Here is a 72,089-nt window from a genome sequence, read left to right as displayed (position 1 = left end):
ACACACTCTGACTAATGCCACGCTCCGCATGCGGGCACAGACAAGTGTGCCACACAGCGCTTCGAGCCGCTATACAGCGTCACATAAATGAACGTACGCCTTCTCTTGACCTCCCGTTGTCACTTTCCAGCCCGTCCCGAGCTCAATCATCCATCAGTTGAAGATGGCTGTCTGAGAGATCAACACTACCTCATAGCTTTTAATGGCTTCTAAATCATCATGTGCATCAGACTCATCTCCTGTGAAACAGTTGCTTTAACAACAGGTCAGACATGGTGCTTGTGTGGCACCCTCGCACATGACCTCTTCGTTGTAGAATTGGACATTGGGTACTTTGTGTGTTTAGTTTAAAGCACAACAATGTGCTGATCCGTTGTGTTTTTGTTCATTTCTGTCTCATTTAAAGCATGCATCTTTCAAGCGCAGGTAGATGCAAACAACGTTGTTTAGTAACCTTCCCTCTGGCTACTGTAATGAGATGCATATCCCAAATGTAGCCTCATTAACCTGTCCCGAGCTGCTGCACATCACGTGTCGTACAATGATTCCGCACCGGGGAAACGTAACCCTCCATAATAGGGTTATGTTAGGGATGTTACCTCAGCGGTGCCTTCACTCAGATTTGCTCTAATTATACTATATTAAACATGGATCGCTGTGGATGATGAACCTAAATATTTATCCTTTTGGTGTTGTATGTCGCATTTAAAGTGTACCTTTTGTGACCTTGAGTTGTCATTCCGCTCCCTCCCGGGTGAAAATGTGATCAGCGTGTATTTGCATGGGAGTACAATGTAAAGTTCCTCGTTGATCTTTCAGTCAAGGGTACCCCAGTAAATCCGAATATTTCCAAAGACAGAGGCCTCCAGCAAAATAAAATGTATGACTAAATTGACTTAAATTAATTGGGCAATAGCTTGATAAAAGATCCTACATGTTATTTAAATCATCATTGGTTTGAATTGCTCCAAGCTCTACTACGAACACATTACAAATGATAAGAAAACAGTAAAAATGCATCTCCAACGGGCGCCACCTGCATGGGGTAAATCTGTCTTCATATCAGCTGCATGACTTTTGCCCAGGCGGACAATAGATTAAACAATGAATGAATGATTTATTAGCTGTCGTTGTCATGCTATTTAGATGGATGGGTGTACATGCGGCATGACCTCACTTCCTTGTTCTCTGCCTTGTATTTGAGGGTATGAGGAGAGGGGGTGGGGGGGCTGGGGGATGTTGGCAGGGCGGGGCAGGTCAGGCACATCACTGGCCACTGACAGGAGCCAGCCACTTGATCAATGATCCCTGGGTTGGGATATTGTGCAGCGCTGTGAGGCAGCTGCGGATGAACTTCAAATATATATGGAAGGATGAAGGTGTGTGTCTATCTATCGTTGCGTACTGTATGTGTGTGCCTGTGTGTACTACCAGAAAAGTAACTCCTCTCTCCAACCTTACCTCTCCTCTCTTCCACCTTCTCCCTCTCCCTCAGATGGGTTATTCTGGCGATGGCCCTGACAGGCCATGGTTTGGATTTTGATTTATGTTTCTGTGAAGCTCAAATCAAAGATTCCATCTACTGCTGCTTTATGGCAGCTGGGATGATGAATGGTGCAGTCTCTCGGTCAAACCGAGCCTCTGTGTCTTTGCCCCACATTTTAATTGCTAAAGTAGCCAGTCATCGCTCAGCCCTCCTATCCTCTCCCTGCCACCCAACCACATCCTTTCTCCGCTTTTTTCTGCCCATTGCCTCTCACCCTCGCTCTTATTCACGCTCGATAATGTACCTTTATCTTTTCACATGTCCACATGTCGCTTTCCCTCATAAAACTTCAAAATGGCAGCAGGAGAGTAGCCATGTGAAAACATTCATAATCACTCTCACTGATACAGAACAATGCAGGCCTTCTCTAATATTCATTTTCACCTCCAGTGTTGGTTAATGGGTGACCTACCGCACACGTATAGTGAGAATGGAAATAAATCGCAGCATCAACATAAAAAGCCACTTTATTTGGTGGAAGACTGCTGAGATGCCGAGCTCTGATAGAGTTTATGTTTGCTCGCTATTTTTCAAAAGTAAACACATTCTGCAGTACATGACATTACTAAGTAGGTTAAGTATAGCCCCGGGCTATCATCCATCAGGACAGAATGAAGCGAGCATATTCTGCCCGACGAGAGGTGAAAGTTTTCCACTGTGCCGCCATGACATTTAATTTTTCACATCTCCCGCGTGTTCCTGAGATGAATTTTGGCAGACCCGGTGCAATTTAGCTGCTTGGCAGTTTGAAATTGGGCGATGAATCACAACACGGATTCAATGGGACGCCAGTCGTTGTACAATATTTTCTCTGTGTCAGAATAGGAAGAGGGAGAGATACAGAGGGAAACAACAATAGAGAGAGATGCAGAGGGTGTAGATTGCGTTCTCCAATCATTTTCCACTCACACGGCCTATCATCCCACCTGCTTCAAAAACAAAGCACCACAGTCAAGTCATATAAGAGGAGTCGTGTGAGGCTGCAGACGTCAAGCAATGGCGGAGGTCTTTAAGGGCTGCACTTGGATATTTTGACAAAGAGCACTGAAGAAAGAAATCAATAAAGTTAGGACTTTGCCAGTCACTGAGCAGAGCAGCGAGAATGCAAAGTTCTAAACTCAACCTCCAGACAAACTCCAAATGAGCAACCAATAGACTGACTCAGCCTCTGGCACAAGCCATTTATTAGCCTGGCAGCAGAATATGGTGCATTGCACAGCTGATGGTCTGTATCTTGGAGGACCACACATGAGAAGGATGTCGACGGCATCTGCTCAAATGTGTGTGAGTCGCTAAATGTGTACAATTCACTGTACACACAGACCCCATGCCTTATTTTAGTGTATTTTATTTTATTTTTTCAGGGCACAATACAGTTTGAGATTTACAAGACAATACATCAGAGCAATTGTCAATGACATGCATTCGTGCTCAATATTTGCATCATCTGCTCCACTGAACACTGAAAATTTTATCTCCTCTAGTGATTGTTTTTTTTCGTGTACGACCATGCACTTTGACCTCTAAGCTGAAGGCCACAGGAAAGAAAGTAAAGAAAACAGGACCACTTTGTTTTTGTTAGAAAGAAAAAGGCCAATTTTTTACATAAGCATTTTGTAGTTACTTAAAAGGGGCACTAATGAAAAATGAGTGGCAGCACTCAATTTAAAAATTCAAGGCTTGGTAATTAATTAATCACAATTAATTGAATAAAATATTTGGAACAATAAGCAATGATTTGCAATTCAAATTTCAATTTGAATTGATTTGGGAATTTTGGGAACTACGTAAACTTAAAACAACAAAATTCAATCAAAAATGTTTATTTGCCATCAAGTGCCTCTATACATAAATAGATGAGTCACATGACTAAAGTTATTGTCTTTATGTCTTTAATTGTAATGATATGCAACTGGTCTGACCCCAAAGCATACACAGAGCGTAGAAAAAGTAACTCAGTCTTTAGTCAAGTGAAGTTCAAACAATGGGTGCTACTAACTAGTAGGTGTACTGTAGTAAAGTATGTTTACATAAAGTACAAAATAAGAAAACTGGTGTCATAAAGCACGACTAATAATGGGTAGGGAAATTAAGTACAAAAATAAAAGACTAATAAACAAAGCACTACTGATGAGTAGGGAAAACAGTAATATACAAAGTACCCAAAAAAATACTAATAATAAGCATAAAGTGCTACTAACAAGTAGGGGGAATAGCAATGATCAAAATTCAAACATACAGGAACTAAACAAAGAAGGAGCAACGCAAGGAGGAATAGCAGGAAAACGCCAGAATTTAAAAGGGTGAAGACCACAAGCACAAGCGCACGAAAAACATCCAATAATGAGCAGTATTCAATATAGTGGTGAGAAAGAATACTCGTGACCATAGGTGAGGGTAGGAACGTAGATCGACCGGTAAATCGAGAGCTTCGCCTTTCGGCTTAGCTCCTTCTTCACCACAATGGACCGATACAAAGTCCGCATCACTGCAGACGCTGCACCGATCCGCCTGTCGATCTCCCGTTCCATTCTTCCCTCACTCGTGAACCGAACCCCAAGATACTTGAACTCCTCCACTTGGGGCAGGATCTCATCCCCGACCCGGAGAGGGCACTCCACCCTTGTCCGACTGAGGACCAGGGTCTCAGATTTGGAGATGCTGATTCTCATCCCAGCCGCTTCACACTCGGCTGCGATCTGCTCCAGTGAGAGTTGGAGATCACGGCTTGATGAAGCCAACAGAACCACATCATCTGCAAAAAGCAAAGATGCAATATTGAGGCCACCAAACCAGACCCCCTCTATGCCTTGGCTGTGCCTAGAAATTCTGTCCATAAAAGTTATGAACAGAATCGGTGATAAAGGGTAGCCTTTGATGAGTCCAACCCTTTGTTGAGTCCGACTTACTGCCAGCAATGCGGCCCAAACTCTGACAATGGCCGTACAGGGGGTTCGGTACCCCATACTCCCGAAGCACCCCCCACTGGACTCCCCGAGGGACACGGTCGAACGCCTTCTCCAAGTCCACAAAACACATGTAGACTGGTTGGGTGAACTCCCATGCACCCCCGAGGACCCTGCCGAGGGTCTAGAGCTGGTCCACTGTTCCACGGCCAGGACGAAAACCACACTGTTCCTCCTGAATCTGAGATTTGACTTCCCAACGGACCCTCCTCTCCAGCACCCCTGAATAGACCTTACCAGGGAAGCTGAGGAGTGTGATCCCCCTGTTGTTGGAACACACCCTCAGTCTCCCTTCTTAAAAAGGGGGACCACCACCCCAGTCTGCCAATCCAGAGGCAATGTCCCGATGTCCACGTAATATTGCAGAGGCGTGTCAACCAAGACATCCTTTACGAACTCCGGGTGAACCTCATCTACCCCTGGGGCCCTTCCACCGAGGAGCTTTCTAACCACCTCCGTGACCTCAACCCCAGATATAGGAGAGCCTGCCTCAGAGACCCCAGACTCTGCTTCCTCATGGGAAGGCATGTCGGTGGAAAAAGTCCCACAGGCCAAAAAGGCCTGATAGGCCTCCTTCTTCAGTTTGACGGCATCCCTCACCGCCGGTGTCCATCAACAGGTTCGGGGATTGCCACCACGACAGGGACCAACTACCTTACGGCCACAGCTCCGGTCGCCCGCCTCGGCAATTGAGGCGCGGAACATGGTCCACTCAGACTCAATGTCCCCCGCCTCCCCCGAGACTTGGGTGAAGTTCTCCCAGAGGTGGGATTTGAAACGCATTCTCACAGGAGATTCTGCCAGACGTTCCCAGCAGACCCTCACAATACGCTTGGGCACGCCAGGTCAGACCGGCATCTTCCCCTGCCATCGGCGCTTACTCACCACCAGGTGGTGATCACTTGACAGCTCTGCCCCACTCTTCACCCAAGTGTCCAAGACATGCGGCCGCAAGTCCGATGACACGATCAAAAAGTCGATCATCAAACTGCGACCTAGTGTGTCCTGGTGCCAAGTGCACGTCTGGACACCCTAATGCTTGAACATGGTGTTCGTAATGGACAATCCATGATGAGCACAGAAGTCAAATAACAGAACACCACTCAGGTTCTGATCAGGGGGGCCGTTCCTCCCAATCACCCCCTTCCAGGTCTCACTGTCATTGCCCACATGATGGAGTCCCCAGCGGGAGCACTCTCCAGCATCCCCTCCAAAGACGGTACTCTGACCTGCTATTTGGTGCATAGGCACAAACAACAGTCAGGACCTGTCCCTCTGCCCGAAGGCTGAAGGAGGCTACCCTCTCGTCCACCGGGATGAGCCCCAATGTACCGGCACCGAGTTGGGGGTCAATAAGAATAACCACACCTGCTCTCACCGTGGGCAACTCCAGAGTGGAAAAGAGTCCAACCCCTCTCAAGATGACTGGTACCAGAGCCCAATCCGTGTGTGGAGGCGAGCCCGACTATATCTAGTCGGAACTTCTCAACCTCACACACCGACTCGGGCTCCTTCCCTACCAGAGAGGTGACATTCCACATCCCTAGAGCCAGCTTCTGTAGCCGGGGATCGGCTCGCCAAGGTCCCCGCCTTTGGCCACTGCCCAGCTCACACTACACCCGACCCCTATGTCCCCTCCCACAGATGATGAGTCCATGGGAAGGGGGACCCACGTTACCCTTACGGGCTGTCCCCATGGGTGGAGGCCTGGCCACCAGGCGCTCACCTTCGAGCCCTACCTCCAGGCCTGGTTCCAGAGGAGGGCCCCGGTGACCTGTGTCCCGGCAAGGGAAACGTGCATCTCATTTGTTTTCTTCTTCATAGGGGTCTTTTGAGCCATGCTTTGTCTTGTCCTTCACCTAGGACCTGTTTGCCATGGGTGACACTACCAGGGGTGTGAAGCCCCAGACAACTTAGCTCCTAGGATCATTGCCACACACAACCCTCACCACGATAAGATGACGGCTCAAGGAGGGGTTCAATTATGTCACTTAATTTATCTTTTATCTTTAATTTATTGGTCACCAGCCAATCGCAGGGCACTTATAAACAAACAACCATTCGCACTCACATTCACACCTACGGGGAATTTAGAGTCTTCAATTAACCTACCGTGCATGTTTTTGGGATGTGGGAGGACACCGGAGTGCCCGGAGAAAACACACGCAGGCACGGGGAGAACATGCAAACTCCAAACAGGCGGGGCCGGGGATTGAACCCTGGTCCTCAGAACTGTGAGGCAGACGCTCTAACCAATCTTCACCGTTCCGCCAGTTATAGATCACAGGATTATTATTTTTTTTAATGCATGGAGAGAAAGGCTGGTTGACTTGAGCCCCGGTCACTTTCGAGCTAGTGGGTCGAGCAACTTTTTCAGGAGTTTAGCAGTGCAAGAAGTGGAATAAATGATCCCAATGGACTTCAATGGATCGCAGGGATATTTTTTTTATTGCCCAACAGCCAAATAACACAGGCCACTGGATGTACGTGATGGCTTCCCAAAAGCAGCCATGTAAAAAGCAAAAGGAAGACAATGGACAGTGCTGTTTTATCCTGTATTTGTTGGATATTTCACTCTTCTGTCCTAAGTCACCCACTGCTTCACTTGTTTAAACCCTGTATTGTATTACCAAGAGCAGCTGCTAAACTTGTCACCGGGAATAAAAAAGTTTTTCCATGGTCATGAAGTCACATAGCATCGTCATCGTTTCAAAATTACGAGCGTGTGCGTGAGCGCACGTGTGAGAAGCATGATCTTTTTTCCATTTCACTCTTTACAACGAATACCTAGTCATGTGGAAAGGTTTTAAAACTTCGTCATAGCTAATAAATCTAATTTCCCTCACAGGATGAATAATGTATCCATCCAACCATGGAAGGATGAATGGATGGATGGATGGTGGCTATGAGTGGATATGAACGTACTGGGCCCAAAATTCAGCCCGGGAATTTGAGATGGAGAGGCTCCCAGTGCGTGCAACCAAAGAGCGAAGTTTTTTTGTTCTGTCTGCTGCACAGCGAGGCCTCGAACACGAACCAATGAGCGGTGACCGTAATTGTAGGTCTCCTCATTTTAGTGGTACAGTGATTTATTTCTCTTTACTTTTATTTACAACGCTTGCATCATAGTTGCTTGCACAAGTGTGACCTACTCCCACCTCTGGAATTCTGGAATAAGCCGTCTCATTCTGCACGCTTCAAATGTAATAACGCAGTGCATCTACATCCAAAAAGTCCAAGGTCCATTTCGTGTTTCCTGTAGCTGTGCTTTTTGTTCACAGACTTCAATCAATGACACTTGGATTTGTTAAGCCCACACTGTCACACTGAAATATGATTCACTTATCATGGTATAAATGATATTTCCCAGGTGACATTTTTGCAATCTATTTACTATAAATATCACATTGAAATGGAAAAAAAGGATTTAATATCGTAAAAATGAGATTTGCCAGGGAGTGTCAGGTCAAGAAGATGTTCAAGTGTGTATTCATACAGGGAGAAATAGAGTACAATAAGAGTACGTATTTATCTCAGAAGGTTAAACTTGACAAATGTCTTGACTGTGTTATTTTGTGTGGTACAAATCGATGAATACCTATATGAAATTCTAAGATATTCAATGTGTGTTCATGAACTTATTGTTCTGATTACCTCAAGTTTTTTAATGTACGAATTAATGTTATATTCTTGAAAGCTTTTCAACCTGTCTTAAAAGCCTGACAAACACTATTTAATGAATCAGAAGCTATTAGAGTTCATTACAAATCAACTGGAGTCAATGTCAAAAGTACAAAGTAAGAATATTATCAATTCAAAAATGGATTTCATTGCACAAGGTGAAATGTGATTGTGTTTGCTCTATGTGATTATCTCGCTTTGTTTGCATATGGTGAGGTAGGAAACACGAAATGGTAAATGTAGCCGCAGAACACTGAAACAAACTTCTCATTTTTTCTCTCAAATGTACTGTATTTCACGTGTTCTCTGTATTTGATTACACTGCTAATTTTCAATACACCTACAAGCACAAACTACAATTATTTTGGATGGAACCGTTCTGACTCAGTAGTGACCATTGAACACCACAAAATAAAATAAAAGCAAGCCTTTGTTTGCACGAAACTGTCAGGAAAGCAGCCAGCCTGTTATTTGAAATTAAATTCACAAAAGATTGTGAATTGTGATAAATTATCCCCCATAAAATATATACGTACATATAAAGTTTCGATTTGATTTAATTTCTCATCACTTTGAGTTGTAATGCAATGTGTGAGTGGTATTATTTTCAGAGGACTTGTATCCTTTGTGTAGAAGTAAGGACACACTTTCTTCAGATGACATGAAAAAGAGAGTTTCCAAGTTGAAGTGCTCATGAGCATTGTGCGTATGTGAGTGTTTGCAAGAGATTCCGAGAATGAAAGTCTTTTTCTGTTCCAGTCCAGAGGAACACGGATCCTCTTCAGTTTCACTTTGACTGACTCATTCCAAGATTCATATTGTGGTGAAAACATTTTGTATTCGTCACCACGAAATCCAATGCCCCATTTCAAAGTTGTACAGCCCGTAAAAGACTCCCCCAGTACCCCCAGTTCCCAGTCTGTGTTGTCTCCCACTTCAACGTCTCAGATGTCCAAATCAGAACCAAGCACACGGTTCTTGTACAGAATCCTCTCTGGATTCTTCGGGCGCTGCTCTCCTACCGTAACAGTCATACTGGTCAGATCGTCAGACAGATTGAGTGCTGAGCGGGCCGTGTTTGGGTCCAGAATCACAGGCCTGAAGGGGACTATCTCCTTCGTTCGTTCCCACACGGTGAACTTCAGGTTGCCCACATGTTTGACTTCATCCAGCAGAGCTCCTGGGAGCAGTTTGGGCTTGTCGTGCAGCTCTTGGATTTTAGCCATTGCAACCTGGAAGTTCTTCATGAAGGACAAGTGGTCAAATGTCAGATGCTCCTTTGTGGTTCTGATCACATCTGAGAGAACGACTGTGTCTTTTTTGAGAGCCCCAATCTTCTCCTTCATCATCTGACTCTTCTTCTGCTCTTCCTCCCTCAGAGCAGACAACTTGGCCTCCTCCTCAACCTGCAGGAAGTGACGAAGCTCCTTGAAATACTTCTTAATCTTGCTTTCAATCTGGTCTCCCTGGACCTTGATGTACTCTGCTTGTTCATGGCATCCATCCATCCATTTTCTGAGCCGCTTCTCCTCACTAGGGTCGCGGGCGTGCTGGAGCCTATCCCAGCTGTCATCGGGCAGGAGGCGGGGTACACCCTGAACTGGTTGCCAGCCAATCGCAGGGTACATAGGAACAAACAACCATTCGCACTCACAGTCATGCCTACGGGCAATTTAGAGTCTCCAATTCATGCATGTTTTTGGGATGTGGGAGGAAACCGGAGTGCCCGGAGAAAACCCACGCAGGCACGGGGAGAACATGCAAACTCCACACAGGCGGGGACGGGGATTGAACCCCGCACCTCAGAACTGTGAGGCTGACGCTCTAACCAGTCGGCCACCGTGCCGCCTTGTTCATGGCAGTTCTCTGTAATCTTAATATAATCTATCAGTTTTTGTTTCACGTCCTGCAGGGCTTTCTGGAGTTTCTCTCTGTGATCTTGCGCTGCTTCATCGAGGGGACAGAACTTGTGGCCAGCGTGGATTTTCGCATCTTTGCGAACGTGGCACACAGACTCCTGATGGTCCAAACAGAAGAGTTTCAGTTTCTCCTTGTGCAACCTGCAGATGTCCTCCGACTCCACTGGGGAAAAGGTCCTCTCGGACAACCCTAAAGGTGTATCCATCGATCTAAATTCTGTTCCACAGATCCATCACCTTTCATTTTGTTGTAACAGGTCGGACAGTGGAAAGTCACAACAGCTTGACTAGCCATGGTCGTCGTGAAGACACCGTCGCAGTCGATAAGCTTCTAACGTAGTACAACTGTGCAGTGTGAAGACGCACTGTGAGTGTCAATGGTTATTTGTCTCTATGTGCCCTGCAGTTGGCTGGCAAACACTCCAGGGTGTACCCCGCCCCTCGTCCAAAGTCAGTCGGGATAGGCTTCAGCTCACCTTTGAGCCGAGTAAGGATAAGTTGTACAGAAAATAGATGGGTTTATTATCGAAGAATGAGATTTGTCAGGTGCCAAACTGCAACAGTAAATAAGATAAGGTCAGGTCAAGAAGATATTCAAGAAGGTAACACTAACCCTCTTTGTGTATTCATACTTACTGCATCATCTTAAGTATAGTACAATACAGTTCAGTACATTGAATTTGACAAATATCTGGATGACAACTGTTATTTTCTTTTGGTATGATACATGCTGATGCTGAATATTCACCTTCCATCACTATTTTTCTATTTAATTTTGATCATCTTTTATCTGGTTTGCATAATAATCTTGGTTGGAAATGCCAAAAATATCCCTTTTGAAGTTATTCTAGTTGTCTTCTCCGCCTGGCATTTGAAACGGTCAGATTTCATATTATTATGCGACATGTGAATGAGCTTTGCTCATCTTTCCTATTTTGAAGATGGAAAACAGTCTTATTGGTCTTATTGGTCCTTATGAAGGCGTCTGTTAGAGATGTCACGTCGTTCGATGCCTAGTTTAGACTTGAACAAGACTGCATGCGTGCAGTCTGGAGTCACACTCCAGACCTCTCTGCTCATGCACGTAAATCTTTTTTCATGCCGCAGCCATCTTTGAATGTTACATTAGCTAGTGTTAAGTTTGCTGCGTAGTGAAAATAAATGTAACATGCTGAGAGACACTTTCTTTGGTCAATCAGTGGACCCTCGTGGTCACCGCCTTCAGCCACCCCCGACCCCCTTTGTCCCTCGACATGGGTGATGAACCCAAGGTAAAATTCCTCTTCAGGTTGTGCCCGCCATTAAGCCCTGAGCACCAGAGGAGGCCCAGGTGACCTGTGCCCTTTGAGGATAATCTAAGTCATAGCAGTTTGTTTGAGCCACGCTTTGTCTGGTCCCTATCCTGCGACCTGTTTTACAAGGGGGATAAAGCCCCACGCAAATGCAGTTTTTAGGATTATTAGGACAAGTAAAGCACTCCACCACGATGACACGATGGCTCGAGAGGGACGATACACACTCCATACACTCCAAAATCTTGCACAAAGTCTTTCCAGAATACAAGAGATGCGTAATAGCTGCAAAGAGTATATCAACTTTCGATTTAACTACCTGTAGTTGGAATGGCCAGGTGTCCCTACACTTTTGTCCACACACAATTCGAACTGTGATGGGATGATGAGAATGTTTGGTGTGTGTCTGCTCCTATTGTTCTTCTATTTACACTTGTATATTGACTAAGAAAGATGGCATATATGCATTCAACAAAGTGACCCTGAGTCTCCTCCTTCCATCTTCCGTGGCGACATTATTTGGATGTCAGGCTGGAAAATGTGAAGTGAAATCCCCTTTGTGCACGCATGTGTGTTCAAATACGTGTGCCGTTGAGCGCGCACATCTTGGATTTGAGGATGATTCAAAGTGGCACCTCGTTGTGTGAGGACAGGCTTCACAAATACACTCGTCATGCAAAAGATGTTGTCAACCACTTCCTGGCCGTTTGTGTAAGCGATGTCTTCAAAAGCCATCAAACACAGGGAGGTTTTCACCCTCCTCCTCTGCCACCGTTCAAGTCGTCCTATTGTCCTTCTATTCACGCTGCCTTTTCCTCCTCCCACCTTTTTTCATTCACCCTGCGGAAGACGTTTTACTTTCAGTGACTCATACGTAGCGACAAGATACACAAACACTGACTAACAGTGTCATGAAGTGCAAGACCCAGAACGGTTTCTTTGGTTTCCACCTTTTATTGACCATCAGAATGACTGAGAGGCCTGTACTGTATGTATGAAACGAGAGTTCTCCAACATAAAATGTACAGCTTGTGCAATTTATGTCTTCCAAGTGTACATATTGTATTTTATAGTTCGGAAAATATGATATTGAGCGCTGCAATGATGAATCGATTATCAAATTAATCAATAAAGATTTTGATGATCGTTAAGAGACCTTCCAAACCACCAAAGACCACCAAATCCTCTAAATTGCAGATTAAAACAACCTTAGTTGCAGCCCTAATGATATTTTATTATTATTATTATTATTATTATTATTACAGATTATTTATTTTATATCATTTTATCAACGGGTACTGTAACCTATATTTATACTGCTTGATGCTCATTTTTTTTCATGACCCACCGACCTCACTCAATGAACCTCTGTCCGTTTGTAGACCATGCATCCTATCCGTTACTTATTTTCTGTACAAATAAAGGAATAAAACTTGTATATGACCTTAGAACTGTTTTGATTTATTTTTAGAATCTTATTGCATGTGCGTAATGTTTTTATAAGTATTAGTCTGAGCCAGATCAAAGCTGGTAGACAGCCTGAACAAACATACCTGCAGCAATAGACATTCATCCATCCATCCATTTTTTTATTTTATATACTGTATATTTCATATTTTCAGGTTATTTTTTTGTAATTTGTGTAAAAAGGGGGAGAACCGTGGTTGTGCCAGCCCACACTGTCATTAGCAATGATGGTGAAGCGGAAGATGAAGGTGGAGGCACCATCAAAACCTTAAAAAATGTTTTTTTTTTTAAACATTTTTTCAAGTACATTGTTTATATAAAATTTTTTCATCTTAACTTAGTAATAATTTTAGTTGGAGTTTTTATTTTTATTTCACTATATTTGAGCACAGTACTAATATTAAAAATGCACAGTGTTACAGTGGTTTACAATATTTGATATATATATTTAGGAAGAACTCATTTTGGGTGAGCAGTTAGGCCGACTCCTCTTCTGTATTTTAATGATGGCCATTATGGCGGTACTTGGAGAGCAAACATTTTTTTTAGGTGGTACTTGGTGTAAAATGAATAAAATAAATGACGGTGATTCACTGATCTAACCTACAAAAAACATTGGTTAGCTCATACAGCTACATAAGAGGGTCAAAATATTCGAGAAAGCTCAGTGTATACTGTTACTGTTATACCACTGCCACTGTAAACTGTAACAAGAATTCTTAATTTAATGATAATTCACACTTAATCTTTGACAGTGTCAATAAAAAATGAGCATTATTTTCTTTTTGGGAATGCAGTTCTTATATTATATGTTGTGGCCAACCCTGTATCGATGTCATTTTTGTATAATTTGATCAATAATGATAAAGACATGGCCCACTGAATTTCCCATCAAAATCAATTAATTTTATTGATTAATACTTAAAATACTGGCAGTTGTTACACATCAAAAGGTCATTTTCTAAGAAAAACAAATATCCTGAAGTCATATTTTTAAAACGCCAAAATGTCTTTACCGTTTGGTGTCTGAAAGGAAGTTTCATGATTTGCAACATGTTTTCTGAAGAAGCTAATTACATTTTTGGATCTATAGGCTTTTTCTGCTATTGATGAATATACCTTTTTTCCATGAATAAAAAACTAACACAAATGCATTTTAGTGTGTTTATTTCCATTTTTTTGGGTGGCCCTTCTTGGTCACTTAACTGTCTTTACCATTAATGCCACTGGAGAGAGCCTCATTATGTTGTTGCAACACACCAGAGGGATCTGTGAGCTGAAGTGCCAAGCTTAGGCAGCCATTTTGTATTCACACAATAGCAGACAGCAAAATAAACGGTGTTATTTCTGAGATATGAATGAATTTGTAAAAGTGTCGGAACTATTGCATGTCTTTATCGTTATTTAGATTGTATAAAGACAAGAGTGTAATTGGTTTAATGAGAAGTTAGGATCATTTATATACTTGTGTCCGTAGTTTGAAGGGCAACACATGTAAATTGTCCAACTCACATGATTTTATTGAATCTGTTAATGTCTTTACTATTATTCACTCCATCCATCCATTTTCTGTACCGTTTATCCTCACTAGGGTCGCGGGCGTGCCGGAGCCTAGCCCAGCTATCTTCGGGCGAGAGGCGGGGTGCACCCTGAACTGGTCGCCAGCCAATCGCAAGGAACATATAAACAAACAACCATTCGCACTCACATTCACACCTACGGGCAATTTAGAGTCTTCAATTAATCTAGCATGCATGTTTTGGGGATGTGGGAGGAAACCGGAGTACCCGGAGAAAACCCACGCAGGCACGGGGAGAACATGCAAACTCCAAACAGGCGAGGCTGGGATTTGAACCCCGGTCCTCAGAACTGTGCTGCCCATATAAAATCAAGGGGGTCTAAAAAAAAGAAATGCTGAATTATATTTTTTTTTAAAGTGTCAAATTAAATGAAAATTAACCATAAAATATCTAATATGTACATTTGGCCACCTAAAAATAGGTTATCTGTTGTCCTTTGAGCATTATTGTTCAATGTTGTCTTCTAATAATGGCTTGACTTTCTTTCTCCAGACATGACATTTGAATACGTCACTTCTGTGGCATTGTCACGATGAATTATTGCACATCACATTCCTAACATTTAATGGACTAATTTTAGCACATTAATCCCAGAAGTTGTTGCAAATGAAAATAATGGTTAGTCAAAGTGCAGTAGTAGCTTTCGATAGCCTGAATACTAGATACAAGAAAGTTCTCCTGAAGGGACAAATCATAAATGATTGTTTTATTCTGTGCTCTTATAAACCACAGCGTGTTTACACAGTGGTGTGAATCCAAATATTATAAGACTGTGATGTGGTTAAAGACATTTGCCTTGTGATAAGTGGAACATTTTCTTATTCGTGTTGGTTATGCAACTGTTCTCACAAGGGTAAAAAAAGAAAAAAATGATGTGTTGGCTTTTTAATACGAGGATCAAAAGGTCCATTACGCTGAGTACAGGGACCCCACAAGGGTGCATACTCAAGCTGCTGCATTTTACGCCGTTAACCCACAACTGTGTTCCAACCTACAGCACCAATCATAATGATAAAGTTTGCAGACGACACGACAGTTGTGGGCTTCATTACCAATGATGAACAGGCCAACTACAGGAAGGAGGTGAGCCAACTGGTCGTGTTTTGTAAAAACAACATTGTCCTCAATGTGGAGGACACTAAAAAGATGGTTGTAAACTTCAGGAGAAGTCGTTCGCAGTAACACCCGCAAAGCATCCATGGCGCCGTTGTGGAGAGGGTGAGCGGTTCCTGGGGTTGCACACCTGGGAGGCCCTCTTCTGGAATGACAACACCACATCGCTGGCCAAAAAGGCTCGGACTCACTTCTACTTCCTCCTCAAACTGAAGAATGCACTCCTTCTACCGAGGCATTGCTATGTGGTCCAGAAGCTGCACTTCCTCCTGCCGGAAGATTCTGCAATGCATAGTGAATCCAGCAAGCAAGATCATCGGTTCCTCTTTGCCCTCAATAACAGATATTCATCTCACCTGCTTCACCCGAAGAGCCATCAGCATGACTGGTGACACCGCACAGCCCTCACACTCACTCTTCAGACTCCCCTCTTCAGCCTCTTGCCTTCAGGGATGAGGTACCGCAGCCTCCGGGTCCAGTCCTCCAGGCTGTCAAACAGCTTTATCCATCAGGCGGTCACGATACCGAAGTCTGTCCACTATCTGGAATATAATACACACAACACTCTACTTGAGCTGCTATCTAAATGTACATACATTTTTCACATCTGTCTGTGTTCAATTGCAGATCTGCTGCACATATTGCACTCCACTGTAGCGCTACATAGCTATACAATTCAGAACTACTGCAATGTGTACACAACCGATTTTGTCTGTCTAATTTTCTATATTCTTTTTTTTATTGTGGATTTTTGTATAGCTTTACAAATGTACGTCTTACTAGAGCGAGAGAGATGACATTTTTAGTCTTCTGTATGTCTTTGATATGTAGAAAGTTAACAATGAAATGATTCCTTAAAAAGTCAACGTAGACATGTTTGGACATTAAAAAATGTAAGCCAACATGGTAAACTGCAGACAGGGCAACATATTCATTCCTCAATGTCTGCATAGGTGATCATGTAATTTCACCTGTCTGCAGCAGTTCCAACGGATACAGTAAAGTTTTTGGCAGGCCTATTCCTCCACAAGACTTCAACACCACACCTAGCGTCATCCAAATATCTCCTTTCATTACTGAATCAATCTGTTCACATTGGTTACCAAAAAGCTGGATGGAGTCCCTGCAGAGTACTTCAGATAGATTTCCCATTTTAGATTGGAGCATAGCAGAGTGAGCTTCGATTGGAGCCGACATCGGAGGAGTTCTTCAGGGCAAACCAGCTGTGACTGGGCTGATGTGTAGCTGTCACCGTGTGGTGACATGATATAATATGAAATGATATTGAACAACGTCGCTTTGGCACTAAATTGTTAGCAGAGCTTCAGGTCTGACAGCAGCCAGTTTATGGCTTTAATCCCAAGGTCCTTTAAACCTTGTTTGACATAAATTGAGTTTGGCTTCTTGGCAGCAGGGAAAAAAGAGCAATGGCAGTGAAAACACGTTTAGTTCCTCTGCCTTGTTTGGCTTGAATGGAAAGTTTGGTTTTTTTTTTTTTCTGGTCTGTGAAGTTTCATTTGTTCTTGCGCGGCAGTAAAGGTCTTTCTTAATGTCCAAGTGTTACCACTTATACCACGTGATATTTGAAATAACTGATTCCTCAGCCAAGTGTTTCCATACTTATAAAACTTTATTAACTGTACAGGCAATTAAGGAGAATTTTAACATTAATTGACATGCATACAAGTAGTTACAGAAATGAGTCACTGTAAAATTAGTAGTTTAAAACAAACTCTTTAACCACTTTACAACACTTTAATAACAAGTGAGCAGGGTTAATAAAACACATTTCATTTTTATTCAACCAATAATGCAAGTTCGATGATTAAAACATCAATAAATCACCCTGTCGAACAAGAGACAGCTTATCAGCTAGCATGACCGTCCGTCCCAGAATGTTTTTTTTTTTTTAAATTGTCATAAATTCCCACTTTTTGCATGCATACTGGGCAGCACAATGACCTAGTGGTTAACACATCTGCTTCACATTTCTGAGGTTTGGGTTTTGAATCTCAGCTCTGGCCTTCATGTGTGGAGTTTGTATGTTCTTCCCAGACTTGTGCGGGTTTTCCCGGACACTTCGGCTTCCTCCCACATTCATGCATGTTAGGTTCATTGATGACTCTAAATTGTCTGTAGGTGTGTATAATGGTTTGTTTATTTGTGACCTGCAGGCAACGATTCCTGCGTCTATGCGGCCTCTCATCCAAAGTGAGCAGGGATAGTCCCCTGCCAGCCAAATGAGGACAAGTGGGATAAGAAAGAAATATGGATGGATGCACGCATATTCACAATATGTGGCCAGCAAAAGCAGCTCACATTAGCACTCCATGTCAAACAGTTGAAGAGGACACTCGTCACAAAAGATCCAAATTGTTGCTTCGTCCGTTTGTTCACAGAAATGCTGGTGGTTTTATTGTTGTTATTATTGTTGTTCTTCTTCATGGAGTTATTTTTTTATGCCGGCTGAAATCAAGTCTAGTGAGGTACGCTGAGGGCACGAGACGCCCTGCCTACCAACCGGATCTTAAATTACAATCCTGAAGCAGTTAGACAGTCATCACATGCGGCTGCGAGAATGTCGACATCCGCTGGCGATCTGTGATAAATCTGCTTTGCAAAGCTCAATGAAAAGCTGAACACAGGTCTGAAGGACCCGTTACCATGACTAATACTCCCACTGACAGCCAAAGATAAGACTTATCCTTCACCTCAGTCGAGCCATTTCTCAGCAATAATGTTCATAATTGAGTGCTCCAATGTCATTATTGTGTGAATACATTAAAATATGATTTAGGTTATCGGGCACCAAGGTCACCAGCGCAACACCTACAACAAAATGCTGCTTGTGTGTACACTCCTGATGCAGTGCAGACAATAAATAGTATAAGTGGAGAGGATTTGGTGAGCGAGTGGAAAATTTGGTTTGTTGGTTAATTAGATGTACGGGAGACATCTGTTTTTAAAGGGAATCCACAACGCTTGCACATAAATTCTGTTTGTAATGAATGACTGGATGTCAATGTGGGCTGCAAAATAATCACAAGGGGAAGTAAGTGTGTCTGTGTGCAATACAGTGACGCTTTTCCATCTGTTTGGCAAAAAACATTCACACCATAGCTGTGCGGTAGCCAGAATGAGGAGGTATTCAAGATGGCCTAATGCTGATTGGAGTGCATTTTGAGTGAGGGAAGTGAAACAAAGATGGAGTGGACATTATGCTGCTGAATCTTAGTTAAGGATGCTTCACCAGTGTGTGACAGTGTCATTAATCTCTTGAAATTACAAAAAAAAAAAAAAAAAATACAACACTATGGCCAGCTGGTGTGAGAGAAAGACCACTTTTGCTGTATGGATTTGCTGCAAATATCCAATCATGAGCAAGTCCACACTGGTAATACACACACGTGGCAGCCAGATAGTCTCCCACATACTAATCTAATGAGATGCAAATTCTAATAACATCCAATACAAGAACTGTATCAAAACTTCTGTCTTGTAGTGCTAATAACGCTTTATTATTTCAATAATATACACTATGTATCGTTGTTCAGGTTGTAATTTGCAGTAGTATTCCACTAAAATGTAATACATTAGTGCTGCAAACGAATGAGTGCCAATTCAGATTCGCTCGCGCGTCTGCTTGAAAAAAAAAAACGAATCCCGAATCATAATTTTCGCATTTGAATGAAAACGAATCAAAGTATGTCTTTTATTCTGACAAGAGCTGCAATACATTTTGACTTGCGCATACGCACAGTTGTAGCCACCGTTCACGTCGATCAGTAGTCTCACATTGAGGAGAACTGCTCTCCCACGAGACGAAAATCTTAGCGGAACAAGGCATTGTGTTGCCGTGAGGAGCAGACAGACTGTGACTGCGAATCGGAGGAAGTTATGCAAGATGCATTCAACATATCGTGGCAGATGACTGACGAGAGCTAGCCAGCTACTGCTAACTGGCTAACTAGTTGTCAAAATAAAATTAAAGCGAAAATTCAAGGTTTAAATGTTTAAGGTTCAATCAGCCTCATCACCACCGGTGTATATAAGCCCGCCTGTTCCCGGAAACCCTGGGCTAAGTGTTGCAGCCTCTCCTAGCGGTACCACGGCCCACCTCATGTCAAGTAAGCTATACTGTTCCTCGCTTCCCTTGTTAACTCTTGTGTCTCCTCGTTCCCAGTGCTCCCGTGTGTTCCTGACCCACGTCATTCCTGCCACCAAGCCAGCCGCCTGTTCTGTCCACTGCCTGCCACCTCCATAACCTTTCCTCAATAAACTGTTCATCGTTTTACATCTGCCTCCGCCTGCTCTTGGGTCCAGCTACTCCCCGCACGCGACAGCAAAATTTAACTGCTTAGCATATCTAGACCCGGATTCATTTTATTATGCATCGTGTGCATTTTTTTTCTGTATGTATTTCTTGGAGTAAAAAAAAATGGCCACCCCTGAGATAACCAAAACATTAGAACTGAAAACATCTCTGTCTGTGTCAATCAAAATTCAGCAGTCTTTTCTCCAAGGCTGAATTCCTGCTGTACTTCTCTGAATCTTAGAATAATAAGCAGGTATAACCTACAAGCTTAGACATCTAGAAATACAGTTTTGCTTTTTTTTTTTTTTTTTTTTTAATCATCATTTTCATTTGTATTTCTAATTTCCCCTCCCATGTTGAATATTACAGCAATTGTGTTTGTGTCCAGATGGATAAAAATGCTTCCTCCCTGTGAGTGACTGACTCCAGAGGGACCATTTGGCACCTGGAGTGACGGGCTGCATCAGCGTGCAAACGTGCTAATATGAATTCTGATCACTCCCAATAGGCAAGGGACTTACCACCCATCATCACCAGCTTCTAGTGGTTCTCCACACATGGCAGTGTCACCGGGGCATGCTGTAAAAACCCTGGCAAATGGAGTTGGCACCACAGCCAAAGCCAGACTCTGCATTGACACTTCCATAACCCTTCTTAAGTGATAATATTGCTTAATGTACTCCATAATGTCATAAATGAAGAGCACTGCCCTCAAGATTTTCAGCCTAATGAGAAATTTCTATGACAAATCAACTGCTTAAACTACGTCTGTCCTTCAGTGTCCATGTCTGTGTGAGCACTGGATGGTCAAAGGCTAATTACAACCAGGATAAGAGGCAGGGAGGCTCGAGAGAAGGCAGAGTCGCATTTTTAATTGGTGTCAATTTATGCAGATTTTTTTAAAAGGACACCTCACTTGTTTATTCATAGACAAGCAGCAAAGCAAGTGTGTTACATTTTTTATGATTTTTATTTCGTTTATAGGGAGAGAAACTGTACCCCATTGATATAGGTGCATTCGCTTGGACAAAAATACATTTCTCTAAATCCAACTAATTACATAAAAGGTTTTTAGATAGCTTACAGTAGAAGCCGATACTAAGCAGTAGCTTTCATCCAAGCAACAGAATACAGTGAATTATACTGTATGACAGGAATAATATCTGGACTTGTGAGAGGACTTTCAAGTCAGCCACCCTTATTTGGTAAAGGGTAATTTGGTAATTTGATGGCTTCATAAAAGCTGTTCCATGAAGTAAGGCTCATTATTGCCGAGAAGAGCCGAAATCCCATTCATCTTTTAATGGTGATTTTTTTTCTTACATTTTTTGTGAACTGCCCAAAACAGTGTCGTCATGTATGTTACTAGAGTTGAAATAAGAACTTTCTGGACTGGTGGCTCTTTCAAGGTGACAACAACCTTTGTATGAATGATCCAAGACACTCAAGCTAAGCAAGGTCTTCGGTCAGATCTGAGCTGTTGTTGACAAGTTGCAAATTTCCTTCTGATTTTCCTGACTGCCAGTTAGTTATCACCTTGAAAAAAAAAGAAGTCAGCCCAGGTACTGCAGAAATGACGCCCTCTTTGCAATCCTTGCTTCACTTGGGAGACTGATGATACTGTCTTTTCTGCTAAGACTCCCGCTGCTTGACATCTTGACATGACGAGAAGGATGTTCCTGTCTGTCTCGTCACATCACAGCCATCTCGATTCGGATCCCTCCCATCAAGCGCCATGTGACGCCTCGCTTTAAAAACGCTGCCCGTCCATCATAAACATCCTTCCTTTTATGTTAGCCGTCTGAGCGGGAAGGGCAAAGAGAGAGATCAGCCTATCAAAGACATGTTGACAGTCAGACAGACTGACAGAATATCACCGGAGCAATGTGCCAGACGCGGCTTGGAATTTCACTCACAAGGTCGTCCACGATTATTAGACACTCAGATGTTAAGAATTGTCCACGATCGCAAATCTACAGCGTAGATTCCGCGTTTGCCAGTTTCCTGTGAACAGTGTAATCGTATAAATCAATGTTCCTTAATCAGTCTTTTGCTAAATATTCAGAGCAGGTCTGCAGTAGTCTTAAATTAAACCCCTCACCTTGATGCCATACAAATGTAATACTGTCAATAACGTGGCTATAAATAGATAGGGGTGTAACCATTCATAATCTACCTGAATATTTTAAGAGGTTCTTTTGGGCAAGAAAAGAGGAGAGAGACGTGATCAATTATCTTACTTCAACCCCTACAATCAGAGGTGTGCTAATTGAAATGGTGTAGCGTCATCTGCCCACCCTAAAGGAGGAACCTTATCAGATTTTTGCAAATAATTTCCTACAGATGAATAAAAAAGCTCCTTTGTCTTGTGTCTCTTCGCCTGCGGACTGGACAGAGAAAGAGTTGCGTGCTGACTGTCTGCAGAGGAGCATTGAGAAATGTTAAAGAGACCTTTTCACTGTCTGACCCCTTCAGTTTGTGAATGTTAAAGTTCTATAATGGAGACATGCGCACAGAAGTGAACTGTAGAGCTTCATAACAAGGGGGATGGGTGAAAACCAGCAGGAGAGCAAAGACATTACAGTAGCAAAGTAATGCCTTGTGGAGTAGGCCATGAAATATGCAGCTGGTCAAAAGCTTTAAGAATATCATGAGTGTTTAAGGTGGATTGGAGGACATATTTTAAAGGTGCTGGCTGCGAACCTCCATCTCATGTCCACCTTTCCCTGAGCCGTTCTATTTTCAGAGTGAAGCTAATGAATTGGCATATGGAAAAGGTTTCTCTGCAGGCTCACAATGAGAAATGATAAGAGATTATTTTAGAATGAAGATCAATGACAAAAGTCCAAACGGTGCAGCAGCAGGAGACGCTTGCTTCTTAATGTAAGATGAGTGGAACGACAAAAAGCTGAGGCCAAAGGCAAGCTCTTCATCTCACCGATTCACTTTACAGAGTGGAAATTAGTCTGTGCCATTCAGAGCAGATTTTTACAAATGAATTACCTGGTGTATTAATAGGCAGAGAAGCATTTATTAAGCACTATGAGTAAAGGTAGCTTTAATTATGCATACTTTATTAAACCTGTTTGACGTAACTGTCTGGCGTTTGGGTGCATTATTCACATTAGTCAGGTAAAAGTAAAGTAAGGCATGCATTGGATTCAAACAATGACAAAAGCCTACCGCAATGCAACCTCTGACACACAATTCATTTCAGACCGCTCTTTGACCTCCAGCTTGTTCAGATTTGGAATTTGTTTGTTTTTTCCAGGAGGAAATAATGGTATTCAAATGTGTACCCGAAATGTGTGCAGTGCGTGCGTTTTGTTAAAAAAATAATAATAATAATAATGTACCCCAATTCTTATTTGTATGATTTCAGAACATCCCGTGTAAGATGGTTCACTGTATGTAGTTCATCACTCGGCCTGATTTAGCTTTAATGTCAGCTGAAGTAATACTGTGTGTGTCAGTCTTTTATTTGGATTAACATCACAAAAACGACAACAATAATGTTGGCAAGAGCGAATTGCTCTCCGTCTTTCACCGGACATTTTGGCCCTTGAGATGAGTGAGAGTTCCTGCCCTGCCCCTTCTGTTGTCTGAGGGGACCGCTGCGCTGACAATGGTGTCAACTCTTCCCCTTGGGGGGGGGGGGGGGGACACACACACACACCTCAGAGTGATTTGTGGTTGGGAAAGACTGATGAAGTGCTACTGCCACCCTGCTTCTTTACAAGATCAATTCTACATGTAGGAGTGCGCTTTATGAATGATGGAGACCTCCTCAAGCCATCCATACAGCTGCCCAAAGACACAGCCTCAGTCCCCATTGCACCTACTAGGCAGGAGAGAAGCAATCACTCTTCTCAACGGGCCTTGCATTACATACCCACACACACACACACACACACACACACACACATCAACATACCCCCATGAATACACGGATAACAACGTAACACGCCAACAAGGCGAAAATACAGATAAACAAATGTATCCAGAAATAAGTGAGACGAAAACTACATCAAATTTGCAGCTTTTTTTAATGCATACTTTAGTTAAATGTTCAAGATACTGTACATTACCAACATCTCACTTTGGTCACTTCTGTGTTTAGATACCTGAATGCTGGGTTGCCTTCCCCTAAAGAGGTCCTTTAAGGCTGGATTTAAGCGGTATTACGCTTTTTAGCTCTTAAGTGTCACAATTTGACTGTTTCACAAGAGAATAAAGAGAAAAAATAACACATGTAAAACTAAAATACCGCAAAAGTAAACAGGCAGTAGGGCTCGGGAACATGTCATCACTTCATATTGCGTCATGCACGTATTGGCTATAATCGAGCGACACTTCTTTTGTTTCCTACTTGGACGTGCCCTGTCGGCGATAGATCTGTCTGTGTTTCTGTCTTTAAAGACCCTGTAAAAGATTTATTTCCTAATACATTATTCAGGTCTACTGATAATTGCTGAAAATGTGCAAAGACTGAGAACTTTGTAGTACTCAGTTGTGGAGTGTTAAACTGGTTTTCATCATTTCAATTTACCTGATTTTTTTTTTTTTTCACGGTGCTCAGTGATGCATTTGGGCATTCGGCATGTGTTGCTCCACCCAATTATATAAGAACTGAGCACCTTACACATTGGTGGTTACAATTACACCAACAGGTTCCAGGCAGAAGGAGCTTCATACTAAAGTCTGCAGTCTAAATTCCATTCCCCTCTCACATTTTAACGTCTTTTCACTACGCACTGACTATGCAGCGACTGCACGCCTTTTTTTCAAAGCAATTCCAAGCCCCTTTACATATGGTCCAAATTACAGTACACATTAATGGTGTGTCAACCATCAAACAAGCAAGATAATTGCCAACGGCGGCCGGTGGAACAATGTGGATGTTATCCGGATTCAAATCAATACGGGGACATGTCATGACAGGTCAAATATACCACAAGCAATGTTTAATATTTGTATTATTTATGTATTAGGGTTTACGCCAGTGTTGGTACTGCCAGATGATTGTGCTTGTGGAGTTACTTACTTACAATTTGCGCGTCTGCGCAAGTGGGATGTTTCATGTGTTCTGCCACATACAAATAGATTAAGAAAACTCAGATACAGGCATTACATTTTTGGACCGGCAGTATTATTGCAGCCATAAGGGAAATCAGACCGAAGGCTGAAGAACACTGAGAATAGCGGAACATACAGAGATGCCATGAGTCCTGCCTCCCGCAGAGAGCTTGAAAACGAAAAATAGAATGCAATGAATACTTGATTGTCACTTGATTTTGTCTATCAAGAGTCACCCCACCATCAAGAATGGAGCCTATTGTTTTCAATTTTTCAATAAAGAATGGCCCATCACCTGGGGTAATGAATGGAATGTTTTAAGCGGACGACTTGACAATAAAAGCTATCGTTTTGACTGAACAGAGTCTGATGTATGAAGGTAAATTCACCATTCAGCTATGAATTATGCTAAATTCATTGTAAAATATTAAGGACATGCTATACATACACGATAACAAATGTGAAAATGTCATTTAATGTAGGGATTGTCAATATTTTTTTGTCAGTTGTGCCATGACTTCTTCTTTAATTCACCATCACATGTTCTTCTATTTGGACAGATATCATTACAATGCCTCAAAAAGGGTCTGAATACAGAGAAATTGGCTGTTTAATACACAATATATCATGATAACGCCCCGTGTATCACGCAAACAGCACGGGAATTACATCAGAATAATCTAATTGGACGCGTACTATGTGTTATGACGGCTGAGTTTCAACTGAGAAATGATTCCGTTATTTTGCACTGCTAAAATGCTCAGCGTTCAGCATTTTTGTTTTGGAGTAACTTAAGTACGAATGCGTTCAGTCTGTGCAGCATTCACTAACTCAATCTTTTCATCTTTATGTCTTATGTGATGTTATATTTCATGCAGACGGGAAAGCAAGACTGATGCCATTGTGATAACTTCCATTTATAGTGTACGCCGGGAGAGATGCTGTGCAGAGGCCGTATACTATTTATGGGTTAATCGATACAGTCCCTGGATGACACCATGTCCCTGCTACTTTCTGTCATGATGATGGCTCACTAATTTTGGAGAGGCTGCTTTCCCCTCCTGCTTTCAGCCGGTTCCAAGATGTTTTAATTTGACTGTAAAAATGCCAATCGCTATGGTTACTTCTTGTTCCCGGGGGAGGTCATGATGGGGGCAAGCCCATAGGAGGAAATATATTCACATAGTTCTCTTTAGAAACCCTGCTAACCCCTGACATCCCATTTGGGTTGTAACTTCATGTTGTTAAAGTGACAGCGACCCAGTCGCCGCGCTCTTAAGAGAGGCTGGGGTACGGCCAAATCCTGGTCAGAAACAACCCTAATTCTTGTCCCACTCATTTTGTGTACGCAAGTGAGCTAAGGTAATTCCCTAGTCTGTGTCTAATGTGTTTATTAGCATGTAATGTGCATGCCGCATTGAGCATTTTGGTATGAATGTGTATTTGTTTTTCTACCGAGGGTCAGTGAAAGAAACCCCCCACACAGCCAAGGGCTCAGAGCGATTCGTACCGTTACTTGGCCTCCTGAGATACTGCTGGCCCAAGGAAGAAGAAAAAAGAGAGAATGGATGAAAAACTCTCATTACCTCAGCACTAAGACTTGACGCCGCTTCCTTGAACTGACTTTGATCTCTCCCTAACATGGATATATGGGAGAACTGATGCTTTTACTGTGATGAAAGCCCAACGTTTAACAGCTCACATTAAGCAAGGGGGTAAAGGATATCATGCATGTTTGCTTTTCAGCAGGGTGTCTTCAGAGGGCGTTTTGACATAATCTTTCCAACACTAATGGGAGCTTTTTGTTGGCCTGATTTTAATGTAAATACCAAAAAAAAAAAAAAAAGATCATCCTTTGTTAGGCTCACCATGTTACGAAAAAAGGAACTCATTGAAGACATTTGTCATGGCTAGATGTCTTTTGAAAGTCACATGGTCATTTAATGTAATTAATTTATTTATGATCCTCATTATAATCCCTCAAGGGAATATTGAACTTACACTTTGCTGTAAATTTTGCGTTCCACACCACACAGAGAACCAAGTCACACACACGCACGCAAGGAGGGGATTCAGAGTGAAAGTGTTGAGTAGAATATGACCAGATACCACACATTTGGACTCCAAAGCAGACTCAAGACTACAGAAAGCAAAACAGCAGTTGGTGGACAAAAAGAGCATGAAACACGTGAATTACCACGGCCAGAATACGACGAAAGGAGACGACGGCAAAAGGAGGACGTGAGAATAAGAACGAATACAAAATGCATCGAGCCACAACAAACAAATGTCGCCAGGAACTGAAATAAAAGAATTGAACCGACACAAGATCAGATGAACTAACAGAAAACAAAGACGTACTGACGAATTGCATCCAAACGAAACACACGGTTAGAACAACAAATACAACTAAAAATACATTTTTAAACAGGAACTAAATAAAGCCGGCGACAGGAAGCACAAGGCAATGGAAGCAAGCGATGAAATTCAATAATAAGGCACTGTCGTTCCACTTCTGCTGCGCCAAAATACCCCGTCAATTGTCATAGACAACAGGTGCAACCCCACCAATGATTACCCAGGAAACTGGAACAAGAAAGAAAAAGGCATGCAAACAGCACTGCACCACTTGAGCCGGGTCGTGGGGATGGCGCCTTGCTCAAGGGAACCTAGACAGTAAGCAGCAAGCAGACTCGCATCTCCCCAACAACTCGTTGCTTACTTGCCAGGTGTACATTTTCATGGACGGTAGGGCTTGAACCCATCCCCCACCAGCTCCAAAGCCCAAGTCCTTAGAGATGAGCTGCTGCTGCTGCTGCTGCCATACGGGTAAAGAAAGTATTATAGTAATTATTAAGATCATATATTATATTATTTTCTGACGGCACGGTGACAACTGGTTAGCGCGGCTGCCTCACAGTTCTGAGGAATTCCAATCCGGTCTCGCCTGTATATTCACCTGTGTGGAGTTTGCATGTTCTCCCCGTGCATTTTAGACGAGTATCCAATGAATCAAACGTGCATGTTTTGAAATAAGGGAAGAAGGTGGAGTACTTGGGGAAACCCCAAGCAAGCGCAGGGAGAAGATGCAACCTCTACGCCAGTGATTTTCAGTGCGCCACCAGTACCTCTAGTGGTAGGCAGGCTCCCTCTGGTGGTACTCCAAATAATCACTTCCAAGACAATTCAGTTATATTTCACTTTTTAGTACAATACCTTTTGCATTTCATCTTTACAAATGAGTCTGTTTTAAACTTTTATTTAGGGCAAAATGTTTTAGGTAACTTACGTGCAATACATTTGAATCAAATTGTTATATTAGTAGTTTTTTTTTTTTTTATTTCCTAAATTTAAAGCTGTAGTACGTAACTTTTACTCTAACCCCCTAAGCTCGAATTCTACATGACAGCAAAAGAACAGAGCTGTCGCTTCAATATGACGTAGGCAATGCATGTTATGCCCCTGATGTGAGTGGACGACATTTCGACATGCGACATTGCCCTTGCTGTCGTTTGCCGTGCGCCACCGACCGTGCCGGCGTGGGAAATGAGTAGGCCATTCACTCAATATGAAAAATAAGATACTGAATTACAGCGAGATGTCGGAGGAGCTGAATGGCTCAATCAGCATTGTGTCATCTCCTCTAGCACTGGCTCAGGTGAAAATGACTTTTTTGTTGTTCTACATTATAGCTTTAAGCACAATGTTGATGTTCAAACTATGCTTATAATAATATGAAATATACTTTTTACAAAATACAGTACAAAATCTGTCTCTGTTTCTTGTGAACACGTAGGCCTACTATGGTACTGTATTTTAATGTTGGTCATTACAGTGGTACTTGGAGAGTTGAGTATTTTTTTTAGGTGGTACTCGGCGCTCGGGACTTTTTCGCCAGTCCAATTTTAGAGAGCTATTCTTCTGGAACACTTGTATGCTCGGTTTATTCAAAGGCTTAAATGTGTCATCATTATTATTTTCCATTTGAATCGTTCCACATTTTGATTGCATCGTGAGCTTGTTTCATCACGATGATGTAAAACATTCAAATATGCATATTTTTTTTGGGGGGGGGGGGGGAGTAAATGGAGATGTAACTTACGCGTCCAGCAGCGGTAGGAGGATACTTGAGAGGGGGAAAGAAAGAGAGAGAGCGGGGAGGCGTCCTCTCGCCGCTCAGTCTGACAAGTAAAGAGTTAACGGGGCGGTGGGTTTGCCCATTCTCCCACTTTGAGTGACGCGATCGTCTCTCTTCTTCCCCCCCCCAAGTTGGCTTTTTTAGCAGTGCAGGCGGCCGAGCTGCTTGGACGCAAGGCTGAGCGTGTCGCGTGTCCGAGCGTGTGCACAGCCGAAAACACGCCACTGATGACTTTCCGCTCTCCGGCGGACTCCTCGATGTTGTGCCGAGGCGCGAAGCTTTCTCTCTGAGCGGAAGGTGGATCTTTCCGAACACGGCGAGTGGCTTTGTCGCGTGTGGAGGGGAAAAAAGGAGGAGTTTGGCGGAAATCCCCGCAAATACACTCACAAATGCCACGGAGGAAACAAGAGGCGCCCAAGCGCGCGCCAGGTACGTATCACGCATGTGTCAAAATAGCTTGGAAGCGCCTCACGTTGGCTTTTTTTTTTTTTCCATGACATTTTACAGTCCGCTGACAAAGACTTATTGAGCGTCTTTACCATTCGTGTGTGTAATAATAGCGTTATAGACATAACTTCTTTACACAAGCTAAAAAACAAAGTCGTATCTGTGCCCTTCTTTCTCTCTCTCTCTCTCCCTCCCTCCCTCCTTCTCTCTCTCTCTCTCTCTCTCTCTTTCTCTTTCTCTTTCTCTCTCTCTCTCTGGGTAAGATAAACAATTTTGGAGCAGACAATGGGGCTTTCGTGGGCTGGAAGGAGCCATAATCGACAGTTGCCATGTCCGATTTGACGGTTGATTGATTGGCTGTCACGCGGCTTTGATGTGCTCCCTCCCGATTTGGATCAGAAAATCACTTCCCACCATGTGCTGCAGGCCTCTGACGTCACGTTTAAACCACTTTCAAAGGATCTGCGTACTTTATTTATTTATTTATTTATTTATTTTTAGCCTCCCCACTAGTACACTCACTGATGGTAAAGTGACTCACAAAAAAAAAAATACAAATAAAAAGTGAGGGGATTTCACACCGAGGCAAGGTCCACATGTTCTTGATTTCCCTTTTATTTAGGGCCTTATTTACTCACCACAACCCAAAATGTACTTACACATCAGTAACGCATTTACAGGCTGTCAAGTGCATGCTAAAACAACAGGTGGCGCTATAGCCCCTGACTCCCATTTTAACCAATCAAATACCTAAAGAAAGTCACAACAACATTTGATTGGTATTTGATTCAAGTACTGTGATCAAGTATGAGGAAAACCTTTATTTGAAAGTTATTTTTAACAATCTGCATTCTTTGTGGACAGCAAAGTGGGTTAGCGGTGAGCAATTTCGTCTTGACAGTTCTGAGGTTGAGGGTTTGAATTCGGGATCTGGCCCTCCTGTTTTGAGTTTACATGTTCTCGGTGTACTATGGATTCCTTCCACATTCCAAAAACGCATACTTGGTTCACTGAAATTGTCCTTAGGCGTGGGTGCGAATGGTTGTTTGTCCCACCTCTCTCCATAAATCAACTGGGAGGATTAGTATAAAAGTGGATGGATAGCCGTTATTTTTGTATTTGTTTGAGATGGACGAAATCTGAGCGCTGAGCATAATCACGCTGCCCACAAGAGTTGTGCGGTAGTGTAGGTGCGCATGGATGTAGCTCGTCTTCCCTTAGCTGATTGATCTTATGTTGTTCTTCTTTGGAGCACAAACTAGTCCATTTTGAATCAGTGGCACCTTTGCTGGTTGCAGCCAAGTTGTACTCTTCACTTTTTTGGCGCAATTCAATCCAAGACGTGTTTAACGGACAATCAAGAGCATTTTTGTTCCGCAGATTATTTTGCCCATCCCTAACACGGAGACAGCGGTGACCACAGTGACATTGTATCCGTCCGACCCCCGCGTACTCGTGGTTCGGCACCCGTCACCTATTTGCATATTTTTTTCAATTTGTCTTTTTTTTTTTCTTTGTCCCTTTTTGTCTCTTTTTTTTTAGGGGGGGGGGGGGGGGGGACAACCCCAAAACGCTATATCCCCTGCTTATTCAACAAATTTGTGGGGTTAAAAAAAATAATAATCGGAATGCAATTCTAATGGGCGTCACTTATCCGCCGATTCTCGCTATTTGCGGCTGGGCCTGTTCCCTCTCCCCTGGCCATACCGGGGGTCCACTGTACTTTGAAAAGTCTTCAGCCTGAACAAAGTGTTCCTAAAAGTCATTAGCATGTACCCAACTGGCCAAAACATGTGCTTTTTTAAAAGTACACGTGTGCATGAACCTGGCCTGAAACGTCACAGACACGCACACACATTGAAAACACCACACTCCGGTTCACTTTGAACACACACACTCACACAGTGGGCAGGGGAGGTGGGAGGAGTGGGTAAGGGGGTCGTAAAAAGGAGCTGTGTGCTATGTAATGGAGGGGAGGAATGGGTTTGCTCTGTCAGACCGGGCCGCCACAACGGCTTTGTTTCATGTTTGATTTAATTGTCTCCACCCTGACAGGCACATTCATCAATGGTTTTAATGGTCAATCAGAGACAGGCTGAGTGAGTGTTCCCATTCTGTTTAGCCATAAGCTGGCCCAGGCTTTTATTTCATCAAAATGCCCCAGCCTAATGTACATGCTCACCGGCTCAGAGTGGCCGCGGGGAGCACATAAAGAATGACTGAAAGCTTTCTGATTTCAGATCAGTGAGAAGGATGTTTTGTTCCTCCTCCTCCTCTCGCTCTGCTCCTGCCCGCTACACAGCTGTTTGTCTGTCGATGAAAGGGAATAAAAGGGCTGTAATACGGATCGTTTGGTGTTTGTAGAAAACAACTTTTTTCTTGCCGAAACCACGCTTCTTTGTGCATTCATTCATCCATCCATTTACTTCATTTTTTTCACACTCCCCTTGCACCCCTGTCAGTCAGCCTGTGCAGCTGCAAGTTATAAAGTTGTCAACTGTTCAGTGGCACACAAAGGGTGATGATGAATTGATTGCAGCACAGAGCGTGGTGATAGAGAGAGCAAAGAAAAGGATGACAGATGATGGGCCTTGATTAGGGACTTAGGGGGAGAGTCGGCCCACTGCAACCTTGAGACTTGCATGAAAAATCTACCTCCCCCATACACACACGCGCACACACCACGCCACACACGCACGCACGCACAAGCGCACACCCTGCTCTGCTCCCTCATTGTCTCTCAAGCACACACGCAAGCACACTCTCTCTCTCCCTCTCTTGCCTTCTTCTGAGTGAGTCTCTCCACAGTAGAAAACTTGTTTTGCCCGCTTCATTAGCATCCGTCCAATTAGCCGAGAGGCTGATGGAGTCCTGACAGGCCTTGTGATTGGAGATGACAAGCTCGGGGTGCCCGGCCGAATGAGGTTTGCCACCACTTTGATGTAATCAACTTGATATTACACAGAGCCGCTCGCCGTTGGTTGTGCTGTAACTCAATTTTGCGCTGCAGGTGACAAATGGGCCAGCGTACCTGCATCACGTCTGAGTGTTCTTAACAACCGGGGGCAGGTGGCTTTGTAACCTAGCTGAGCAAACGTGAATGTACGAGTAAGACCCCTCCTTCTCTGTTGCCGACGATGCCTGTGGGCCGCAACAGTTGCAATAGTTTGCCAACTTAACAAAAAGTCAGCAATGGCTGTACAACATTTAGAGAAAGTACACGCATACCCCAATGAGATGGTTAACATGTGCATTACAGTATGTCTGCAGAATGCCCCGAAGTCTTAACAGTATCCTAAATATTTTGCGCTCGGAAGCCACCATTAAGAAAAAAATGTTTTTTTCTATGAACCCGTGTGATTGTTTTTGTGTGACAGAAAGAGGGGGCATGTTTGGAACATGCGCCATGGTAACAGTCTCCTGTTTCTGCAGGGTCAGATTTATAAGTGCCAGACTGGCAGCCATCACTCATGAGCGCGTGCATATGTGCAAATCAGGGGGCATCCACTTTCTGATTTGTTGGCTTGGATCATGCTGTGTGTGCTACGGGGAGACAAGCGCTGAGGTATTTGTTACCGCGGCCCACTTGCTTGGATTACTTTGTGTCTTCTCGCCATTTGCCAAGTTAGGAACACAAATACAAGCACTTGGATCACACATTGCGCACACATGTTGTGTCCACGTTGTAAAGTGAAATGAGGTAAAGTTTGCATTTCTCTCCGACCACCTGGTGTTTTATCTGTGAGAAGCGTGGTCTTACAGAAGCAGCAGGGGTCAACCGACTGACTTTTCAACAACAACCCACCTCCTTTTATTCACAGGTGGAAGTGAATGTTCGGGCCTTGCAGGCATTGTTGCTAATGAAAGTCTTTTGGCTGGATTCCGTTGAAGTTGAGTCACGTCTGTGATCTATGTGTCTGATAAGTGCATACCTAATGAGGCTGTGAGCACCAGTGGAAGGAGGAAGGCTGACAGAGTGTTTCCCACTGGTATTGACAGATGCCTTTTTGTTTTTGCCATGGGCTTTGAATCCATAAATCCTGCCCGGGTAATGATAACATTGCCACCCCTGCCAGGAAGTGAGTGCAAAAGATGAGACGAGGCAAAGTGGGGGAGGACAAGGAGGAGCTGTTGGTGCAGGGGTTGATGAGAAGGAGAAGAAAAGAGGGGTGGTAAAGTGGCCGTCCTCTGCTTTTTAACACATATTTGACAGATGTCAGGCCATTGGGTTGGGCTCTGGGATAAGAAAGAAGTGCAGGGTCACAAATAGAAAACTGTTAGCCAGCCGCTCTTTCAGTGCTTTCAGACGAGGTTTTCAGCAAGGGACTGCTGTCTGGGCACTGAGTCGCTGAGCTTTGTAAAAATAGTCCCGCTGCTCTTGTGATAGATGCAGCTGCACTGCAGTGACAATTGGGACGCGCTGTAGCACTCCAAGCTCCACCACCCCATCCACTCTCAGTCCTCGCAGAGGTAGAGAGCCTGGCGGGATGTGTGCTCGTTTTGGGGAAACTGAGCTGCGCTGTTCTTTGGGGGGCCTGAAACCCAATCCGGGAGGAGAATAGCCCCGCCATGGCAGAGAGCCGATTTCCTTTTCAACAAAGTCATTTATCACTGACCCGCCCTTCGCTTCTGACATGATGACGTTTGTCATTTATCAAACTGGCTTTAGCAGACACACATGAGAGGGAGGTAGATGTGTGTGTGTGTGTGGGGGGGGGGGGGGGGGGGGGTGATGGGTAGGCCGAGAGAGTGAAAAAAAGGGAGAGACAAAAGGAAGATGGAAAAATAGGGAAAGAGGTGAACAGTCATGAGAGAAGCGACGTGCGAGGAAAGGATACTTTTTTTATGTTCCCGTGTGAGTGATTTTTCTGGGAAGCGTTTCTGAAAGCTTCAAGAAGTGGGACTAAGGAGGAGGAGACGATTGAGTTACCCGAAGTTAATGTTTTGATGAGTGACAGAATGTTCCTCAATGACTCAAGACATCTTTATGTAGGGGACAAATAATATACTTGCATACAGTTCCAACAAGTGTGTGATTTTTTTTTTTTTTTGCCCGATGATAGCTGGGATAGGCTCCAGCACGCCGCCGACACCCTTGTGAGGAGAAGCGGCTCAAAAAATGGATGGATGGATGGATGGATGTATACTTGTATAATATATACAGTATATACAAGCTGAACTTCGTGAGACATTGTAGGCTTTGTGTGTGTGCGTGGGTGTGTGTCTGCGACCATATGGCGCCAGTGTTTAATGTGGTATGTGTGTGTGCTTGCTGTTCCCTGATGAGCAGGGCTGACAGGTATCACTCACTCAGCAGCGTGGCCTTTAAATGAACCCGAGCTGCTCTGCTCTCCCGTGGCCCTAACAGGCTCTCTGAAAGATGGATGCTTCTTTAAAAATCAGATTAATGATGGATACCAGGCTTATAGTGCCATTTATCATGAAGAATATTATTTAGGCCGGTCGTGTATGGCTGTAACTGGAGAGCCAGGACGAGGAGAAGCAGGGTGGAAAGCCTTAGACAGACACTCACTGTGTGATGGATGGCTGAGCTCTCGCTCTGAGTGTTACTAGACACCAGTGCTGCAGCAGTAGACCATAATCAGATAGCCCAGGGATGTTTATAACGAAACTACACTTCCAGGATTGGACAGTTGCTATATGAAAGGTGTAATCTCAGAAAACACAAATCAGGCCCTGGAGGAATTTTTCGGAAATGGGTGAGAGTTTGTGACCAGTCACATCTGGGCATCAAGTTCCATGTGTTTTAATTTAGGTTGCCTGTAAGTAAAATACACCATTCTATCGCTACAGTGCTGTTGATACAGTTAGAGGCAATACCATGGAATAGCGATAGAAATATGCATTTACGTTTATCTGTACAGTCTTCAGTAGGTATGAATTGAATGCTGTGAATGACCGATTGAAATCTTTCCCAAATTGGGAGACAGAGCGGTCATCTCTCATGTTGAAGGTTGTGCGTCCAGCCTCAACTCCCCTATGGCCCTGTTGAGGTATTCTTTAGCAACATACTGAATTCCCAGTTGATCAAAATCCTTCTCTGTCATCAGTGTGTGACTGAGCTGTGAACTTTCCTTCCATGGCAACATCACCATCATTAATCATTGTGTGAATGAAGTGGCATTGTAAAAGAGTACCTTGAAAGTAGAAGAAAAAAAAAAAAATCTTATGAAAGTGAAACCCGTTTAAACTGTCCAACCACCACACCACCAAAGGCACAAACCACTCTTGGTTTACTGCAAAGAATGTTTTGTGAATGGAAAAATCCATGTTTGGCACAAAAGCCTGTTTTGTGTCTTTCACCTTCTCCTATGCCACAAGATTTATGGTGGCCATCCATCTTCAGTCTGCATCCATCACCTCCTCGTTGCTAGGCAATCATGGCAGCAGCTGTGTGATGGGAAAAGGGTTATGTTGTCCCTGTCTCTACACCCCTTCCTTTTCCAGACATTCATCTTTAGACCCATTTTTTCATTAATGGATAATGACTGAATATTGAGTTCTGTTCTCCACCCGTCTTCCTCCAAACCCTCGGACCTTGAGTCCCGAATGAAAGGCACACTTTACTTTCATCGGAAAAGAGGACCTCGGACCGCTGGGCGACAGCCCGGTCCTTCTTCTCCTTGGCCCAGTTGAGACGCTTCCTGCATTGGCTCAGAAGCGGCTCGACCCGAGGAACCCGACAGTTGTAGCCGATCTCCCGGATGCATCTGAATGTGGTGGTTTTGAAGCTGTGACTCCCGCCTCATTCCACTCTTTCTGGATCTGTGCTAGAATCTTGAATCTTCTCTGTTTGATAATCCGCTGAAGTCCACAGTCGTCTCTCTTGCTGTTGCATCTTCTCCTGCCACATTTTGTCCTTCCATTGATATGCTTGGACACAGCACTCTGTGAACAGCCAGCCGCCTTAGCTATGAACTTTTGTGGCTTCCCCATCCTATGGAGGGTATCAATGATGGTCTTCTGGCCAGTTGTCAAGTCTGCATTCTTCCCCATATTGAACCCAACTGAGACAATTGAACCAAACCGAAGCAATTTAATGACACCTGGGCAGCTGCTTTGAGTTTAGTAGATGATTAGTGTGTGACACTCACTTTAAAACATTTATGGCCTACCTCCAAAATTTGGGCTGATTTCTTGACAGTATTGTCAATTTTTTTTAATCCCTTATTTTGTGGGTTTTATGAGCTGGAATCCCAAATGATGTCAAAATAAACAAATAAATACTTGAAATTGTTTAAATTGTGGGCCCTGAATCTATAATCTATGAAAGTTTTAACTTTTTGAATGGAATTATGGAATTTAACAAAGTTTTCCATGATATGAATTTTTTTTGGAAAAGGTCTGTGTGTGTGTGTGTATATATATATATATATATATATATATATATATATATATATATATATATATATATATATATATATATGGATGGATGTTTATTGCAGTCTCCACTGCCGATAAATAAAATGGACAAGATATTTTTTATTTTTCCAGACTCTAAATATTGTCGTTGTTGTGGTGAGCCGGCGTGCTGATCACGCAGTGAGCTGACAGAGTTGGACGGCCGTGTCATGAGCAGCGAGTGGGCTCATGGAGCGCCGGCGGACCGGTACACTCTTGCCGGTGTTGCCTCTGTCTAATACTCCACAGCCTTGCGCCATGTGCGGCACATAGATTCACACTACAGGGTCACTTAAGAGAAAGTTAACTGTTTGTTGTGTTTGCTAGCCCACAATCTAATGAGCTAACGAGCTAGCCTGCGAGCTAGAGAATGAAGTCGCATATGAGCTCCGTCGGGTGCTGCCATATTTACTGCATGCGTAAACGATGACATCACCACGCATTTAAGTCGAGACAAAGCGCGCGCAGACAGAGCTTTTCCCCGCTCTATTCCTTATGGCGAAAATTTACCTCTGATCGGAAAAGGAATATTGCACCCCTGTGAAAGCAAATGAAATTCCATTCGTAATTGGCCTATTTTGATTGATGCGTTTAGAACCGAGTTTTCATTCGGTGTGGGCTTCTGAACCAATTATAATCAGAAGATAAAGCATCCATATAAAGCAGGCTAGTCTTGCAGCTCTTTATTCTTTATTTCAGACCCAGGGGGATCCATATCACAGAGTAAAGAAAAACAATTTAATAGAGACACAAGAAAATCAATTGTAATGATAACAATAATAATAATAACAACAACAACAATACTGATTTAAAAGCAAAAACTAAAATAAAATAAATAATAAAAAATAATAAGGGCAGGCCTTATTTTTCATGATTTCAGAGGCATTAAAAAAACAACGGTATCGTTTATCATGATCGTTTTGGGGAAAATATATCGTCTTAAAAAAATTGTTATCGTGACAGGCTTACTTACGAGCATGTGTGTCTATCCTTGCACTCTTAAATTTCTCCTCTCAACTTTTTGTGTGCACTGCGTCTTCTTAGGACTGAACGTTTTTCCATCAATATTGCGATTGCAATTTAAAAGGCGATTATTTATTTATTTATTTATTTTCTACAATGCAAACAAATCTATGGCTTTATCACTCCAACTGTTCGTGATACCTAGTGGACTGCACTTCTTAAGCATTAAACTTATCCAGACAGTAGAATAAACACATACGTGCATACATAAAACCTACTAATCTACAGTCAGTAATATCACACACACACTTAAGTCATATGAAGCTTTAACTCAAACATGTCGCTCAGCGATACCTCTTGAGTGGTATTTGGCCCACTTGACCCACTGGTGGTCATTTTTTTTCAGCCATGCGGTTGTCATCTATGGCATTGTGATACTTTTATAGTTTGTGGTGTGGCCCTTATGTGTTTGTAGCTTTGATAGTAAGACGTTACTGACGCTGTGCCGCATCGTCTTTCCTAAGTCCAAAATAGGCCCAAACAACCAAAGTACTACTCCTCTTTGATCAAAAAGTCGCCTCTGTGTCCTCTCTGTGAACATATTGTCGTGTGAACTTTAATTTTGTTGCCTTTGTTTTGTTGGAGTACTGTTTTTTTGTTTTTTTTGTTTTGTTTTTTTCCAGAAGCGTGAAGAGTGTGTGACGATATGAAAGTGCTTTGTGATTGGATGAGTGGTTGGGGGGATGAGATTGGATGAGCGGACAGGGGGCGGGGGATGTGCAAGTGTGTGTGTGTGTGTGTGTGTGTGTGTGTGTGAGGGAGAGAGAGACGAAAGAGAGATGAGAGACACGAGAAACTTGTTCTTTTGGCACGGTTACAGTTGTTTGTTTTTGTTGTTGTTTTTGTTTTCAATTGCAACCGTTGCAATTTGAAAATAGCTTTCTATTACATCGCGATGTCGGTTTGCATTCGATTAATCGCTAGTAACGGTACAGTTTGCCACATTTAGTCCGCTTCAAACAAACTAGAGTTCTTTTCCCCCTTGACCCGGAACTTTTGTACAGGTGTGAATACACACAAGCGAATCCTGGTGCGCACCAAACAGCTGCTTCAAGACGGACGTTTTGTCTTGTATTTGTGGTGTGAATACGAACCGGCCTCGAGCCGACCCAACAAGTCAATAGCTTATAATAATAGTGAATGTTGTACGTCACGCCTGATCCACCATCTTCAATATGAAAGACAACCCTCCAGCAGCGCACCTTGACATCGGCCAATAGGATTGAATCTTGCAACGGCGCAGCACTTTGCTTCCCTTGCTCGCCGTTGTCGACATTTATACACGCGCACAAACTCATGTTTACTGAAGCTTCAGAGTATGAGTAGTAAAATAAATAAATAACAAAAAAACAACAACACGCCTGCATGTTTATGTACAAACGGTGGTGCTAGTACTGGCTGGCTCCAAAAGGTTATGTTGTTTGCTTCTGAGCCATGTTAAAAGTATATTAACTGTTAATTAATCATAACTGTTGTAGCAGAAAGTCGCAAAACCTTCGCTGAATGAGCTGCTCTTTGTTATGTCAGTTAGGCTGCCTCTATTATATTAACTGGAGTCTTGACAGAGGAACGACAGATGCTGCATGTCAGGTTCGTCCGTCTTTTATTTTTACAACTTTAATAAAAGCGCAAATTTGTAGAAAAGAAACGCAGCACGCATTTCCGGGTCTTGTGTTTTGTCGTAATGTCTGCCCAATGGGAGGAACGATCGTTACATGCATGCCTTTGGTTACAAATTAGAATTCACTCGCAACTTTGTTAACAAATTAGAATTCACTTGCAAAATGTACAATGTGAATACGAACCGCACCAAACGGAATAAAATAAAGGGAGCAAACAAGCAGACCAAAGGACTTATCTGGTTCTTACAGTTCGTGCCCATCTTTTTTCTTGTTGGGCTTGAATTTGAAATGTTTTAATATTAATTATATTTGCATAAGGTAATGATATTTCTCCACTCATTATGTTAAGCGTATTATAAACTAAACAATGTGTGTGCACGCATGTGTGGGTGCGCTCGTCCGTGTGGTGGACAGTAAATGGAGTGCGCCTGTATCCTGACAATTTTAGTACATTTTTGGAGTAGTTCTTGTCACCTGCGGGACTGACGTGTTCATATTATGCAACAATAATCTGATGGCTAATTGTTACAGTTGCACTTTGCATTTGGTTGTAAAGCGGTTTCGTTGCGTTTCCGTTTCAGGTTTGTGACTTTGGGCAAAAGGCAGAATACATCCTGGACTGGTGGGCAGTCAGTCAAAGGGCAGATACAGAGACAACCATTCACTCTTTTCCCACCGTCGCAGAGTGGGAGCTGAACCCACGCTGCCTTTCCCAAAGTCAGGCATTATATACCACGACACCGTCAGTGACAAATCAAACAGCTGTGACGGTTCATTTTCAGCAGTTATTTCAAATGCCTTGTTAGCAGAAGCAATATATGTTTTGCGGCATAGCCTGTCAGAGAAACATTTCGTTTTTTGTCTTCGACGTCTTAGGTCCAGCCAGAACCAAATTATCATCCGAAGTTTACCCCAATCCAATCTCTCTCTCTCTCACACACACACACGCACACACACGGAGTCCACCTATCTCCCCCCCACCCCCATGTGTGGTACATTGACAAGGTTCAGCCCTAAGCTTTGCTTGAGGCCAGAATAATCTCTCTGTTTTTCCCATCTCCCGTATCACACATCCTGCACTACAATCAGCGGACACAATGTATTCACAATGCCATCAGGGGGTAGAGAACACACGTGCACACAAATAACAAATGACAAAAGACTGCATGATCGTTTGTCTTTGCAAGAGTGAAGTCTTGAAAGTCAATTCCAATGTGGAGCATGAAAATGTGTGACCTCAGTAAAGCTAAAGGTTCGAGGTGAGCTGACCTATATTTCAGTTTTGGAAGATAAATTACAAAATCAACTTTCAAAAATGGTCGATTAATGTTGAATTCCAACAACTTGAAGGTACCACATAGTATACAGTAAATTTATGATCATGCTCATGCATTTTTAAAAAGTTTGAGGCTGCAGGGAAATTTGATATAAGAGGTTGATGTTTGTGGCTTGCGGTTTGTTTGATTGTAACGGAGGTTACTTCCTGTTCTGTTGCATTTAGGGGCATTTTTCTGAGCTCATCGTTGATGTTGCTTTAAGGGTGCAGGATTAGAATACTGTACTAATGTTAGGAAACACTTCATGTTGTGCGAGTGTTGAACTTTTCTGCGGTCAGAGCCCTGCCTTCAAATCATCAAACATCATCTTGGCAACGCTCTGGAACTTCCTTTTCACTTAAACTTGAAGTTCCAAAAGTTATTCATGATGCTTTTATCACTGTAGAAAAAAACTGCCCAAGATGAAAATGTGCTTAAATCTAACAGAGTAGTCGCTAATAATGCTTTACCCTCACCCCCCCCCCCCCCCCCACCCCCCAACCCCCAACCCCCTGTGGTGTTCAATTCTTTAAACTCTGTACCATTTTCAAGCAGTTTCAGTCATCTTTACCGTACGTAGGGACCACCCATGTAGATAGCTTCCTCTCCCCTCTGCCAGCTGCTATTTCTACAAAGTGCAGTTCCCTGTGTGATTGTTGTAATTAAACTCAGAAACAAGACTAAACATTTGTAAATTTTATTTCAAATGATTTAAAGGCGGGTGGCCGACTGGTTAGCACATCTGCCTCACAGTTCTGGGGAACGGGGTCCAAATCCCGGCCCCGCCTGTGTGGAGTTTGCATGTTCTCCCCGTGCCTGGGCGGGTTTTCTCCTGGCACTCCGGTTTCCTCCCACATCCCAAAAACATGCATGCTAGGTTGATTGAGGACTCTGAATTTCCCCTAGGTGTGAATGTGAGTGCGAATGGTTGTTTGTTTCTATGTGCCCTGCCTTTGCTGGCGACCAGTTCAAAGTGTACCCCGCCTCCCGCCCGAAGATAGCTGGGAGGGGCTCCAGCAGCCTGCAACCCTAGTGAGGATAAGCGGAAAAGAAAAGAAAAGAAAAGAAAATGGATGGATGATTTGAAGCAATTAATAAAACAATAGATAACATCAGCAAATTTTGCTGTACAAGAGCCGCTGCTTAAATATTTATATTTATATTTAATGTTGCAATGTGGTCTTACCGTTTTGATTTCAAGAGACTGTGCACTTTGAGCCAGACCCAGGTAGGATTTTTAATGATGCATCCTGTTTACTACGTTGCTCTTGGGTGGTATCTGGCCCCCAGATGGTTTTCCCAGCTGTGAAGGCCCCAGCAGTAACAAGCACTTGGATCATCGAGGGACTGATTTTAGAAAAGCACTAGGATTTAACGACGGCAATGTAATGAGTTCTAAGAGAAGACGATCCTTATTTGGGAGTTCTCTGTATACTCAATCATAACACTCACATATATTCCTTATTTTGCATTTTCATCGTAACTCTCAACACTAAAAATATTTCACTAAAAAGACTGCTGTGTTATCAGCAATGCTTGATGGGCCCACTAACCCATAGGATGGAATCAGAGACATTGAGAGCATCAGCACCTCCCTGCTGAAGCACCCCATCCCTGTTGTTCCTGATTGTCAGAGCAACACTGCAGTGTTTCTATCAGATCATCTCTCCCTCCTGGTCAGCGGCCCTCATGTTTACGTAAATGATACTCCACAGGAATGCTTCCTGCGTGCCAAGATGAGACTGTCTTTCCTCATCGCTCGCATTCATGTGCGTGTGCAATTGTGTTTGGGCAGGAAGGGTGCTGTCCTAACTGACTGACTAACTTTATTTTGACAGACACGAGGTGGAATTGAGGCCATGTATGAGAAGGTGAAATGTACTTTTCTGTGTGCATCTTCGACGCCACAACACAACAATGAGGTCCAGCTGCATTCCTAAATGTAACTAGTGAATGAAAAACTCCGCCCTTGCAAATATTAATCCTGTTTTTATTGACAGAGTCAGAGAGAGTTTATTTTTAACAAACGTTAATATGGTCGTGATAGTTTGCTAGAACTGCACTCATATTGTTTCTAGTCTTTTAGTTACCTTAGCTACCTGACAGGAACACAAGCTTTCAGTATTATTTGTGCATTTTTACACCTCTGCTTTAACACACAATATTAAACTCAGCTCTTGTGTCTCACATAAGATGTGTACTCAGTGTGTGCCTCTGGATTGGCGGACTGGGGTGGTGGTCCCCCTTTTTAAGATGGTGGACTGGAGGGTGTGTTCCAACTACAGGCGGATCACACTCCTCAGCCTCCCTGGTAAGGTCTGTTCAGGGGTGCTGGAGAGGAGGATCCGTCGGGAAGTCAAATCTCAGATTCAGGAGGAGCAGTGTGGTTTTCGTCCTGGCTGTGGAACAGTGGACCACCCTCGGCAGGGTCCACGAGGGTGCATGGGAGTTCGCCCAACCAGTCTACATGTGTTTTGTGGAAGGCTGTGGGTCGTGACCGAAAGAACGAGATCGCGGATACAAGCGGCCGAAATGAGTTTAAGTCATATCTGTGGATTATTTTTAGAGATAAGGTGAGAAGCTCGGCCTCCATGGTGAGCTGGATGAAGTGGCTGGGGAGAGGGAAGTCTGGGCGTCCCTGCTAAACCTCCTGCCCCCGCGACTCGACCTCGAATAAGCGGTAGAAAATGGATGGATGGATTTTTTAAAGTTACATGTTATTCATGGAGGCACGTAGGCCGACTGGTTAGCACATCTGCCTCACAGTTCTGAGGACCCGGGTTCAAATCCTGGCCTCGCCTGTGTCGAGTTTGCATGTTCTCGCGGTGCCTGTATGGGTACTCTGGTTTGCTCCCACATGCCCAAAACATGCGTGGTAGGTTGATTGAAGACTCTAAATTGCCTGTAGGTGTGAATGTTTTTTGTTTTTTTTATATGTGGCTGGCGACCAGTTCAGGGTGTACCCTGCCTCTCACCCGAAGATAGCTGGGATAGGCTCCAGCACGCCTGCGACTCTAGTGAGGATGAGCGGTACGGAAAATGGATGGATGGATGGATGGATGTTATTCATTAACAACAACAACAGACAGTGCCTGTTGTCTATGTCTGCTGCACCAGTGATGCTCAAATGTTTTAGGGCCACAGACCAGTTTCAAGTTGCGCAATATTTTGACCACCGGCATAGAAACAAATATAAACAAATGACTAAGAATACAACTCAACATTGTGCTTCTAATTAGTTAGGAGCACTGCGCTTGTTTGTCTACAAAGAGCCAGTCACATTTTGGGGTAATAGGAGTACTTTATATTCAGTCTACTCTGTAATTTTGTGTTGGTCGGCACCGTTGCAGAAAATTTGGCTTCAAAAGGATCGGATGTTACAAATAGAAGTAAAGCGTTCAGTGTTTTTTGTTTTTCTTTTGCAGTCTTGCAGCTTCATTTTCCTTATTTGCAAGCCCATTGCCACAAGCTTGATGCGTGAGAATCAAGTGTAGTGAAAAAAAAAGATTTTAAGTGGAACCGCTGATATTGTCTCTGAAATGCAGCTTCCTTTTTTAGGACGTTATAGCCTCGTCTTCCTTTGTCTCATCATTTGGCCTTTTCCACCTTCCGAAGAAGCTCTCCAAAGATGTTTTTTTTTTTTACTCGTTTGCTTTCATGTGGGCTTACTTTTTTTTTTTTTTTTTCCTACCGTGTACTGTGTACCGTGTGTCACGTGACCAAAACCAACAGTTTAACATGAGGTACTGGCGAATGCACCTGATTTATAAACTAAAACTTCTTTCAGACTCTGATGATCAATAAATATTTTTTTTGTTCAGTAACGCTGTGTGGCCCGATAGCAAATCTCCCACAGACAGGTACCGGTCCACGGCTTGGTGGTTGGGGACCCCTGTGCAGCCCGATATTAGGAACTCACATATCGGTCCTAGACCATATGCTTACATATCAAGGAGCTATTTTAATAATCTTTGTTGCTTGTTTTTTTTTTTATACTAAGGGAGCCTCTATACTCCCATCACCTTTTATTAGCTTGATAAATCACCTCTGTTGTCAGTCAAGCCAGGGAGAATAATTGGATGTGGTTGTCGCCCTACGTGATGGATTATCAGTCATTGGGGATTAAATTAACAGATAGCGCTCCGACATAATGGTTTTTGTTTTGCATTTTAAATTGCCTAGGAGCACAGCTACACGCTGTAGGTTTTTATAGCTCGTCCTTTTGGACTTCACTCCCCCACTCTGCAATTTAGGCCTAATGACAAATGAACATTAAAAGGGCGGCAGTCCTAGAAGTATTGAATTTATTCTACAAACTTTGAGCACATAGAGACCCTTGGGAACACTTGCAAATGTGGCACCATTACATTAAATAGGTTATAGCATTAGATGCATGAACCTGTCAGACAATGCACAGAGATATGTAGCATAATTTTTTATTGGGGAAGAGACAAGTGACCTGACAACTTGGTCAAGTGGTGTAGCAGCCTCGCCTGATACAAGCTGACATCTGTGACTAGTTAGCGAGGATACAAAAACATTACAGTGACTACCTCATCCTGACTGGATTTCCTCTTTCAAATGAGAATCTGACAGCAATCCCTTCCAGAGGAGAAGCGGATGAGAACCTAAAGTAAAAAGAAAGGGTGTGGGCAGTCGCTTGCCTGGTAGCAATGTTCCCTTGCGTGTTTGCCCGAGCGTGAGCAATTTAACTCCTCGCCCCTTTCTCCATCCTCCCAGAGCCCTCCCTCCCTTCCACTTCCACATTATCATAATTGTGTCCAGAACATGAGGGGCCAGGGAAGTGATCATGTCATTTTATTTACACCCTGCTTGGCCCTTTTTGCAAACGACATGCCACCGACTGCCAAAGGAATGGGGCCCGATGACATCTTTTGATCAGGGCTGTCGAGGCCTATCAGCCTAGAATGGCAGGTAATGGATACCCGGTGACAAACCAAATCTCTGGGAGGACAGAGAGTGGGCCGCACCTGCCAGGTCTCCATTAGGCTGCCCAGCACTGTGGAGCTGCCTACTGACTCTGCCCCCGGGGCCTAAATCAGACCAGCGCCAGCCACATGGATGTCTGGAGATTGGCTGTTAGCACTGGAAATGAGAGTTATTTCTGCTATGACATTTTTGTTTAGAGTGGATATGTGTTTGTGTGTGTGCGTGTGCGTGGGCAGTATTTAGTCACGGTGTTTGTGTGTTCAAATGCAGAATTTAGACTTCCTGAGTGAACAAAGTTATTCCAACTTAAAAGTCCCAGCTTCTTTTTAGGCTATGAGTTTCGTAAGGGCGGCACGGTGGCCGACTGGTTAGAGCGTCAGCCTCACAGTTCTGAGGACCCGGGTTCAATCCCCGGCCCCGCCTGTGTGGAGTTTGCATGTTCTCCCCGTGCCTGCGTGGGTTTTCTCCGGGCACTCCGGTTTCCTCCCACATCCCAAAAACATGCCTGAATTGGAGACTCTAAATTGCCCGTAGGCATGACTGTGAGTGCAAATGGTTGTTTGTTCCTATGTGCCCTGCGATTGGCTGGCAACCAGTTCAGGGTGTACCCCGCCTCCTGCCCGATGACAGCTGGGATAGGCTCCAGCACGCCCGCGACCCTAGTGAGGAGAAGCGGCTCAGAAAATGGATGGATGGATGGAGTTTCGTAAGACTTGGTCGACATTTACAACTTTTCAACTTTAAATGTTTAGCCTAAATAGTTGAATTAGGTACACAAAAATGTGCAGGCACACTGTTGCAGACTGAGTTAGTCACGAATGAGCTTGCATTTAGTGGAGCGTAGTTTCCCAGTTTATAATACAGTATACACAATCAAAGTCAAACACAAGTTGCTTGCATACAGCACTGCTGTTATGATGTCCTTCTTCTATTTCAATGCCTTCAACTTCCTTGATACCTTGATTTCTTTTACACATGTAAAATACTGTGTTGCAATTCCATGGCAGTTAAAACAAAGACTTGGAGCATGAAACCAACTGCAGATTTTACAGAGCTATTGAACTCTTCAGCCCACTGTAGGATGCATATCTGACTTGTGCAACTTGCATCAACCAAAGTCAAGCATTCCTCCTTTGGAACTCGTCATCGTTTGCTGTTACGAGCATCTGTAAGTGTGTGTGATCAGAGAAAAGGGCAGATGAAGAGGCGTCAGACATATTAACTGACAGATGGAGGTTGATCAAACTCATTTATTACCCCAGAGGAGAATGCCACAGTAAGATTGGGCTTCATTAATTTCAGATTTAGTTTTCATTTCAAGCTGTTGCGCCCTGAGATAAATAAAATGGTGCATTATGTTTTTGCCAAGATATTTCATTTTTTTTGTTGTTTTCTTCCAATACAGGGAGTGAAACGAGGGGAGGCATAAGTTCCATGTGGCTGGGGTAGTATATAAATACAGGCTCGCCTAGAGGAAAATAACACCTCAACGGTTGATGAGGTGAAATGGGATGACTGTAATTTCTCAGCTCAGCTTTAAAGGCTCCCACACAGATGGCTCATTTATCCCGGGGAGTCCTCGGGCACACATTGCAGAGAAACTTTTTTCAGTTATTCTAACACAGCGTGTTGACTGCTTGCAATTTTACTCATCTTGTTCTTTCTCTCTTTGTCTCCATTTGCCCCGTAGCCTATTCTCCGGAGGAGCTGACAAAGCGCCCTGCAGAGGATGAGGAGGCGGAAGCAAGCGACCTGCCCTCAGCCCCTCAGGATGACCTTCTCATGAAAGATGAGATTGTGGAGAAAAGAGTCAGGGCTGCCAAGGACCAAGCATGTGACATGGAATCAGTAGAGGCTGCAGAGCTGTCAGGGCAAGACATGGACAGCGAGTCACATGTGAGCGAGATCAGTGATTGCCTCTCAGACTTTGACAGCCCTTCTAGAAAAACGGAAGGAAACTTGGGCACAGCGCCTCTAAATGGTGGCACAAAGACACCTCCCACTGGTATGGACACTTTGGAACATATGAAGGCCATCTACTCCAGCTTCCTGACTAGTCCTCTGTGGGCCCCGCTGAACTTTAATACAAAACCAACACAGGTGCCACCATCTGGTTCGACAGAGAAGCCAACTCGCAGCAACAGCACCAGTAGTAACAGTAGCTGTAGCAGCAGCAGCTATGACTGGCATCAGTCAGCGGTGGCAAAGACGCTTCAACAAAATCCCCACCAGAGTCGTCATACTGCCCATTCTGAGCCTAGCCTCTTTAGCACAGTCCAGCTCCACAGGCAAAATCCAAAGCTGTTTGGCTCCATTTTTACCGGCGCCAGCAAGTTCCGCTGCAAAGGCTGCAGTGCTGCTTACGACACACTGGTAGAGCTCACAGTGCATATGAACGATACGGGCCACTACCGTGATGACAACCAGGATAAGACAGGAAATGGTGCCAAGCGCTGGTCCAAGCCTCGCAAACGGTCTCTTTTGGAAATGGAGGGCAAAGAGGATGCCCAGAAGGTTTTGAAGTGCATGTACTGTGGCCACTCCTTTGAATCTCTGCAGGACCTTAGTGTCCACATGATCAAGACCAAACACTACCAGAAAGTGCCTCTGAAGGAGCCCATGCCCCCCGTGGCCACAAAAATGTTGTCTTCTAAAAAAAGGGGACTTTTGGGGCAAGACCTCACCGCCTCGCCACGTTCTAGAGAAGGAACCCCAAAAGCTAAGCACTTGCATTCAGACTTGAGTGAACCCTCACAAAAACGTTCTTCCAGCCCCTACACAGCTTCTAGTAACCGATATGCTCACCAGAATGGTGGTAGCTACGCCTGCCAGTTTGAATCCAACAAATTGCAGATCCTCAAATGTATGGAGTGTGGGAGTTCACACAATACATTGCAAGAGCTGAGGACCCACATGATGGTGACTGGGCACTTTCTGAGCGTGACGAACTCTGTAGGAAAAAGAGCCAAAACGCTTCCTGAGGCCACCTCCCCTAACCCTGGGAGAGTAACCACACCTACAGAGCCACGAGTTCAGTCCGTCCCACTGGCACCCTCCACTTTCTCTCCTCCGCCTCTTCAAACCTCTTCAACTCCCCCTGCCAGATCTCCTCCTCTCAAACAGATCAAAAGGGAGGAGGTTGAGGAGGAGTGTACAAAGCGAGAGGACCTTGGAAATGAAAAACAAATTGTAATTTCAGTCAGGAAGGAGGAAGATCCAGAGAATGAGGAGAAATATGATATCTCAAAGTATAACTACCTTACTGAAGACGACCTGAAGGAGGGTCCTAAAGTAGGCTTGGATATTCTAAAATCACTGGAAAACACTGTGACATCAGCTATCAATAAGGCCCAGAGTGGGAATCCAAGCTGGGGGGGCTATCCAAGCATTCACGCAGCTTATCAGTTCTCCAGTGCCATCAAGCTGCAACAGGGTAGCGTTGAAAAGCGCTCCCCAATGAAGTTCTTTTTTAACGGCGGTGATGGAGTGTTGTCCTCCCTCGCCAGCAACCAGCCTCTAATTAGCCCACCTCTTACCCAGTCTTCCCCCTTTCCCAGCAACAACTTCCAGGCAATGGAGGATTTAGTGAAAAAAGTGACTGAGAAAGTAGCAAAAGTAGAGCAAAGGGTGAAGCGGTTGTCTCCCAAAAGGGAAAACCATCTCTCCCCCTGCAAAAGTGAGGCTTCTGAATTGCATAAGGGTAGAGAGGCTGACTCACCTAGGGAATTGAGCGCAGTCACCCCAGCCAATAGTGACAGGGGAATCCAAAGCGACCGAATATCCCCGGCAACAGAAACCAAGAGAGAAACAGCAGTCAAATCCCCACATGCCTCCGATTTAACATGCAGCACCGCCATCATCACTGGCCACACTCCTCCTGAACAGCCCTTTGTCAATCCTCTAAGTGCTCTTCAGTCAGTAATGAGCATTCATTTGGGGAAAGCAGCCAAGCCCTCCTTGCCAAACCAAGATCCCCTGAGCCTGCTCTCTAGGTTCAGCCAGAGCATGGCCGAGAGGGCCGCTGTGGCCGCCCCTCCCTCACAGACCAAGAAGCCTGAAACCGTAGCTGATAATAGTTTTTGTCAGTCCAGTGATGACCAGCCTATGGACCTCACAAAAGGGAAAGGTGAGAAAAGGGTATCTGCAGCGTCAGCTCCCTTAACGCCCTCATCCACTGCCTCCTCTGTATCACCTTCCTCTCTTGTCACCCCTGCACAGCTAACAGTGGTTTCTCCCTATACATCCAACAGCCCTTTGCATGAGAACGCCTTGTCTGATATCTCAGACATGCTGAGAAACCTGACACAATCCCAGCCCGCCCCAAAACCAGCGTCTCGGTCACGGGTCACTGATAAAGTTGAGGGCCTAGTTTCAATATGCGATGATGACGATGCAGCCCTGCATGGTCACAAACGCAAAGGTCGACACTCCAGCTGGAACCCCCAGCATCTCCTCCTCTTGCAGGCACAGTTCGCCTCCACCTTGAGACAGACCTCCGAGGGGAAATACATCATCAATGATCTCAGCCCACAGGAGAGAATGCACATATCTCGTTTCACAGGTCTCTCAATGACCACCATCAGCCACTGGCTGGCTAATGTCAAGTACCAGCTAAGAAGAACAGGCAGAACCAAGTTCCTGAAGAACCTGGACTCCGGTCAGCCTGTATTCTTCTGTAGCGACTGTGCCTCACAGATCCGGACCCCAGCAGCATATGTTGGTCACCTAGAAGCTCACCTCGGCTTTAGAATCAGGGACTTGGCTAAGCTCTCGCCAAAACAGACTGTCAGGGACTCCCACACCGAGAAGCTAGCACCCCTGGAGTCATATGTGTCGCCACAAGAAGACTGCAGTGGAAATGGCTCTGTGTACCGCTGCCAGCTCTGTGTCCGTAAATTTGCCACTAAGCATGCCATCAAACTTCACCTTAGCAAGAGTCACGGGAAGTCTCCAGAAGACCACTTGCTGTATGTGTGCGAACTTGAAAAACACTAGTGTGCGCTCATCAGTCGAAAAACTGGATGAAGTTCTGTAGAATTTGTTGAAAACAACAAATACAAATTGTGGTATAATGCACTAAGATGCCGAGAACTACTACTGGTAAAAAAAAAAAAGTGTCAGCACAAAGAATTTAGAGTCTATTCGGTCGCTAAGATTTTCATGTTTCTCTGTATTTAGAAAAAAGACGACAAAACATTTTCAGATCAACTTTGAATGTGCAAAATATTCAGCCAAATTTGTTGGTAATTGTGCCCTCTGTCTCAATTTATGTGCACCTTTTGGTGGGAAAAGACAAAAAGTAAGAACTATGTAAGTCAAAAAATAACTTGATCAACAATATTTATTTTTATACTTTTGTTTTGATTTGCTGGTAAACTGCATGTTCAGATCTTACATTTGTACAGTCCTGTCCTGTTCTGCTCCAAGTTTTAAAATGACACTTCTAATTGGTCTTCTTATAACATAATTGGTCTTCTTATAACAGTTTAAAACAACCAAATGCCCTAAGAAGCTCTTTTAAATAAATCTGCCAAACTGCTAAATTTTTATTTTTAAATGTATTTCTATGTCTATCTTTGGAATTTCTTGCTGATTGTAAAAGATTCACTGTTCTTTATAATTGAGTGAGAGACAAAATGCAAGTCTGTTCATGTAAAAATGTATATATAGTGTATATGCTTACATCTTGCTGTTTAAATTATGCATTTCTTAATTTAAAAGGACTATGACTATCCACTGGTGCAGAGCCTTGAAGAAGAATAAAAGGACAATGTTTTGCACACTAGTTTTATAAATCTTATTTGATAAAGAAAAAAAAACAACTATGTTAATGCCTTGTGCTTCTATTATTAAACTGAATTAATGCTACATAGGTGTGTTTTGTTTCATTTTTTTGATATTGACCAGCTGCCTTTGCATTACTACCAACGTTTGGAAATGATGCAATTCTAGCCATCCATTTTCTATACCGTTTGTCGTCATTAACGTAAGCTGAAGCCATCCGGGCTGACTTTGGGGGAGAGGCGAGGTCACATGCAAATCAAATTTGTTGAAATTGTCAAATCTCTTCATCTCTTTGCCGAGTTTTGCGCACATTTTCCATTGCATTCGTCTTTAAAATTCCGGGTGATTCCTTTGTCACCACGTCGGGCCTGGCTCGGGAGGTATGAGCGATGCCACTGCCTGCAAGGCGTCTGGCAGGTGTTGTGTGCTGCATGTAAACCACCAGATGTTTCTGAAACAAGCCACTGGAGGAGGAGGAGGCAGGCAGGCTGCAGCAGCAGGCGGAGTGGGCTGATTACCACAGGGGCTTGGATGCCATCAGGAGCCCCGGGCACAGACAGCAGATCTGGCACACACCTGTACTCCAAGACTGTCCCTTGGAAAAAATAAAGGGGATGGTGTATATGCGCATTGAGACAAGCTGACAGTGGTGCAGAATGCACTGACAGGTGCTATTCCCTCAAAACACATTTTTGGATCTAACAATATTACTGGCAGGTGTTGACGCTATCAGAATAGTCCCAAATTCAGGCTCAGTGCCATAAACAAAGTTTGCATGTTTCACTACTTTGAAGGCGGCTGGGGACATTGCGTTCTTTTTCTTGTCATGACTGACTGACATGACAGAGCCTGGCCTGGGAAGTTATCTGGTTACTATGGTGACAGCCATTTGCCCAGCCTCTAACCCCGCTGGCTCGCTCAACAGAGGACAGCTCGAGTGCAGCACACCCATTTACTCTCTTAAATCTCATCATCTCGCTTCAGTTCCTCCCACCCGGGAACAGATTAATTAACACACACACACACTGTGTCCTGACCCCGTCTTCTCACACAAACTCATTACTGCCTCAGACTCGCTCCCGGCCCTCCAACGTTTAGGATACATTGGTCTAACGTTGTGGGAGAACCCGGCGATGACTCACGTCTGACAAGCAGAATAAAACCCTTAACAAAGACTGATAATTGAAAGATGGCACTCAGACCAGTAGCCATTGATAATGCAAATGTAAAAGCCCGAGTTGCCTTATTGAATATCTTCTGCGTTATCTGCGATTACGGCGTTCAATTATGTTTGACATAATAGACTTTTCTGCAGCACTGTATGTGTTGATGAAGGCTTTGGGGTAAGTGTGGCCATGAGGTGAAGATGGTTGGGGGCGTTAATGAGATAGTTGACACTTTGGGGGTTAATGAGGGGCTGGAGGGAGACGACTAAATGACTGGACTTCTGCTTGGCTGAGCATTACAGTGGCTGCAAGAGGACAGCGTTGTAACTGTGGATTTGACATTGTGGGTTATTTTGCGTGGAAAAACACACACTCGTCTCTGCTGTATCTTTCTGTTGATAATAAAGAGAAGATTAGATACGTTATCCATTGTTCTTTTGTCGTCGCTATCCATGAGGGCTGGCTTGTTACAGACGCTGATGCGCCTCAATGCGCTTAAAACAAAGTCAGCGGCAGAGGGGGAAGAAAGGAGGCGGACAGGACGAGGATAGGATAGGATAGGATAGGATAGGAGGAGAAGTGAGAGTCCCCCCACTCCACGGATCTCCCATCAGCTCTTGTCATCCCTCTAATGAATATCAGTTAAATTGCTCCGTGGTTGTGAGGAGTTTGGATGTCAATGTGATTTGTGCGAGTGTGGTGGATGGAGGGGCCCGGCCTAATGAAAGGCGAGCCTAGCCTGACAGAGTGATGAGCATCAAGCCCATCAGACCAATCACAGCCGAGTGGCTGACAGCACCCACAGACAGAGAGGCTATGTATTGAGGAACAACAAAATGGCTACCGAAGTAATCGTGGATGTCTGCAGGGCACAGAGAAATGTATTGCTCCTTTCTTATTATGCTTTTGATACGGGCTGCTTCATCAAACACGAGGATGCTCCAAGAAATGTTATATTTCACCAGGATTTATCGAAGCCACTTGTCTTCTTTTAAAGCTTTGAATTAATCCGAGTCTTAAAATATCAACAGGTTAAGGGGATAAATGGGTCAAGTATTAAACTGCATGGTATCAATCAAATATTCCAATTGCTTTGACCAAAAAACCTTGCATGTCACGATGTAAGACAATGTAAGAAATGTTGCTCAGTCATGCAGCCTCTGTGGCAAAAGTGACATGATGTCTTGTGGCAGCCTCAAAGGAGTCCTAGCAGAGCCTTCACAAGCTTCACCTTGGACCTTTCACCCCTGCCTTGCTAATGGATGGGAGGACAGCCAAAATAAAGTTCAGCGCTCCGTCGTCGCGTTATAGCCAAAAAGGAAATATAGCCAACATTAGACAATGTTTCAAAGAAATGTAAAGCAGAACCTCGAGAATCCAATAACCCTCAGCTCGCAGGGGAATTGAACCAACATTTTGGGAAAACACGAACCTCGGAAGATGCGCAAAATGTCAGCGTTTGATCCTTTGTCATGCATTCTGTCATGTCAAACCGCATCGTATTATCCAAGGCCATCTCAATAAAGATTTTATGATGGTGACATTTAGACCTATAGGAGCAGATTTTATTATTTTTTTTTCATTTCTATGATTTTCTACAGGAAAATAGTTTCCAAATCAGAAAAAAATAAATAAAATGGGATGTTGACTGGAAAAGATTGTGTTCGGCCTCAGCAGTTCCACTGTAATTACAAAAACACAATAACACAAATGTAATATTAACTCAATACACAAACATTAAAAGGTTTCCCTCTTTTTTCGAATAGAACTGAAATTGCCACATGAAGGAACAAAGTAGATATTTGATTCGAATTATAATCAATAATCCACATTAGCAGGGCCATTTTTGTCATGTCATGTCACACAGAAATGACACCACTTTATCCTTCCCTTAAATGGATATGAGACAAGCATTAGCGTTCCTGTGCAGCTCAGCCCTGTGTCTGTGCCAGAGAGTCGAGTTGGCTTCGTAGGCTGCATTTGACACAATACATTTGGCAAACATCGCAGGCAACATGCTACTCTATATTTTGCTCTAATTCAGAAGAAGTTGGAAATAGGAGGTTGGGGTAAATTAGTTTAAAAAATGTTTTTTATGTGAAATCTAACAATATGCGGGTTCACTTGTAATTACAGTACACAAATTAAGAAAATGTTCTATGCAGTTGTGAGAGGGGAATTGTGGAAAAATTGGCTTAGTCCGCCTCATGGTTTTACATTTTTGTCCATGCAAATTTGAGATGAAAAGAAATGGACATCTTTGATTTTTTTAAACTGAAATGTCAACATAGTATCAATGATAATAGCACTTATTTTGAATTGAACAGGGCACAAGAACAGCAAGATGAAATGGACTGTAATAATTCATGTTTATGTTGCAATTTAAGCATGTGATCCTTCATCATCAGTGCATGTGTGAGGCTTCTTATACTAATTAATAAGATACCGTAATCTAAAAATAGAAATGAAATGCATACGTAGTATTCTTCTGCACCTCAAATGAGCAGATTTCTTATTTTAATCAGGGGAGAGGAAAAAAGCAGTAACAATATGAATACGCTCATGTGAGTGTTCACTATTAAAAAGTGCAGTAGATGCAAACAAGAAAGAATGAAGACAGGGGAAAAGAGGTAAAGCGTCAGAGTTGGGCCCATTTCCAAAAGTGCCTTCACCAGTGGGCCCGAGATAGCTGCCAAAGTCATTTTGCTGTGATATCTGACAGATTTGCTCCAGACACTCTTCTCAGGGCACCTCTGTATATATCGTTAGTTTAATGCACAATGACATGACCAATTATAGGGAGCTCCTTGCTCAAATAGCATGTCAAAACCTGTGTATCAATCCATTAGATCCTGCCCCGTGTCACATAAAGTGGTACCTTTTGCTATCAGTTTGGTGCGTTAAAAAAAATGCTGACAGAATGGGAAAACATGCCTGTGCCATTAGTGGCGCTGATGTCTTTGGGAGAAGTGGAGCTGTCTGTCTCTCTTTGTTTTTCTGTCTTTGCATGTACTGCTCTCACACTCACTCGCTCATCTCAGCCACAGAGCATAAAATGCGTAAACAATACATCTACATAATGGGCTGCATTGTTTACTTAGCTCTGAAAATGTATTTGTGCAAAACCCTGCAATGCATTCAGAAGGAATCCGTCACACTGCGTTAAAGCCTTGCTGACATTGGGCTGCTCTCCCAAACAGGGTAAGTGTCATAACACCGTCATATATCTCTGCAATCATTTCCAATAAGAGGATGTGATTATGAGGAGGAAACCAGTGTATATCTGACCCGGAGCCACTTCGTAACTCTACATCAACCTGCTTTGTCGGCCATGGCGGTGGACAGGAGGAGGTGTTTGATTTAGTGCACTTGGTCCTAACGACCTTTCTGTCCTTGTGACGAGGACACACAGCCTCGGGGAGCTGGCATAGAGGATGGAGCCCGGACTGCCTGGCACCTCGCCTGGCACCACGCGGGGGCAACACGTCCACACTCCGCCGGCTTTCTGATGGATCTCTGGTGCCGCCTTCTTGAAATCACTTTTTGATTTGTTGTCAGTTTTCTCCACTACTCGGGCTTTTCACCCCCCTCTGGTGTGGTATTACAAGAGTGATGAAATTAACCTTCAATAAATCAGCATCAAAACGCATTGACGAGGAGGGTACGTATGTGCATGTCCAATGGGAGGAAGGTGTACCATCGGGAGGTTATCTCAGGCTCAACCAGGAACAAGTATATGAAACACACTTGGTCCGTGCCTGAAAGCTGCTCTTCCATCGCATCAATAAGGTGCGATTACAAGGCTGACAAAATGAATTTCAATTGTCATTTCACAGAGCTGAAGTTGGAAAGTGCTCTGATCAGGTCACATTAGAGCAACGCTAGTGAATGATTTTAAGAGAGATCAAAATCTATTTGACTTCTCAAATGCTTGGAAAGCATATCTTGCCATGGAGAAACATTTCTCCTCAGATGACATTTGTGAGTGCATCCAACATTTAAAGTAGAAATAGGGAATAATTGGGAGGTTTGCTCCAGGGCTCCACTCACAGTCCATCCATCCATATTCTGTCAGCCTTATCCTGTTCGGGTTCAAAAGGAAGCTGCAGTCTATCCCAGCTGACTGGGGGGAAAGAGGGAGAAAACATAATGTACCACTCATCAGTAAACGGACAGAGTGGGGCATTGAGGGGGAAATCCATGTCACGCCCACGTACGGAAGTCATCTGGGTGAATCACTACACTATCAATGGCCCCAACGGTACTTGTGAAGTGGAATTTCACTCCCAAATCAACAGCAGTAAACGTGACAAATAGTACAAGAGCCCCCATTTTCGAGGTTCAGCATTTGCAAATTCACCTATTTGCAATTTATTTCGATCCCACCCAGTCCATTATTTTTCATGGCAAAATACTGTCTAAGTTACATTTGCAACCTTTTGAAATGTTAGGAGCCTCCCTCCTTCCAAGTGTTTTCAGATCGTAGTTTGTGGTATATATATATAGAGAGCGTCCGCCTCACAGTTCTGAGGACCGGGGTTCAATCCCCGGCCGCGCCTGTGTGGAGTTTGCATGTTGTCCCCATGCCTGCGTGGGTTTTCTCCGGGCACTCCGGTTTCCTCCCACATCCCAAAAACATGCGTGGTAGGTTAATTGACAACGCTAAATTACCCGTAGGTGTGAATGTGAGTACGAATGGTTGTTTGTTTATATGTTCCCTGCGATTGGCTGGCAACCAGTTCAGGGTGTACCCCGCCTCCTGCCCGATGGTATCTGGGATAGGCTCCAGCACGCCCGCGGCCCCGAGTGAGGAGAAGCGGCTCAGAAGATGGTTGATGTTGATTCCACCCAAAAATGTACGCAAGAAAGCTTTGTATGTCTAACAAGAACTTCATTTCTCAGTCAGAAACCTTGCAGATCTCAATCAACTGATTATTTCCCTCTCCACTCTCATCGTTGTCCTTAACGAGGAGATCTTGAATGCTCCGTCCCAAGAAGGAAGGCAAACACAGGATGTGTTTTCCTCTGATTCAGCGAGACATGGCAGGGATTTTGACGCAGGGTGTCAGGGTAACGTGACGAGACAAGCTTGAGTCTTATGGCAGCGCTCGCAAAATGTGCCGCAGTCACTCTGGCTCGTGTCTTCAGTACATCATTCTGTCTTCTCCTTGACTGCTATGCATGGCGTAGGTGGCACCGAGATGGAATCTCGTGAAAAACAAATGAAAAGAGAGCGGAATGGGGAAAGAGAGGGGAGGAACAAAAAACAAAAAAAAGTCAAACCCGTGACCTCTTCGGCCGTGCAATGTGTCTGGAGCTGGCAGGGGACGCAATTGAGAGTGACACTCCTGGTTGGAGCTGCCAAACTGCCACTTCCTGTCCTCTTTATTCACACATAGCAGGAGTTTAGGCTGGACATTTGAAGAGCAGAGAACAGACATGTGTCTCCTTGTACAGCCATCCAGTGTGAGTGTCATTATTGTGGTTCACCACTACGCCGTCATCGTGCTTCAGTGCCCCAATTGCCAAATAAGCAAGGAAAATTGAGAGAAGGGCAGTTTGATTAGACACAATATCAAATTGTGCTTTTATTTGTTTTCCTCTAATTGATTGAAATATGAAAGCATCCCAAATATTATTATTACCTTTATTCAACTCTTTATGGCTTTGCAGACGCATGATTGGATTGGGTTGTCCTCTGCGGCTCAGAGTGATCAAATTGCTGTACTATTGGCGCAATTGAACTCGTAATTTTGATATTTCACATCAAGTAGCTCTATAACTTTGTTAGGATCAGGTTTGTCACCGTTCTTTGTGTAATCTTTTCTGTTTATTGGCTTTGGTTTTCTCCCTTGCAGCAACACTATCAATGCTTTCACCAATACAAATGAGATTCAAAGTCCAGCTCCAGCTTTTCATTGAGCTCTGTCCCCTCGGGCAGTCTTTGTTTTATTTCTCTTATTTTCTTCTCTTTCCTACCTTTGTCTTTCCACTATATTCATTTTATTATTTTTTTTCTGTTGTCCTCCACTCTGAGACACAGTCTTTGCTTGCACACATGCACACATTATCCTTGGGCTATTACAGGATAAGTCAATTTGATCCATCCAAGGCAGTGGGTGTCATTTTATTCATTTATTTTCAAGCCTGGTGACTTTATTAAAGGCTACTGCTTCACTCTATCTTGAATGGATGGATGCACCTACGGATGAAACAGAGGAAAAATGAATCCCACACAAATGACCGCAGCCATCCGGGCTGTCATGTTCACACAGTCAGACTTTTATATGCAATCGAAAACTGCTTGGTGTTCCTAAAGCACATTTTGGCACAATGTTTTCTATTCATCTGTGAGTGAAGAGACAGGGAGCTGCCTACCCGCCTTCCAACAACAAGAGAATAGCTGTACAGATTTCCAGCTTGGGGGGGAAAATGAGATGTTACAGCCCATGAAGGCGCGCAGCGGAGAAAGTTGGAGACGACACAAAAATGTGTCTATTCATGCCAACTGGTGTCCTGACCCTCCTCCGGGCTGCCATTGCATTCTGTCAAGGGAGGAAATTAAAGGGCCCTTCACCAGACACAAGCACGTCCTCCTCTCGCCAAGCAGGCCGCATCCATCCCATCTCGCACTCACTCGCTTCAGGTCAACTCTTTAGTTCCAAAAGATGCTCCCCCATTGTGTGGTGCCCTCAGAAAAATACAGTCCCTATCTCTTTAAGGTTAACATGTTGTTGACAGAACGTGCAGTATTGTAGAGCATAGAGGAAGGTCATCGAGAGTTCAGAGTGAGAGCGATGACTGATGGCTTCACAGGGCAAAAGCGATTGTGAGTAAGGCTTGGCTGGGCTGAGACTGGACCACGCCAGACCAAGGACAGGACTGATGTCATATATCGACATTAACTGGATGGACAGCTGTTGGCCTGTTCTCTATCTGCTGAAAGATGAACCCAAATGACTCAAGATGTCATCAGTTAGCTTGTCAGATGTTAATAGAAGGATGACAAGAAAGGACAGAAAGTAATGCGAGGCTTTCACTTTTGTTAAAACAAATTGCACCTGTTGGATTGAACTTAATATACTTTCAAAATGGTTAACCCTCGTTGAAATACAAAATTCAAGCCCTTGACTATTATTATGATACTTTTTTTGTATTTGCGTGGATGATAGATGGACAACGTCATGACCATCAAGACAACCCACATCATCGCAAAGAGCCACGCAACAAATGACTGCCCACACTAATATAGCAACAGTAACATCATTTTAGGCACATCTTTACAATGTAGCCATTTCAAATATTTTCGTTACCTCACCCAACAAGCTGTGGCTATGGTCTGGTCATCAATATGCCTGAAAGATATAAAACCGCTCACGATAACGCAAAATTATTTTTGCTTCAAAAGCAATTGTGGCAACTGTGTGGCGGTATTTTATAACACTCATTGCATGTACAAACCCTAATTCAAATGAAGTTTGGACGTGTAAAATGTAAATACAATGATTTGCAAATCCTTTTCAACCTATATTCAATTGAATACACTACAAAGACACGATATTTAACATTCAAACTAATGAACGTTTTTGTTTGGTTTTGTTTTGTTATTGTCTCATTTTGAATTTGATGCCTGCAACACGTTCCAAAAAAGCCGAGCAGGGGCAGCAAAAGACTGGGAAAGTTGAGGGACGCTTAAAAAAACACTTGTTTGGAAGGATTCACAGGTGAACAGGTTAATTGGAAACAGGTGACTGTCATGTTTGGGTATAAAAGCATGCATTAACAGCATGGGGCGAGGTTCACCACTTTGTAAATAACTGGTTGACCAAATAATCCAACAGTTTAAGAACAATGTTTCTCAATGTACAATTGCAAGGAATTTAGGGATTTCCTCACCTATATCCATAATCTCGGCATGCAAGGCTGAAAACCAACATTGAAGGCCCATGACCTTCGACCCTTCAGGCAGCTCTGCATTAAAAACCGGCAACATTTCGTAAAGGATATTGCGACTTGGGCTCAGAAGCACTTCAGAAAACCAACATTGAATGCCCATGACCTTCGACCCTTCAGGCAGCTCTGCATTAAAAACCGGCAACATTTCGTAAAGGATATTGCGACTTGGGCTCAGAAGCACTTCAGAAAACCATCGTCAGTTAACACAATTTGTCATTACATCAACAAATGCAAGTTAAAACTCGACCATGCAAAGCGAAAGCCATACTGTATATCAACAACACCCAGAAACGCCGCCGGCTTCTCTGGGCCCGAGCTCATCTGAGATGGGACTGACACAAAATGGAAACGTGTGCTGTGGACTGACGGGTCCACATTTCAAATTGTTTTTGGAAATCGTGGTGATCGTGTCCTCCGAGCCAAATAGGAAAAGGACGATTAGTACTGTTATCAGCGCAAAGTTCCAAAGCCAGCATTTGTGATGGTACGGGGGTGTGTTTGTGCCCATGGCGTGGGTAACTTCCACATCTGTGAAGCCACCATTAATGCTGTAAGGTACATACAAGGTTTTGGAGCTACATGTGCTGCCATCCAAGCAACTTCTTTTTTTAGGGATGTCCCTGCTTATTTCAGCAAGACAATGCCAAGCCACATTTTGCACTTGTTACAACAGCGTAGCTTCGTAGTAAAAGAGCGCAAGTAGTAGACTGGCCACCCAGCAGTACAGACCTGTCTTACATTGACAATGTGTGGTGCATTATAAAGTGCAAATTATGACAACGGAAACCCCGGACTGTTGAGCAACTGAATTTGTACATCAAGAAAGAATAAGAAAGAATTCCACCAACAAAGCTGCAGCAATTAGTGTCTTCAGTTCCCAATTGAGTGTTGTTAAAAGGAAAAGTGATGTTACACAGTGGTAAACATGCTCCTTTCCCAGCTTTTTTGGAATGTGTTGCAGGCATCAAATTGAAAATCAGTGAATATTTGCACAAAACAATAAAGTTTATTAGTTTGAACATTAAATATCTCATCTTTGTAGTGTATTCAAATTAATATAGGTTGCAAATCATTGTATTCGGTTTTTATTTAGATTTTACACAACATCCCAACTTCATTAGAATTGGGTTTTGTAGATTCAAAATTCTATTTTGGAAAGTGAAGACTAACAGTTTTTTATCCGATATACACAGATATGTTCAGTACATAGGCCCCATATGGGCCGCCCCTCTTATTGAGATACAAAGTCAAGCCCAGAAATTTGAAATAAATAAATCATTATTCTCCACAAATACATTCCTTGGATGAATCTACATTTTTAATCATGAAATTAATTTTGAATCAAATTGAATGAAGGCTAGATCGTGAGATTAACAGAAGAATTACTGATTTCGTGGTGACTGCAGCTACAGGTTTTCGATTTACTGGTCAATTGATGTTACCACCTTACCACCATCGCCTATGGTCACAAGCTTTTGGGTGCGTTTTCAACACCTGTTGCTCAGTAACATCTCTGTCCCTCAGTTGGAACTAGGGGAAGTGGCTGGAAATAGGGAAAATCTGGATTTTCTTCCTGTTGCTTTTGCAACCTAGATTTGGATATGCGAATGAAAATAGACAGATGAATTCAAATGTTTCAGTTTAAAGTTCTCAGAAATGATTAAAAAGTAGAGAGGCAATTGTGGTGGTATAAGTGAACAATGACAAGATGATATCCATCCATCCATCCATCCATCCATTTTCTGAGTCGCTTCTCCTCACTCAGGTCGCGGGCGTGCTGGAGCCTATCCAGGGTGTACCCCGCTTCTCGCCCAAAATCAGCTGAGATAGGCTCCAATTCAACAATTCCTCCTGCCCGATGATAGCTGGGATAGGCTCCGGTGCTCCCGCGACCCTTGAGAGGATAAGCAGCTCAGATGATGGATGGATGGATGGATGGGTTGTGAGATAGAAGGGATTGAACAAGAGCCACTGGATTAGGTGAGGTGTACCGGTTGACCCAAAACGCATGAAGCTTAACCAAACTCTTGCAGATGCATTCTATTTTAGCAAGCCAAACAATAACCCCAGAGGCTCTCACACAGCTGTAGGAGAAAGAGGCGTCTGTGTGTGTGTGTGTGTGTGTTTGCGCGTGTGTGTGCGTGTGTGTGTGTGTGTGCGTGCGTGCGTGCGTATGGGTGACAGTTACCAAATCTAAATTCATCCCCTCTTGCCTGCAAAGGCCTCCACCTCCCTTTCCACACTCCTCAACTATCGGAGCTGTATCGCTTTGCAAACCTCGGCGGCGATGTTGTCAGGCTCCTGTCTGTGAAGTGGCCCCGGCCATAAAACAACAGTGACGTGAGTGATTGAACCAGCAATGAAGATGGCAATACTCCTCTGCATCAATATGAAGGCAGCCTGCGGGACTGGAGCCCTTTCAGACAGCTCTCTGTTTCTCCTCAGAGGAAAAATCCATACACAATTGATGGCAGTTCAAAGAGGGGCTTTATTGTGGGATATCAAATAAAACATCAGAGAACACAGAGAACGTTAGAAAGAGACGTAACAAAAGAATACACGAGTAAGCGAGCCTTTGAAAGAGGGGGGAGACACAAAGAGCGATCTGCATTTTGCTTTATCTTCCTTTTGCACCTGAACTGTAATGAAACACACAGTTTGTTTCAAGCAGCATGTGGATGTCAACAGTATCTATGACGCAATTACACTATATGACCCTATACGCAAAACAGTATGTAGATAGGCAAAAAGGTGGTTTTACGGCACTGACGAAAAGCCAGATAGGCATGCCCGTAGAGGTTGGAAGTATTTCAAGGATTTTCGGGGCCGAGAAGAGAGAAGTGTAAGTAAAAACGAGAGATAGCATTCGTTTCCCATCTGTTCTCTGCAGCCTGGCCTCTGGCGAACCCGCTTTGATTTCATCATCCACTTACTTCATGAAAAAGATAATGAACACTGCTTAATTGTGGTACAGACACATTGGACTGGAATTACTTCCTCTCCCCGCATTTGAACATCTTTCATCAAAGCCTTTCATTCCATATACAGTAATAACCATTGTGTTAGCTTTGTATTTGTATCATTCGAAAATTCTGTTCATCCAATTCTCTTCTGTAATTTGATTCTAATGCATAATTGGCCGATATGTCATGCAATTACATCAATTAAAATAAATATATCACATAATTAAATAATGTTTTGTGTGGTTGGATTCTTTTTTACTGTCACAGTTTTGACCAAATATGTGCCTAATCAGTGTTGTTGGTAAATCATTAATATTAGCCTTTAGATCAATTCAAGTACTGTATTAAAAACCAAGATGGATCATTTGAGAAAGAGCGTTATTAAGTTATTTGCAGTGTTTTGAAAGTACACCACATGAGTTTGAACAATATTTGTAAGATTTTGGTTACTCTTGTGAGACAAACTGGCTCTTAGTTCACAGTTATGGAGTGCAGTTCAAAACCGCAGCAACCTACGACGACAATAAGAAACCTCCTGTTAAATAAAATCCCAACTGATTTGTACGATACTATTTACAGTATGTAGACAAAGCTCTCGCATTGAATGTCATGAGACTGTGCAAGTCAACCTATAATGTTGGGTCAGTGAGTTTACAGTTGGACATTATCGCGGGGCGCGTGATAGCGCTTAATGTTTGCCCTCCACTTTGACTCGTCCTCTCTCTGTCTCTCGCTCGTATGCTCTTTGCTGGTGATTGATGTATGTGTCAGGTATGATGGGGCATCATGGCGTCATGTGACTGCGACAGATGGCACGAGAGAGTATCAGAGCGGGTTCACCTGCTGTTTGCTCTCCTGCTTACTGCGATCAAATGCCGTCGAGGGAGAGCGAAGGAGGGAAGGAAAGAGCAGTCAGTGAAAGTTACAAAACAAGCCGAGCAGGAGATCGACATCGAAACCATTGTAGGTAAGATGAGGAAGTTGAGAATTGCGCGTCGGTGATGCTGAAGAGGAGGGAACGCTGGGTCATTAAATGTACAATATTAATGATCTCTGTTCTTCTTCACTTTCAGCCAGTCTCAAATAATAATTTCATAATGACGGGACGTACTCTCGCAGCCATTTAACACGCGTTCCAGACCAGTGGATAAGTACAGATAGAGGGGCTAAAGAGACACGCAAAGTAACTATGACTGATCACGCCGCCTGATGTCTCCAAGGGACATCCTCTGTGTAATTCTCTTAGTGTAGCCGAATATCATTTATCCTACAAATAGACATATGACCCTGCAATAACCGTGTCACTCGGAGTTCAACACGGCACCGTGAGTGCATTCAAAGGACACGGCGCACAATTAATTCCATTGGCTTCGGTTTGTGCACATACAGTATAAACACACACTGTACTCGCGCTTGAACTCACTGAGACACAGATAAGGAATGCCATTCACAAGTATGCATTACATATGCATAAGCATGCAGTGCAGAGGGCAGTGCTTACTAATAGAAGCACTCTGTGAGGCCCCGTGAAAAGTATAAAACGCGTTATCAGTGATGAATTCGACCACGGCGACCCACCTTGACGACAGTCCAAGCGCCATCCTCCTCGCCTGCTATCTGCCCTCTCCAGCCCTGCTGCCGGGCTGTGGGAGAGTGAGTGGCAGCTGCGTGTAAACGCCGGTGCCAATATGTCACCGGCACCAATCTGCATCCCCGAGGGATTCTACCGGGAGTTCAACCCGAGTATCACACCGCAGAGAAAACAATTTCTGCTGCCAATACTCCCACGCAGATGAGAAATGTTTTAATATTCGCCGCTGCTTTATGGCCGCGGCTGTGACAGTGATGGAGAAAATGTCAGCTTTTTCCACGCTTAAATGCCACTCTTTGTCTCAGGCTGTTTCTTTGCATTGATCTTGCCTTTGCCTCACAATCAATAACATCCGCCAAACAGTCTCTTGTTTGGTCCCTTTCAAAGCTTTCAGCCATGAAGGATTTCACACTTTACTTTCTTTGCCCAATTAGCTGTCCAATCGGTTAGTTTGTGCAAGGACAAAATGCAATTGTAGTTACAGACAGTGGTGTTTCTATATTAAAAAGGGGGTGGGCACCCACCTCTCAGGTTGGTTAAATACAAGAAAGTACTGTATTCTCTCTCTTACTGTCTGATGTGTTTTAAAAGGACCATTATTTATTCCAACAACAGTGTTATGAAATCATTTGTGATTCATTGTCAAACGCCACAATTAAATAAAAACTGTAGCTTCCAGGGGTAAAACAAATAACACAGCTCGATTGTGGTGCACATCTGACCCGATTCATTTCCTGTTGCTGTATTATTCTGCATTCATAATTGCCCCAGAGGCCGAATTAAAAAGGCATATCCTAGAAATGCAAACTAGGACCTGATTGCACCATGGCATTGAGAGAAAGCAGAACAGGAAGTTAGAAGGGAAATTATTATTATTATTTTATTTATTTATCTGACACGATGACATTGACTCTGTGCGCTGTGTTAAATATTTAATCAAAAGTTGCATAAAAACCTGGAGGTCATGCAGGTCACACAGCCACTCAATGAGCCAATCACAAGTCGCCTTTTGGCCCTGCGCAGTCTGAATTTGTCTTCCAGGAAGTCATAAAATGAGGGACAATCACTGGCTTGGGGGGAAGAGAATCGTGCGTGGAGACAAATGGGAGTTTGCCAACATTTATTTGCCAGCCCTGCGATTGCCTGACGACCAGTTCTGGGTGCACCCCGCCTCTCGCCCAGATTCAGCTGTGATGGGCTCCAGCACGCCCGCGACCCTAGTGAGGATAAGCAGTGCGGAAAACGGATGGATGGATGGATGTTTTGCCAGCGTGAAAGTGTGGCAAATACGTGGTTGGCTGGCAACAATTTCAGGGTGTACCCCACCTCTCGGCCTGAGTCAGCTGGGATAGGCTCCAGCACATTCGCAACCCTAGTGAGAATAAGCGGTACAGAAAATGGATGGATGGATGGATGAATGGATGGATGGATGGATGGATGGATGGATGGACCTTTGCCTTGTGAAATCATTTGCAACCAGACCCTCTGAAATTGTAATTGAAGATTCCTTATGTACAGGCTACAAAGATACTGAAAACCAGATACGAGATTTTTTTAAACGTTAGCTGTTTCTTGTAACTTGTTATCAAAGAGAAACTTCATGCATTTGCTGTAACAGTCCATTAGTGATGGATGTGAATATGGGCACAATAGTAGCAATTTGGCAGCGTGCGGGCGACAAACGTACATAGATGCCTCATTGATTTGGTTTGCCCGTTGCTGCCTTACATCTGTGTGTCCACCATGTTGGATGTGGTAGGTCTGCCCTGTAAACTAATGTAAATTGGCTGAAATTCATGGTGTCTTTCTACAAAGTGCACAAAGTTAATCCCTCTCATTCACACATTCACAAACACATGTGTGTGCGCACACACACACACAAGCATACACACACAAACACACACGCACAAAAGCGTAGGATTGGAGGGGAATTGGAATGGCGTACCAGGGCCCCGAGCATGGGGGACCCACAGGGCTTTTGTAAAGTTTAGATTTTTTGTTGTAGTTGTTTTATTTCAGTATGTCAGTTATTTAAACAAAAAAAACATTATAAATGTTCAAAAAATACATTTTGATGAAAAAAAATTAAAGAACAACATTGCTTTAAACAAAACTACCGAAACCAACCTGGTAAAAATGCACAATGGTTCATTCCACCTAGGAGGACTCGTGAACGGTAAAGTGGTGCATGTGCGTGTGTGTGCTTGTGTGTGTGTGTGTGTGTGTGTGTGTGTGCGTGTGTGTGTGTGTGTTGTGAGCAATGATGCCGGCTTTCGCGAAAGCTCGGACAACAGTCAAAGCAGATACCTTAGCCCAAGCATCCACAATCCATTCACATATGGTGGCGGAACTCGCCCGGCGTTGCCTCCCAGTCTCAGTTGCACTTGGTTTTTCACAGCGGCTGTGAGATGGGCGCGCATGGAGTCACAGATCAACAGGGACGGTGACGCGTGGAAAAATAACATCCGGTTTCTTTACGTACATCTCACTCAGCCACTCTCTCATTTTCTCCTCGTTCATCCAGCCCTTTTGATTGGCCTTAACGATGACTTCTGCTGGAAACGTTTCTTTAGGCACTGTCTTCCTCATAAAAATCACCATAGGTGGCAGTTTCTGTCCATAACCATGGCAACCAAGGACAACAGAAAAAGCCGACTTCTCGTGCCCCGTTGTGTATATCGCTACCGTGGTGGTCCCCTTCTTCTCTACAGTGATGTCGAAAGTGAGCGAAAGTGAACGGCACCTCGTCCATGTTGGTGATGTGGCTGGGCTGGATGTGTTTGTCGGCAATCTTTTTACTGCAGTAGGAGCGGAAGATGGCCATCTTTTCCTTGTAATCTACCGTAATTTGCTGCGCCACGGTAGTCCTTGCCCGGATGGATAGATGGCGCCGATTCATAAAACAAAAGCACCAAGACGGACCTCCTTGAAAATGTCCATCCATCCATTTTCTACCGCTTATCCGAGGTCGGGTCGCGGGGGCAGTAGCTTCAGCAGGGACGCCCAGACTTCCCTCTCCCCAGCCACTTCATCCAGCTCTTCCGGGGGGATCCCGAGGCGTTCCCGGGCCAGCCGAAGGACGTAGTCTCTCCGGCGTGTCCTGGGTCATCCCCGGGGTCTCCTCCGGGGTGGACATCTCACCAGGGAGGCATCCGGGAGGCATCCGAATCAGATCCCCCAGCCACCTCATCTGGCTCCTCTCGATGTGGAGGAGCAGCGGCTCTACTCTGAGATCCTCCCGGAGGACCGAGCTTCTCACCCTATCTCTAAGGGAGAGCCCGGACACCCTGCGGAGGAAACAAATTTTATAACAATATTAACATACTCAATGTAGCTTCATTACTCTGCATTATTTGCATAACTGTTGTTGATCACTACTCGCTACTTACTATATGTGCTTCAAGACTCTCTGCACCATTTGCACAATTGTCAGTGTATCAGCATTACCACCTTACATTTCTCAATTACTCTCTGTGCTTGTGTTTTGAAGTCCTAAATGTATATTTTGTCATTGTGGCTTGTTTTCTCTAGTACTAGAGTGGCTCCAACTTACAGAGAAAAATTGTGTGTTTTCCAAATACTGGGTCAATAATTCTGATGATTGTTTCACAGCACTTACGTTCACCAGCACAAATAAACTTCCTCACAAACCATACGCCTCACGGGGCTGTGTTTTAGCCCCGCCCACAAAATCAGGAAAATTCAAACGGTGAAAAAGATGCTTTAGCTATATCTCAACTATCCAGCGCTATATTGTTAGAAGTCTTGCCATATGTTTTTTCAGCACTTATCTTCAAACATTTAATGTATTTAGAAACAAAACTATCTGCTCAGAGCAACGTTAACATATTTTTTAAATGTTTCAAAAACTTACATCGCATTTTGTGTGCAATATGCTTGTTGGCGACAATGATATTTTACAGAACCATTGTGTTCAGTGTTGCAATGGTGCATTTAATTATCTAGCTATTTACTGTCATTGTGTTTTACATCAACCAGAGTATGATGTTATTTAGTTCTTTGGATACTATGGAGAGGAGCAATTGAATGAAAGAGGATGATCATATGCGCATAATAGTTAGCTTACTCCTGAACAATTTGCCAACATTATACTCTGTTTCAAAGATCTGTATGTCACACAGAGACAGCTACACTTGTACAGTTTTATGCATGGAACAAATGAATTCACATTGTTGTTATGTCAAACATTTTTCTTTTTCCTGGTCAAAAAGAAAAATGAATGAGCAATAATTTTAATCAAATATAAAACAATAAAAGATAAAATAACTGGAAAAAAGATGTAGAATCTTGTCGAAACAAGAAATACAAATAATAGCCATAAGCCCTTTCATCATATTCTGGGACTGGCTGTTATTGACCAATAATATGCGGGGGCGGGGGGTGGCAGGGGTAGGCTTATGTATGGGGGCCACACACACACAAACTCACACACACACACACACACACTAATATATTTGAGAAACACATTGGCACCAAAAATAAACTGTCACTTTTAATCAGATTACTGCATGTGTTTTCGTAATGTTTTCATGAGTGTTTACAGCTACCACTGTATGTAACACTGTTACTGTGATGCCAAATTGGGAAACCTATGTAGAATGAGACAGGTTAGCTAAGCAACTCACAACAGTTATTGTACGTTATATAGGGTACATGTGCGTGATACAGAGTACATGTTACATAGTTACATAGACTGTAAACAGTTGGTACATCTCCAAGCAGCAAATGAATGAGGTATCTTCCCCAACTGCCCAATTTTGGCCGCATCCAGTAAGGCCAAAAAGTCCAGTTACGATTCTGCGCTCAAGGCCATAAATTATTTTGATTGAAATTGCAGTGGTTGAAGTTGAATTTTGCCGAACCCTAGAAAACATCTTTATTAACTCCACAAATGTGCTAAACGTTTTCTTTTTGTGCGGTGCCGACAATTAATTTAATGTAATAAAGGCTAAGTGATGGTCTCACTATCGCTCTATTACGTGTCTGTCAGGTGTCTTCAAAGGCTGACTGCTTTTACTTTAATCTTAGTTCAATTTTGGTTTATCGTATTTATAGAGGTTAATTTCTCTTTATACTTTTATGATGATCAAGAATCTTAAAACATCGTCTGTACAGTTTTATGCCTGGAACAAGTGAACTCACATTGTTTCCTGTGGGAAAAACGTCACGGTGCTCGACATTGGAGAGTCAACTGAAATATCAGCCCAACAGGTGAGCAATGGCTTTCTTCCTTCCAGGCTCTCCACAGTTCAGCCGAGGCTGCTGACAGTAACTGACCCAAACTTGCACTCTCACAGGGCGGAGGGTCATTCAGTCGCTGTTGTCGCCGAGACGCAGTGCCTCTTCATTGCCTCCCTCTGGTGCTGAAGCAGAAAGAATGCGGAATGTTTTCCATCAACACTGGCCCCAGGAAGTAGATGGTGACCAGTGCCTGCGTCCACCCTGCTCCCACTGACAGAGTAAGTGGTCGCTTATTCTAAGGCAAAAGATGATTGAAAAGTTAGGATCAACATGAGAGCAACAATCGGTCCATTTTGCTGAATCGGCTGGGGTCATTTAGGGGACATAGGGCAGAGTGATGATAAAACATAACGCATCGCTTCCTTAACATGTCCACACGGCAGATAATTAATGCTTTGTCCTCACACAAAAAAATTCTTCCATTGGTGAGGGTCAGAGAAGGAGGGAGAGGAGGGGTGTCAAATCCCAGACAGCGTTTATAGACACGCGTCGATATGTACACGCACACATTAAGTTTATATACCGTACTGTAGCACTCCAAAACACGCAGAGAATTCATTAGATCGTAAAATACAACAATAGATAAACCGTAAATCTTGACGGGCATCCATAATAAAGACAGGAAGCAGATGTACAATAGCTGGAAGCACCAAAAGTCCACACATTCAGCAGGTTGACGCCGGAGCAAACAGCACTTTACAGCTCACTTGGACCATTTGAATGTTTTCCCTGCGCTCCACTACCGCTCAATCAATATTTACAACATGAGCAAACACCTCCCAAATCCTGTGTCACAGCTTGCAGGTCCATCCTCACAGCAAGCTGACAAACTAACATGTCGTACATCGGCAAACACTAAATGGTTCGGGGACACTCAGGCTCTTGCTGATATATTTTTCAAGTGTTAGTTGTACCTAAATGAACCTTCCAAACTTAGGTCAGCTGGTTGAGTTATTTGCTGAAATGAAACAATGAAAAATGTTGTGTCGTTTTCTGATAACTACATTTCTCTAATATTATGCACATATTCAAAGTGCACAACCACTGAGAGCATACTTTCTCCAAGGCTTAACATTTGACATCTTCAAAATCGATGCTGATATTTATTTTTTTATTTTATTTTTTTTTTTTTACACTTTGTTCCCTCGGATCTGAAAGATGTACTCCTTTTAAGCCATTTAGATCCCACATAAGCAGAGCAAATCACAATCTACAATTGTTCACCCACAATGTTATCTACTGTCTTCCAGTTGAATAATATTTCACAGAAAGGGTTTTTTCTCAAAGAAACTACAGATAGATTTAAAAAAAAACAAAAAAAAAAAACATTTCAATGGGGACCCTGAGTGGAACGATAAGAAGTTGCACACGATTCGTCAAATCACTGAAAAAGGTACCCTCACCTGAAAAACGTACCCTCACCTTTCATCGTGATTCTCACCAAAGTAAAGTAATCAATTCTTCCTTGCTAAAAGCAGCCCTACAAAGTTATGT

At 43.5% G+C, this 72,089-nt stretch overlaps 1 protein-coding gene, 1 long non-coding RNA gene and 1 pseudogene across 2 annotated transcripts; 1 reads left to right on the top strand and 2 right to left on the bottom strand.

The window, feature by feature from the left end:
- The window catches only part of LOC133477728 (E3 ubiquitin-protein ligase TRIM35-like), a 13,469-nt pseudogene extending 3,151 nt beyond the window's left edge, over nt 1-10,318 (bottom strand).
- Nucleotides 10,319-20,725: 10,407 nt separating this feature from the next.
- On the bottom strand, nt 20,726-29,195 carry LOC133478082 (uncharacterized). The gene is made up of 4 exons (XR_009788560.1): nt 29,058-29,195; nt 27,678-27,773; nt 21,796-21,883; nt 20,726-21,711 (listed from the first exon to the last, which is right to left on the bottom strand). It is a non-coding gene; the product is annotated as an uncharacterized LOC133478082 (long non-coding RNA).
- A 72-nt stretch (nt 29,196-29,267) lies between these two features.
- tshz3a (teashirt zinc finger homeobox 3a) lies at nt 29,268-51,741 on the top strand. Its single transcript, XM_061773658.1, has 2 exons — nt 29,268-29,522; nt 47,564-51,741. The coding sequence occupies exons 1-2, from the start codon at nt 29,483-29,485 to the stop codon at nt 50,866-50,868; spliced, it is 3,345 nt and encodes a 1,114-aa protein (XP_061629642.1). The 5' UTR covers nt 29,268-29,482; the 3' UTR covers nt 50,869-51,741.
- Nucleotides 51,742-72,089: the final 20,348 nt, after the last annotated feature.

The sequence above is a fragment of the Phyllopteryx taeniolatus genome, chromosome 5, assembly GCF_024500385.1.
Source record: "Phyllopteryx taeniolatus isolate TA_2022b chromosome 5, UOR_Ptae_1.2, whole genome shotgun sequence".
NCBI lineage: Eukaryota > Metazoa > Chordata > Actinopteri > Syngnathiformes > Syngnathidae > Phyllopteryx > Phyllopteryx taeniolatus.
Note: the sequence above shows the minus strand (reverse complement) of the source record. Positions and strands in the feature narration are given on the sequence as shown.

What these genes read in the sequence shown, in the direction of transcription:
- tshz3a (XM_061773658.1), top strand. Translation starts at nt 29,483, where the DNA reads ATGCCACGGAGGAAACAAGAGGCGCCCAAGCGCGCGCCAG. An exon ending in GGCGCCCAAGCGCGCGCCAG is followed by an intron (nt 29,523 to 47,563) that starts GTACGTATCACG and finishes TTTGCCCCGTAG; the next exon opens with CCTATTCTCCGGAGGAGCTG.